This window comes from Diplotaxodon limnothrissa, linkage group LG6 (assembly GCF_057381915.1).
Source record: "Diplotaxodon limnothrissa isolate DT_005_m linkage group LG6, D_limnothrissa_male_GT1.1, whole genome shotgun sequence".
In the NCBI taxonomy this organism is placed as follows: Eukaryota; Metazoa; Chordata; class Actinopteri; order Cichliformes; family Cichlidae; genus Diplotaxodon; species Diplotaxodon limnothrissa.
Window position 1 is genome coordinate 35,106,340 of NC_140601.1, and position 72,089 is coordinate 35,178,428.

The 72,089-nt window shown below is 39.5% G+C and overlaps 3 protein-coding genes across 5 annotated transcripts in view; 2 read left to right on the top strand and 1 right to left on the bottom strand.

The window, feature by feature from the left end:
* The first annotated feature begins 1,595 nt into the window (after window positions 1-1,595).
* On the top strand, window positions 1,596-7,130 carry as3mt (arsenite methyltransferase). Its single transcript, XM_085355125.1, has 11 exons — window positions 1,596-1,693; window positions 2,021-2,069; window positions 2,927-3,054; window positions 3,134-3,284; window positions 3,568-3,704; window positions 3,795-3,864; window positions 3,982-4,063; window positions 4,141-4,272; window positions 4,946-5,085; window positions 5,172-5,294; window positions 6,137-7,130. The coding sequence occupies exons 1-11, from the start codon at window positions 1,677-1,679 to the stop codon at window positions 6,242-6,244; spliced, it is 1,137 nt and encodes a 378-aa protein (XP_085211251.1). The 5' UTR covers window positions 1,596-1,676; the 3' UTR covers window positions 6,245-7,130.
* Window positions 7,131-8,808: 1,678 nt separating this feature from the next.
* cnnm2b (cyclin and CBS domain divalent metal cation transport mediator 2b) lies at window positions 8,809-59,679 on the top strand. 2 transcript variants are annotated; one of them, XM_085355115.1, is made up of 8 exons: window positions 8,809-10,421; window positions 40,009-40,152; window positions 48,072-48,209; window positions 50,794-50,963; window positions 53,199-53,292; window positions 55,037-55,104; window positions 57,834-58,010; window positions 59,398-59,679. In XM_085355115.1, exons 1-8 carry the CDS (start codon window positions 8,936-8,938, stop codon window positions 59,677-59,679), a joined length of 2,559 nt encoding a protein of 852 aa, XP_085211241.1. In that variant the 5' UTR covers window positions 8,809-8,935. The 2 variants fall into 2 exon arrangements, with proteins under 2 accessions (XP_085211241.1, XP_085211242.1); XM_085355116.1 differs by having other exon boundaries at window positions 55,037-55,099; window positions 57,832-58,010.
* A 6,921-nt stretch (window positions 59,680-66,600) lies between these two features.
* The window catches only part of nt5c2b (5'-nucleotidase, cytosolic IIb), a 23,199-nt gene continuing 17,710 nt past the window's right edge, over window positions 66,601-72,089 (bottom strand). For both annotated transcript variants that reach the window (XM_085355118.1, XM_085355119.1), the window contains 5 exons: window positions 71,875-72,045; window positions 71,535-71,586; window positions 71,164-71,224; window positions 70,691-70,867; window positions 66,601-70,505 (listed from right to left, as the gene is read on the bottom strand). In XM_085355118.1, the coding sequence (XP_085211244.1) occupies window positions 70,275-70,505; window positions 70,691-70,867; window positions 71,164-71,224; window positions 71,535-71,586; window positions 71,875-72,045 (692 nt within the window). In that variant the 3' untranslated portion in view covers window positions 66,601-70,274. The remainder of the gene's footprint in view (window positions 70,506-70,690; window positions 70,868-71,163; window positions 71,225-71,534; window positions 71,587-71,874; window positions 72,046-72,089) is intronic.

The window sequence follows — 72,089 nt, forward strand, 5'->3', positions numbered from 1 at the left end:
GCTGACAATCTAGCCTCCTGAGCTTCTAGTGGTATGCCATAGATGATAAACACAAATAAAAGATGCCTTGTGAAACCTCCACAAAGAAATCTATGTCTAATCTCTTTAAGTAGCCACAACTGATGAGACTACACCATTATGCCATGCAATTAATCTACTTGGAGTACCTGAAAAGATGCACAAATTGCAATTCTGCAAAGCACAAATGTTTCAGCCGTTAGTTTTACGGCTCGAGGAGAAAATGGTTTCCCAGAATTTCCAGCACAAATGGAAAGTAACTTTCTGCATAAACAGTTAAGCTGATTGACTTTTGCCCATCAAAGCCTACACAAACTCGAAAGTGCTTTATCCGTTAATGCTTTCCGCAAGCTAGAAGATGTCATTGTGTAATTGTGGTACATGTCGTCGAAAGATGAGCTATTTTTCATATTGTCTGATTCTTTGAAAAAATAACGGAACTGTATAAAATCTCAAAACCACTTTATATTACAAATCATGTACAACATTCTGTAACATGTTCATGAACCAAATAGTTGCTTTAATCATTTTTATGAAATCATTAGCTTTATCATTATGGACAGATTCTTTTTTTTTTTCTTCTTCTTCTTCTTGTGGGTATTATTGTTTTTTTGTTGAGAAAGACTTAAGTTCTTCTGAGACTTAAACTGAAGTTGTGTGAAGGGTACGTTTAACTAACAGTACAGTAGGTAATTTGTTAACAAGATCAGGGGCATCTCGCCAAAGACATTTTTCTTTCTTCATAAGTGTGTGTGGTTTTGCACTTCTTGACATAAGCCATTTATTATGACAACTAAGATGGATGTATGTTCAATAAAAATGCTTAATTGTAGTCAATCACTGTGTCCGTGACTTAATTTCAGAGTGGTTCTACTGAGTGATGTTATTGTAGAGGTCAAGGTTCCTAACAAATGGCGCTAATCAGCCACTGACAAGCTGATTGGAGCTTATCCCAGCTGTCATTGGGTGAAAGGCAGGGTCCATCCTGGGGGTGCCTGATGGCATCTCCATCCATCAGGCATATGTGTAAAGTCCCATACACATGTAATTAGGATTTTGTACAATATCACAAGCACTCCTTAGTACTTTCCCAGAAGGTTGTCTAACTTTGTCAAAATTTGAATTTTGACTTTTAGTAGCCTCCCATATGCTGCTATGCACCTATAATGCTGTGTATGTTCCAGTTTGAAACTGTGGCACTTTTGCCACATATAATAAAAACGGTTTACTTGCAGGTGGACAGCTGTTTTTATTGTAAACTGATAAACCGTCACTGACCACATATGGAAGGCACCTTACCATTTAACAAGAAGGCAACATTATAATATAGTATAATATTATTATATTCTGTAACTCCTAGTTTTAATTATTTATCTATTATTATTGAGCTGAATGATTGGTGGGAGTGTCCCATGCTTCCTCTTGGAAATCCCCATGAAATCGATAGCCTTGTTTCTATTAAATCAAATCAAATGCATTGAATTAATACAGCAACAATGTGAAATGCTGTCACATCGTTGCTGTTATGTTAGGCAGTGAGGCAAGTAGAGGGCGCGCTGGTAAAACAGGAAGTGAAACGCACAATGTTCGTTCAAAGTAAGGAAACTTGACAGCACACTGAGATTTTCCTTTACTTGGGAAGCGAACGTAATGTAACCATGGACCATGGAAAGAGGTAAAAACAGCCTAATCCTTGTGCATTGTCCAATTTCAAGCTGCAGCTGTTCTAAATTCAGCGAGTGACGTGTGTCAGGTTGAACCTTCACCTTTAATGTTGTTATGATACGTACACGGTTATTTTAAAGAAACAATAGTCATAAAGTGTCAAGTTAAAGACTAAAATAACTTGTGATCTTGTAATGTGACCTTACTTGTAACTAAAGCTACATCAGTTTAAGTCAGCAGAGAACTAGCAGTGACTTGGCGTAGGCTAACTTACTGACGTGTATTTGGAGGGCTAATCTGTAACTCATGTTTTCTTTTTTCTTTTCTTTTTTTAAAGTACGTGTCCAAAGGGATTCTCTGATAGCACGATTCACGTGGATGTGAAGGTAAAATAACACCAGTCGGTAGTGGGACTGCTCATGACAGAGTGTTGTTAGCCTATTTTCAGTATTTATGTAACTGTTAAAACAGATCTGGCCCCTGATGAGTAAATGATCTGTTTGTACAGATCATCTGTCATTTAAAAATAAACACATGTTAGCCGTAGTTGTGCTCATTAAGGTGTCTGTCCAGCAGTTTTGTTCCATTGCTTGTATGGTCAGTTTCCAATGCAGCCTCAGAGTCAGACAGTATCAGAATCACAATTTGTATTGACATTATAGCAATGAAACATTAAACAGGGAAATTGAGGTGCAATTACCTCAGTGCAAAAGAAGAATAGAAATTAGTGTATATATACCTATCTATATATCTGTGCGTGTGTGTGTGTGTGTGTGTATATATATATATATATATATATATATATATATACACACACACACACACACACACACACAATCGTTTCCATATTGTGCTTCTTCCCGTTTGCTGGTGTTAGCTTAAATACCAAGGGTAACTACAATTGTAAACATGTAAACATGAGATCATGCTGTAACAATGTAAACATTGTATATGTAAGTTGTATTGAATCTGGTTGTCCGTAATTTAGCAGTCTTCAGCATGTTGATGGCTGAGGGATAAAAGCTTAACAGACTAAGCTCCTTAGTCTATTATGTCTTTATGGCTCTGAAACGTCTGCCTGAAGGTAGATGTTCAAACAGTGCATCATCATGGTGAGATGGGTCCCAAAGGATTTTATTTATGTTGCTGAGACAACGGGCGCAAACAAACTGTTTATTTATAAATAAATAGTCTGCTTCATAATGAGGAGCTACTGTTACCAAGATTTCTTTTGTCAAAAAAGGATTATTATGGCAAGAGGCTGAAGAAAACCTCAGACCTAAAGACCAATGCCTGTGTGGCTCCAGTCCAGCCCACCCCTGACTTCATTCGCCAGGCACTGAAGAAAGTACACCCTGAAATCACTGCTAGGTTAGTGGGTTGCTGACCTCTCTGTTCTTCTAGTCACACTTCAAAATCAGTGAACCTGATATGTTTTTGTCTCCCACAGGTACTATGGCTGTGGTTTGGTTGTGCCAGAATGCTTAGAGGGCTGCAGGATACTAGATTTGGGCAGTGGAAGTGGGAGGGACTGCTATATGTTGAGTCAGCTTGTGGGTGAGAAGGGACATGTCACTGGTATTGACATGACTGATGGCCAGGTATTGAACATCCGTATCGCTGTATTGGCCTTATGATTAATCGGTGCATCCTAGCTGATGGTTAAATGATACTGAATTGAACTCAGAATATCTCCAAAACTCTATTTAAGGCTGTTAAAATCTTCTAAGTAAAGATTTTTCAACTTCTTAATTTGTAAAGACAAAACTCTGTTCTGTATGCATGCATGCCTTTAAATACAACCAAAAAGTTTTGGACTTATTGAGTGATACTGATAAATTCTGATAAATACCTTTTTATTTTTTTTATTTTTTTAAATTCCAGCTGGAGTTGGCCAGGACCTATGTGGACCATCATATGAAAGAGTTTGGCTACAAGAAGCCAAATATAAATTTTGTCCAAGGCTACATCGAAGCCTTGACCGAGGCAGGTCTGGAAAATGACTCGTTTGATGTAATTATGTAAGGTGTCTTACTAATCCTTTTTTGTGTGCAGTTTAACAATATATAATCATAGAATAACAGTTTTGAACATCTTCTGCTTTTGCTTAGCTCCAACTGTGTGGTGAATCTTTCTCCAGACAAGAGGCTGGTACTGACTGAAGCTTACAAAGTACTTAAGGTACGCTGCTTCTCATTTTTTAAATATTGTTATTAAATCTTCAATCATAAAACTATGAGAGCAAAGCTAAGCAAATATTTACACATTTACATACACTTTCTCATTTTTCCTCATTAGGATGGTGGTGAGCTGTACTTCAGTGACATTTACAGCAATGGAAGACTAACAGAGGAAATTAAAAATCACAAAGTGTTATGGGGTGCGTCTAATTAATATTCTACTGCCATAAATTGACAAGCACCCACCAGAATATCATAGTCTGTTTTATCTTTGCAGGTGAGTGCCTTGCTGGAGCACTCTGCTGGAAGGATCTCCTACAATTGGCTGAAAAAGTGGGCTTCAGCCCCCCACGGCTGGTTACGGCCAGTGTCATCACTGTTGACAACAAGGAACTGCAGGACATTCTTGGTTTGACAGCTTTTTTACTTGCTTGACTTTTGCATTATTTGCTTGATACAGAATTACACTCAACAGCCACTTTGTTAGGTACATCTGTTCAGCTGCTTTTTAATGCAAATATCTAGTCAGTAAATCACATGACTGCAGCTCGGTGCGCATAGGCATGTCGACATGGTCATGATGACCTGCTGAAGTTCAGACCGAGCATCAGAAGGGGGGGGGGGGGGGGGGAGGTGATTTAGGTAACTTTGAATGTGGCGTGGTTGTTAGTGCCAGATAAGCTGGTATGATTATTTCAGAAATTGATGATCTACTGGGATTTTCCCACACAGCCATCTTTGGAGTTTACAGAGCTCTGGAAAAGAGTAAATATCCAGTGACATTCATGTCAGTTGTACATACAGGCACAATCGACATGAATGATGCTATCAGAGAATCCTTTTGCACAAGTTCTTAAAGAAGAACATTTTATAGATTAACCCTACAAATAAACATTACTAAGTTAGCTTGCACTATTATGTCACTGCTGGTTTTCTCCTAACCTATATTTATGTAGCTACAGTTACAACTAATGTAACATTACAAGATTCCAAGTTATTTTACATTTTGAGAGCTGCTAACCTTCTTGCATGACCTGAAATTTATTTATTTTTTTAATTTCAATCTTGTGTGTTTAATACAGGTGACTTCAAGTTTGTTTCTGCCACATACCGCTTGTTTAAGGTCCCCAAGGGGAACACCAAGAACTGCAAAGTCATATATAATGGTGGCATTACAGGGGCAGAGGATAGTTTCCAGTTCGACTGTCAATACACCTTCATGGTCTGTATATTCTGAATTAGAATATACATCAGCCTTCTACTCGCTTAAACTGTGCAAATGATTTCAGATTTGGATGTATTTTGTAGGCCAATGAAGTTGTGGAGGTGGATGGAGAGGTGGCCAACATACTGACACATTCCAGATTTGCAGAGGACTTTACTTTCCAGCCACTGGGGGGCCCCACTGGGCCCTGTGGAGTCAAACCTAAGGTCAGTGTTGTGTTTAAATTCTTGGATGTCTCTTTTACACATTAGGGGTCAGTATGTTTCTGGTATCAATTTGTGTGACACGCCCAGAGGGCAGAGCGCCTCTGTCAAACTGCGCTCACAAACACACATGCATGTGCTTCTGCATGCTGTACATTCTTGGACATTCACGTACCGCTCAAACATACATACACACATGCACAAGCACAAGGTCAAGCAGCTGTCTTGGACTCATAACCAGACTGTGGAGTCATGCTGGGGAACCTTGAACAAGAAGGAATGTTCTACACTCAGCTAATAGAATACCATTTCATCAGGGCTTGCAATCATTTTATGCACATACACCTCTAACAGCACCGCTTTACATTTTTTTAAAAATGAGTTCTCTAACTTGTTAACCGCTCATTAAAGATTTTTTTTCTCTTCTGATATGAGAAATAGAAGTAAATTAAAATGGTAAAGGCTTATTAAAATCCACCTCATTATTAACAGTTTGGACAGTGTGAAGTCTCGTCTGGAAGAGTTTTCTGTAATCACTACAGCAGTGTGCTGATAATAGTAATAAAAAAGCCTTTGGTCTTATTCATGGAAAGAACAGCTGCTTTGAAATTGTGACTTAATGAACAACCAGTAACTGATAAAGGAAGCACAGGGCCATAACAAGACTCTGTGTAGAGGAGCCGGTGTTCTGTTATAATGTACCGTAATAGTACCTGGATTCACTTTTTCAATTTTGTGACCTTGCTTACAGTGATTTGGGATGAAACACAAATGTTACATGATACATTCTTGTAACTGGGTGCTTGTTCTTTTAATGCTTCTGCTTGGCTGAATTATTCATACAGGCTGGCATTGAGGACCCTTTTGAGCTGGCCCTGAAGTTGGGTGTGCAAGGCCCTGCATCAGCCACTGGGGGATGCTGCAGCACACAGTCTGCTGGCTGCTGCAAATGATGGTGGGAAGAGCACAAAGAAACAGGCTCAGCTTCCTGCCTACCAATAATGTCTACATGTTTGGTGAACTTCCATGAGTATTAATTAATTCATTTTAATTAAACATAATCATGTTCCTCATATATGACCTCACAACTTCATTACATCGATAAACAATAAACACCTTGTGGGTAGATCATAATTTAATAGATACTGGTTGCTCAAACAACTTCACCCACCCAGTGTATAATGGAGACATCTCAGCTGGTCAAGTTTTAGTTTCACTTTGGAACACCCTGCATTGCAATTACACAAAGCCACCATTTGCTTCACATACTGAATGACTATGTGAAGGACTACAAGTGTATGGCCTGCAGAGAAATGAGTTCTGCTGATGACTTTAAAATGTTTTATTGTGTAATCAAAGTGTTTGTATTTGAAGTTGCTTCAAGTGCATATGAGCCAATTTAAGGAGCCAGCATATGATTTAGGACCATAAGGAAAAGAAATCTCACATCAAATAATTTTAGTTTGTCTTATCAGAGTGAGGTGGTTGTTAAATTGTACCAACTATTTTTTAAATTAAGGTTAGGGTGGTTTATTTTGCTATAATGTCAAAGAAAATAGTTAAAATTGAAGAGATCTGCTCCCTGCTTCTAGTTTTCAGCGGTACTATCCATTGGTTTTGACTGAACTGTTGTTGAATCAAGGGTGATTAGAAGCCACATAACATTTTTGAAGTCTGACACTGGTCCACAGGCCACATGTTCAGAATCAGAATCAGAATCAGAATGGGTTTATTGCCAGATGTTGAGGTTTACAACATTAGGAAATTGCTGCGGTGCTTCAGTGCAGACAATAAGAATTAAAGTGCTATGTAGAAAGAAAGATATGTGCATGAGATATACATGAGATATATACATGAGAATAAGAATTATGAGTGCTACGTAGAAAGATATATACATGAGTGCAGGTGGTGATCAGTGCCAAACATATATACATGAGAATAAGAATTATGAGTGCTACGTAGAAAGATATATACATGAGTGCAGGTGGTGATCAGTGCCAGACATGAAATGATGCAGTGACACAGCGTAGGGTCATGTGTTAGTGGCGGGGACAGTCATGTGGTTATTGTTCATGTGTCCAACAGCAGAGGGGAAGAAACTGTTCTTGTGGCGAGAGGTTCTGGTGCGAATGGACCGGAGCCTCCTGCCTGAGGGGAGCAGGTCAAACAGACTGTGTCCAGGGTGAGAAGGGTCAGCTGAGATCCGGGCTGCACGCCGCAGTGTCCTGGAGGTGTACAGGTCCTGCAGAGATGGGAGTCTGCAGCCAATCACCTTCTCAGCAGAGCGCACCTAGGCTATAAATTATCTTGCGCAAACAAGATAACAATATCACTTTGAGGGATTTAAGGGTTCTGCAAGTGCTCCCAGTTAATATTTTATGAAAGGATTAAATATGGTAACAATTCATTAACATAATTATATTGTATAGATAAAAGGAAAACTTTAGTAAGGTAAAATAAAAATGCAACAAATTTAAAACCTTTTAACAACCATGAGCAGTATTAAGAAGAGCAACTTCTTCATTTGTGCCTCATTTTGTCATATGCCTGCTTAGTCTAATTATCTTTTTACCCATAAAACTGACATTGTTTATTCACACAATACTTTTTACTTCCCTTAAAACCTGTGTTTTAGTAAATCGGTGCTTAATTGTTTTGCAGACTGGCTTTAAGATATGCTTCAACAAAAGTGTACAAATTATTTCTCATTATTGTGATGGTTATGTGTTATTTCTGATAAAACACAATAAATATTAATTAATGAAATGACTCTTCTATTTTCATCTTTGCTCCTATGATGTAGTGCATTATTTCTAAAGGTACAAATGCACATTTGTATTTGGGAAAAGCTTTGGTTAAGGGGACCAGTTCAAGACATGGTGGTCAGGATCTCTCGCTTTAGTTTCATTTTAAGTTTAAAGGGGGAAAAGATAAATAGTCTAATAAGAGATAATTGTATTAAAGAAATTGTTTTTTGTATTACACATCTCAATGACGTATATGTATATGTGTTTAATGGTTTTGACAACTTTAACCTCTTCAAGTTAGTCAGTCTAAGAACATATTACTGTCCACTGTAATACCTGTCATTAAAATGAGACATGATATAGATAGTGCTTCGGAGTTTCAGCATGCAGTATGATGCAATGCGATAGGAGGAAAACAAATTAACATGTCCCAACCTTTGATAGTCTATATAGATAAAACATGTTGTAGTATTTATTTTAGTTAACCTTTAATCTTTGCACGTGCCTTTTTTAAACATTTAGACCGGGTATTGTGATTGTCTTTTCTAGCATGATATGTTTTAAGAAGTCACGAGTAAAGTCCTATCTGTCTCCTAACATGAGGTGCACTTGTTTTGGAATTTGATTCGTCAAGGAGGCTGCGGACGCCCCGCCTCCCGGCCAGCGGAACCTCCCGATTGGTCGTCGCCGTCGCCTGTATCGGGGACACCAGGGGAGGCACGAGTTGGCCCGTAAGCCTGCGCTCGCGAGTCATCAGTGTCGGACACGTAGTGGGAACGAGCAGGTCCCGATGCACAAGTCACGGCAACCCTGGGCGGAGATGAAGGCGGACTCCGACTGGCTCTGATTTTTAAAAGCCCTTTTCATTCAGGAGGTTGGTTGCCAGTTGTTATCAATATGGCAGAACCGTTATCCCAAGCACCCACCGCTGCAAAAATGGCGTCACTTAACCGGGTCCGAGCTTTGGCGATGATTTTCTTAACTGTCACTGGCTGCTGTGTCACCCCGACAAGTGGCAAGGAAGGGTCCGAGGAGACCGTCATCATAGGGCTCCGACTGGAGGACACGGACGACATTTCCTTCATGGATAAGGGCTACCTGCGGGTGAGTGAGCGCTCTCGGGTAAAATTAAGAGTGTACGGGCAGAACATCAACAACGAGACCTGGTCCAAAATTGCTTTCACGGAACATGAGCGGAGCCGGGTGATTGGGAGCATTGACAGCTCCTCGGGGGATAACCAGAGCCAGGAGGACTCGTCCGGCTTGCACCCCTGTGGTTTTAGGACTTCGGATATAATGATATTGCCCTACATCATCCTGAATCGAAAGACATCCGGTATAGTTGAAATTGAGGTCAAACCTTTGCGAAAGACGGAGAGGAGTAAAACGTATTACCTTTGCATCGCCACCTCGACACCAGCCGTGGCCGGGATGCACGACCCGCGGACGGAGAACACCTGGATCTACCACGATGGGGATGACACCAAAGTGATAGTGGTGGAGGAGAAAAAGTTTCTGCTGCCTTTCTGGCTCCAGGTCATCTTCATCTCCATGTTGCTTTGCCTGTCCGGTATGTTCAGCGGGCTGAACCTGGGGCTCATGGCTCTGGACCCCATGGAACTCCAGATAGTGCAGAACTGCGGCACGGAAAGGGAGAAGAATTACGCCAAAAAAATAGAGCCGGTCAGGAGCCAAGGGAATTATTTGCTATGCTCTCTTCTGCTCGGGAACGTGTTAGTGAACACCACGCTAACCATCTTGCTGGATGATATCGCCGGTTCGGGCTTGATTGCTGTTGTCATGTCCACCATCGGTATAGTCATTTTTGGGGAAATTGTGCCACAGGCCATCTGCTCCAGGCACGGCCTCGCTGTGGGAGCCAACACCATATTCCTCACCAAGTTCTTCATGCTGCTTACCTTCCCTGCGTCCTACCCAGTCAGTAAGCTGCTGGACTACCTGCTCGGACAGGAGATAGGAACCGTGTACAACAGAGAGAAGCTTCTGGAGATGCTGCGCGTCACGGACCCCTACAACGATCTGGTGAAAGAGGAGCTGAACATCATCCAGGGCGCGCTGGAGCTCAGGACTAAGACTGTAGAGGACGTGATGACGCCGCTGAGGGATTGCTTCATGATTCCTGGGGATGCAACGCTGGACTTCAATACCATGTCCGAGATAATGAAGAGCGGCTACACGCGCATCCCCGTTTTCGAGGGCGAGAGGTCCAATATAGTGGATCTGCTCTTGGTCAAGGACCTGGCCTTCGTGGACCCGGATGATTGCACTCCGCTCAAAACCATCACAAAGTTTTACAGCCACCCGTTGCATTTTGTGTTCAATGACACCAAGCTTGACGCAATGCTGGAGGAGTTTAAAAAAGGTAAGAGAGTTTTGCAACAACCTTTGACACCTGGAATGTGTTAAAGGTTGATGTCTGTTCTAGGCAGGTCTTTCACATGACCACTCTCTTTGTTGGATAAGGCAAGGTAGATACATGAGTTATGTAATCGTTTATGATGCAAGGAGTCACTGAGTGCATGTGGTGTATCTATAGGTCAAATGTCTAAAATCAGATATTGAGCAATAAAAAGAAGGAAGAGGAATTCCTCAATAATTTCTTGTACTGAAGGAAAAAGAGATGAGGGAGGTAGCAGCAAAGGTTCTTTCCCCCTCAGACAACACTGAATCTGCCACAGGTGTAGATGCCACATCTTCACAGGTCACTTCCTGTAAAGTGGAGAAGCAGGTGGCCTTATCATTCTCCATCACTTCCATTAAGTGTTAATGTTCACACTCTCTCTCTCTCCTCCTGCTTTTCCTCCTCATGCCTTGCCCTCCTCCTATTCAACCCTTTTCACACTTTCCCATTCCTTTCATCTCTTGCTCTCTCTCATTTGTAAATGCATTAGGACATGTGGGAATAGTGCAACAGCAGCACTGAGGTTATCAGGTGGGGGCATCTTGTTTGAGAACCTGCTTAAATCCCTGTCTGCCTCTCATGCGCTTGCTTCAGAGTGATGGTGGCGATAACTCTTTTTTTGTCCAATCCTGGAATGCAGTCGTGTGGATAATGAATAACAACCTCTAACACCCTCAAGCCCCCCGTGTGCTGTGTGTATTTGTATGCGCATGGTGTTTGAGAAAGATGTTTACCTCACCCACGGTTTATCTGATGTTTTGCATAGCCAACCCCCTCACTGTTGTTGCTTCTGACTAAGTTATTCCTGGAAAGGGTTTGTAGATTTGGTGCTGGACTGGACTGATGCATATACAGACACACCTGTCAGCAGCTGATTTATGAACTCTTAAAACTAGGGGGAAAAAACATGACTGTTGTGCGCTTATTAGAATATTCGCTTCACTTTAAGAGGATTAATTGGGAGGAAAAACAGAACAAATCAGCGAGCTCCATTACCAGAAATTAGGTGTAGTTCCTCTGCCAAATTAGCATTACATAATATACTATTTGGGGAGGGGGGTGTTTGTTTATTTATTTTCATTACAGCTGACTAGTCACAGACATGCACCAGTTTTCTGAGTCAACAGAGAAAGTTCACCATCCTGTTATTTTATCAGAATACTAAGATCAGCAAATGTTTGCAATTTCTTTTTATTATTACATATCTCTGTTGTGATTGTAGTAGACATCTGATGACTAAGATTTTGTGTGTTACAACCATTTAGTGAATATTTGAATGTTTGTGTTTACTTGTGTTCCTGTGTGTGTGTGTGTGTGTGTGTGTGTGTGTGCTACACAATGGCGCTGAATCCACAAGTCACTTCATTGATAAGTAATATTGCAGAACATTAACTGGGAACTGTTTTGGTGGAGATATCATCTGAATTTCAGGAGTGGGAACACTCCTACCTTCACGCCCCCTCCGGCCTCAGCCTATAAAAGCCCCCCTCCTCCAATACCTGCTGTTCTCATTTTCACACCCCACCCTTCCCCCTCATTTTTCCCTCTCTTCTCCTCTTCTCCTCTCTTCCTTTCCTTCATTCATTTCTCGTTAGTACATGGGGATCTGCCCGGCCCGAGAGCCGTTGCCAGTCCCCTTCGAGGCCTTCCCCAAACCGCAGCACCAGTCACACTTCCTCATCCCTCATCGCCCATCGTTACCGAGGATGTGGTCCCTGCTAGTGAAAAGAAAATAATTGGGTTGTTGATTCATTAGTCACCATATTTCAGTGACACAGAAACTTGTGTGAAGTTTTTATTTTTGTAAGGTAGCAACATTTTAGAATAAAATAGAATAATCCTTTAATTGTCCCACAAGGGGAAATTTGGTTGTAACAGCAGCCAAAAAGACACATATACAAACAAACAGTACACAGGACACAGAACAGAAACATACACAATTTTTCTTACATATTTACTTTTACATTTTCTTCTTAAGGAAGGAAAATGTGCCTTGCTCTGATGGAGATTTAGTAATTAATAATTACACTCCTGCACAATTTGTTTCGACAAAAAAACAATAAACTAAGACAAACCGTTTTCTACTCTTTTTAATTAGATGCATATTTTTCTATCTATCCACTTTCTTAACTCCTTATCCAGTTCAGGGCCATGCTAGCCTGGAGCTTATCCCAACTGTCATAGGATAAGAGGTGGGGTACAACCTTGACTGGTCACCCATCTATCACAGAGAGAAAAGGACAGCCGCTTATGCTTCCAGGCAATTTAGAATCACTAATTAGCCTAATGAGAATGGAGCGATCCCACACAGGCGCAGGGACAACATCCACATACCAAACAAATAAAGATGCCAGGCAGCTGACAGTCTCAAATCCAGGGCCCTTTTGCTATGAGGCGATATTCATAACCACTGCACCACTGTTCCACTCGTGCTTAGTTTGCTTTAGAGTCATTCCTCAGTTTGTGCACAAGCTGCAGATGTGGTCGGAGTTTAAAACATCTGCATGCACCTCATTAAATATCCCGGGGCATCGGTTCATGTTCCGTCCTCAGCATCCAAACACTTGCTACATACCTAACACTGAGTTTATGTTTAAATAAAAGCTGCTGCCTAAGCAGCCGTGACATACTTTGGTTTGAAATACTTAAAAAGAGACAATTAATAAAATAATGTGAAGTTTTTCTCTGTAGAAGTATTTTGCCCGTTAGCAGAGAGAGTGTCTTGTTGCATAATGATGCTTTAAATAATTCAGCTCCATTCATCTCAGATATGTTTGTAAATGGGTAACCGGGTGTATCTGTTTGCAGTAGTTAGTTGCAATTTGTGAATTCTGTTCACATACTCCCACTAAAAGACGCATACATTAAGTTTTCGCATCATTACACCTGCATACTTAATCATAAACACTCAGCTCTGGAGGGTATAGCGTCTGTGCTGCTGGCAGTGCACCAGAGGGGAATTCAAGGGAGGCAAGTCATAAGCAACTGCTGTGGGGAGGCCTGCGGGGTCAAAGTTTCCCGTCAATCTGGCTCTGTTCACAGCACACACTCAGTTCAAAGTGCTTTGTATTGTAAGTCATTGTTAATTAATTTGATGCCGCTTGCGGAGCTGCATAGTCGTTTGGAGTCGGTTACAAAAAAAAAAAAGAAACAGTCCCAAAACATGCTGCTCACGGTAGAGACTGTGTTAGAGCATCGGATCAGAACTTTTTTCATAAGTTGGTTCCTCTTCACAGTTGTGGATTTGTAAGAGAGGATTTCAGACTGTGCAGCATTACATAATTCACCGTGATGCTGATTCTACTCTTTGTTAAGGTTTAAAAAGATTCTCAGAAGTGCTCATTTTACTTGAAATATAGAGAAGCCACCATAATCAACGTGCCCCTGCTTATGTTTTACCCAGCTCCATCGAGGTCCTAGGTCAAGGGTTACAGTGAGATTCATACAGGAGGTGTTTAATGCAGGCAGACACACTTCTGGAAACTTCTGACCCTTCATTAATTGCTCTCCATCTGCGACTGCAACAATTACTGTCATCTGGGGGTTTCTTGTCAAGCTGCAGCTTTACCCGTTAATGAGTGGGTCAGTGAGTGCCTTTTGGGACAAAACCAAGTAGCTGGGGCAAAAACAGGAATTTAGCTGCCCTTCTGGCTTCCAGTTATGTGCGATATTCCTGAAAGTGCAAGTTAGTCACCCCTTCACATACAGTGTTCCAAGCTTTTTGAGAGGAGGAATGGATTTACCGTAGGCATGAGAGCTCAAATCAGGTTGCACACATGTTCCTCTACACCACTCTGCTTTCTGATTCTGGGGAAGCCGGGCCACTCGTGCAGCATCAGATGCACGGGCACTTAGAGTCAGTTTATCTTATCTCCTATTTTCAAATCGCGTGTGTGATTGATGCGGTTATTCTCCTGCGTGCTGGTGATAAATATGTTATTTCACGTGCATACTGTTTAGTCATGCCTACAAGCTATTATGCCACATTCTTCTTTCAAAGCACAGCACTCATCTGCAAACCTTTTCTGCTGTTAAATGAAAAGTTCATTCCACCGTGGTCTTTTCAATTCAACCACTGTTTCCTAGCCCAGACTGCACTGTATTCTTCACTATTTTAGAGTAAAAGTCCCCAGTGTAAAAGAACCTACATGAGAACTGGCACGACTTGAACTAGTTCCCTAATTGCTGCAATATAGGCCAATCTATGCTTAATTCAGATTCAGCAGCCTTGCAGGCTCTTTGCTTAGGACTTTGTCTTAAAGTGAAACTCATTTTTTCTCTTTTGGGCCTTGTTGAAATACTGACAGCAGTTTGTGTGTGTTGCGTTTTTTTAATGTTTTTATTCTTTCTGGGGGTTTGTGTGGAGCATGTCATAGCAAATGTCTAAAAAGCGTGATGGATTGTTTGCCTGGTAACCCTCGGTTTTTAACGCTGCATCAAGTGTTGGGATTAAATGACATCATGTTGGTAAGAACACTTAATGTTTCCTGATGAGGGACACCCCTTTGAACTCAGCGTGACTTCTTCTGCCAGCCGCTCACTTTATCAGAACTAATTACCTCGAATCAAAGGTTGTCTGCATTTCACTATACTTGGTATTACAGAAGACGGCATCGGCTGCAGATTTTCTCTCGAGTGGAATGTAATATCATTTAAAAAAAAACCAACACTCTGCATTTATTTATTATTTAAACACTTATCTTTTTATAATCATATCACTTGTGATTTCTGCTTATTTGTTCAGGCACCTGTCTGCATGGTTTATAAGAACAAAAATGATTCACTTGTAAACATATTCCTCTGTTTCTGCAGCCCTTTTAGGAGGTCTTTGAGAAAGAAGCCAGAAAACCTCTGTTGTAGTAACCTGTTGTTTGGTAACTTCTTGTCTGTGACTCAGTTTAAAGGCCCACACAAGTTGTTAATGCGTGTTTTAGCCCGTTTACTAAAAGCGATGAATAACTCACTGCCGCCAGATTTTCTGGCTCTGGGCGTAGTTTTGGAGAAGCCTGTTGAAAGCGCATTATGTAATCCGTCACGATGAAATTTTCATTGCTTTTCTTTGTATTAAGACAACACCTGACAAAGGATTTTTCTAGTTCACTAGTTGCCGTTAATTCATGCGGTTAGTTCACTTATTGTTGCTGATTGAACCAGACAAGTCATTTATTAACTTAATCATTTGGGAATACCAGAAAATTGTTTGAGTTTTTGAGAAAGTAGAGTTTATATATAGTAAGCACAGTACTACATTATGGAGAATTATTTAATAACTACCCTTTAAAGGCCACGTGCTGACAACACCTGAAAAAGCATTGGTAATCTTCATGTGTTGAGGTAACCAGCATGATTATCTAATGTGAGAGAGACTGACCAGGCCCACTGAAATCTTACATGTATATACTTACATGTTTTACATGATAAGCTGTCTTTGAGGTTAATGAATAAAGTGCAAAAGTACTCACATCATCTTTTCAGGGATATCATTTATGGTCTCAAAATGATCACAGACTTGAATAAAGAGTTGATGTAAAGAAAAATGTCTATCTGTGGCTGATCTGTGGTCATATGAGCTGGTATACTGTACTGCTTAAAGCCTTGATTATACCAAGTTGTGGACATAGACATGGACAGCTGGAGACACCATGGCTGAGTAGCTATTCCTATTATACTTATAATACTTATCCTATTATACTTACTTAAAGGTGTGCATGCATAACAGTTGATGGCTTAGATAAGACACACAAAAAAACAGACAGGGATTCGGACATCTGCACAGATCCTAGCGCAGACTGTCCAGTGAGGAAATTATTGTCTGTCATATCCCAACAGACCCTAACAGACTTGAGTGTGTTACATTAACACATTCTGAACTATTGTGGAACAGATCCTCTCCCTTAATTCCACATTGTGTTCACCAGCAATTTGTGCAGATCATATGCTTTCAGGTGCTGGAAAAACATTTTTTAAAAATGGTAAACAATGGCATTAAGACTCCTTACTGAAAAAAGCTGAGGATGGAAATGCTGTAGAAAGAACAGAACTAGAAAGCATTCACTAGAAAGTACTTTGTGTATATATGTACAATGGAGTGCAGAGATGCAGAACTGGATGATACGAGAAGAGAAGCTACGTGTGAGTAAATGCATCCACCATCTCATGGATTACTGGCCACCTGTGAGACTGAGCGGTGCTCTGTCTGATTTGTCGATGTGTACTAAAGCAGCTGTGCAGAAAGGTCTCTGTCCTGTCTCCATTGCTGTTCACATTGTACACCTGCAGTTCATGGCAGATATAGAGATGCTGTAACAGTTCTGTAGTTGTTGGATGTTTATGTGGCAGAAGGAGGAGGGCAAAGAACTAGTTGATGATTTTTGTGTAACTGTCTGGAAGGAACTGTCTGCTTCTTAATGTGAATAAGACCAGAAAGATGGTTATTGACTTCAGAAGGAAGAGAATGGCTTCATGACCTGTGTCTATCATGGGACAGGATACTGACGTAGTACAGATGTATAAGTACCTGGGCTGAACTGGAGGCTATATACTAAAAGGGAATGAGCAGACTTTCACTCGAACCCATCTGTCACTCCTACTGCACACCTCACCACTCTCTTGCTGTCCTCATACATGTCCTGCTCCACACTCACGTACTTCTCAGCCGCTCCTGACTTCCTTATGCAGTACCACAGTTCCTCTCTTGGCACGCTGTGATAGAGCAGGGCGATATGGCCAAAAATATTTATCACGATATATATTTGAAAATTTGCGATAACGATATAACCGACGATATAATTGATGCGAGACAAAATACAACTCCACAACATTACTAGCGCAAAAAGACAACCTTCCATTTATTTTCACTTAAATAAGAAGCTGGTTTTTATGTACATTAAAGCTTTATAAAAATGTAACAGTGCAAATGCAAATTCCTTGCTGAAAGTTTAACCAAAAGGCATTTCCAGTAGAAATGGGCTGACATATCCTGAGCATAACCATGTATAATATCCACTGAAGTTAAAAAGAGGTGCTTTGCAACATTAAACTGCAGTGTGCAGTACGCATTTTTCGGACCATAAGGTGCACGGGATTATAAGGCACATTAAGCGAAACAAAGCAGTCAGATAAATCAAACTTTATTAAACTCATTCTTCTTGCTTCCTCCACTTCTGTACCATTGATTCATTAATGTTGAATTCTCTGGCAGCTGCTCTATTCCCATGTTGTTGCAGTATATTAATGACTAACCTCGTATTGTGGATGGATTATCTCAGTTGTTCTCCTGACTGAAGTTTGGTCCGTTTACAGCATCCTGCCATGCGATTGCATTTGTCTCTAACCATGAAAAACCTTCACGTTAACTTTTATAAGTGGAAAAGTGTTAGTGTTCGTCCTCCAGCTTCACTGTTTATGTTATGCTAACATAGCTGTGTCGCTAGCGATCACGTAGCACATCATTATATACCAGCTAGCCCAACTTCAGTAACCCTACAAACGTCACTGCTGTTTAGTTTCCTGTCTTCATTTATGTTGGAAGTGATAGCAGAGCTGTACGTTTGATTTTTTTCAGAAATCTCTCAGTCAGAACATGCAATATCATGCTTAGGTAACTAGCGAAACTAGCGAGCTAACTTCCGCTAGCTTCCTGCTAACTTCTAACTCCGTTAAATGTAATAACTTTTGTTTTCATGGATGCCTGGAAGTTAAACTTTATAGTTACACCTGGTAAAGCAGCAATGCTGATCGTTTTATTAAAGATGAAAGAATTTAGACAGTTTTTAACTCTAAGTGATGCTGCAGTGTTGTTTGACCTGAATGTATACGGAGTTTAGGACCCAGATTACTCCCAGATTTAAGAGCATCTTAGTCCGACAAATACGACAATAACAACGGCCGCTTGCATGTTCTGCAAAAAAATGTGCTTTGTTGTGTATCTGACGGACAAACACCAAACCAGTTCCACATCACAGAAGTTGCACCATTTTTACAAACCAATTCTGGTTCATCTGTTTCACTCAACAATCGGCCATGTGCGTATGAAAACAAAGGCACTGCGCATGCGCGTTTTACTCCCATTCTATCGCGATATTTCATTTTCCTATCGTTGCCTAACATTATACCGGTATTACCGTGAACGGTATAATATGGCCCAGCCCTACGCTGTGATATGCTTTCTCTAGATCCACAAAGACACAGTGCTCCTCCTGGCCTCCTCTAATAGCAAACATCACATTTGTTGGCTGAAGAAAAACATTTGATTAAAAACCAAACAAACTGACATTTTCTATTAGCATTGCTTATACTTGCTCGTTGTTTGAGTTTGATTTTTCATAACTGTTTAGGCTCCAGGGTAACACAATTGTGAAAAAGAAATGAAGATGATGTAATGGTTAGTACATTTTGTAATGCAAATTTAAAGACTTTGTAAGTTCATTTTCATAAACTCATTAAATGGATGAAAACCAGCTGTAGCCAAAATCTCACTTATTGTAATTCCCAAGCAGTGAAGTCAAGTTGGTTAGTTACTTGTGACATCCACGAATGCAGAAATGTAGAATTTCTGTCAATTCAGAATAAAAGTTGGTGTGAGACTGTGCAGTAAATGTAATTAATACTGGTCGTTCCAAAAAGCTGATGTATTAGCAATTTGTGCTCAAATGTTCAGTTCAATTCAATTTTATATACAGCGCCAAATCACAACAACAGTCACCTAAAGGTGTTTAGCGTTGTTTTTTGTGTCTGTTGTTTGAATTTGTTGTCATTCACCAGTCAACTCTGTGCACATTTGTGTGAAAAATCCGAGCTGGCCATGCTATGACCCGCCAACAATGCCAGGGTACAGAAATTCAGTGATTTTTCTTTTTCTTTTTTTTTAATCTTTGACATTAATCTACTGCTAGTAAACAAGTCTAAACCCTGTTTGCAAGCTGTAAAAAACTGTTGACGTTGCTCAAGTCTGTTTCTGCTTTATTGCCCAATTTAATTTATTAGACAAGTAATCAAAAACTAAATGCATTTCAATTACAGTAACTACAATAAGCTACATTGATGATGAAGAATAAAAACATTTATTCTTCATCATCAATGAAGAATAAATTCATTACAGGTTAACTAGTAATCTGTAACTTATTACAAAAAAAACAAACTTTTCCCAACAATGAATGGATGCACTGTTGACCTTTGCTGATTTTGATATTGACTGGGTTAAACTCTTGAGTTTGTTGCGTTACAAGACTAGTTTTTGAATTGCCCCACATTCTTCAGATTCTGGTACAACGTGGAGTAGGCTTTTAAGACCCGATTAGTACAACAGTTAAGGAGTGTCAATCTAGCCGCAGTGCATTACCAAAGCCTGTCTGATCTGGCATTATGACTTTTCTTTACATTTATTTTCTTCCTGGAAAATAAATGTAAAGTAGGTTTCCTGGAAGTTTTGCAGATTTTTCGTTGACTGTAATGTATTCTGATGTCAAAATTAAGATTTTGGGTGTGATCCAGTCTCTATTCACGTAGGCTGTGGTATTAAGCAGTACTGCTGGCCTACAACTCCTGCAAACAAACAACTATGTCAGCTTCAGCTTGCTATATTTGGAAGTAGCACCAAAATGCATTAGCCTCCAAATTTGACCTGTGCACAGCCATCCAAAGATATAGTAGAAATGAGACTGCACTACTATCCAAAAGGGGTTAAAACACACAAAAAGGTCTCTGTTGCTTTATAGTTGACATTTTATCAAGGGTTACTTTGAAGAGTAACAAGTGTGGAGATCTGACATGGAAGACTTTTGATATAAACCTCTGTAATCTCACGTCCTTGCTTCTGTATGGCAGATTTATTTGTTTGTGACAATGGGCTTTTTATGAACATCCACAAATATGGTTTTTATCACTGTAGTCACTTGAGAAAAAGTCCCATATTGTACCAAGGAAGTGAGTGGGATAAACCTGAGGCACTTATTGTAGAAAGTATAGTGGTATTACTGTACTACTGTAAGGTCTCTTTCGGTCAGAACACATTGCACAGAAATCCAAACACTGTCATGTATTGTCTCTGGTGTTGGTGCAAACATCTATCTTGAGCACATTTTAAAAACCGCAGTTCTTTTTTCTCGACACTGCAGTGCATCTCACTTCACATCATTTCTACCTAGTAACTTGAGTGCAGACTCATTAGTGACTCATATAACTTCTGGTAGTCTCTGACGATGGCTGCTCCTGAAGGAATGGCTTTTGTAATTTTGTGTTGTTCGTGTAGTTAAGGAGCCGAATCTGCTTCCAGCGCATGTTGCCTAGGATCTGTAGCCATGAAAAAATTTGTTATTATGCAATCCAGAATGCAGCCACCCCCACGTTGCTTTTAATAAGCTGCTTCCCAAAACAGAGCTCATACTGCACCTGCCCGTTATTTCGTTAACAGATTATTTAGACTTTGTAATTGACGTGGCCATGCAGGTATTACTGTAACAGGAGACTGAGGCTGAGAGGTGTATGATGTAACAGAACAGCCTCATGTTTTCATTTATTCTGTTGGCCTGGATTTAACTGTAAGTTACCCGAATGGAAGATGAGATATTTGCACTTACATCCATTTGTACTTAAATTTATTAATTTTGATAGGCCCTTTAATCCTCTTTAAACAAATGTGAAATGATCATCTCCATAGTGCAGATACTCTGATTTACAGCCTCTGTTTTGGGATTGTATAATCTAAGACTTTAGTGGGAGTAGAGAAATGAACTGTTGGCGTTAATCAATATTTTATCTGAATATTGGCATTTGCCAATATTTTTTTTGCTACTAAATGTTCAAAGACTGATGATGATGATGATGATACACCAGAAAGACTTTGTGTTTCTGTCGTCCAAATGGCAGAATATAAAACACATGCATGCAGACACACAGACACAAAAAGGCACCAAATTTAACCAATTTATTGTTATAAGACTAAAGTTTTGCTGTTATTAAATTCCAAGATTTTTAGAAGAAATTCTATTCTAAAGCAAGAAACCACTTAACCAAGACCCTTATCTTGTTGGAAAGACACTTAAAAGATGCTCTTTTTTTGCATTTGATGGCAAAAAGAGCAAAAATCGTCCTTAAGCTGATACTTGAAATGCCACCATTACATATTTAATATAAAGAAAAATCCTTTATGTAGTCGTACGCAAAGTGTCATTCATTTTGTCTCTGCTGAGAGGAACTGTTTGCTCTGACTGTGGTTATGTCTTTAAGATATTATCAGGGTAATTTGGGTGTTGTGCATGATGTCATTGTTATGAAATGACGGGAAATTGCTGCTATTAGTGTCGCCGTATGATGATTAGTAGGAGGAGAAGAGTGATGATGATTACTGTATTGCGGTAATCATTATGTCTTATTAGCAGGGGTTGAAATGTACAAATTTGTAACGCCGCCTCTACGTCAGTCTGTCCCACTGGAAGCTCTAGCAGGCTCTAGAGATGGCGTGCCATAATGAAACATGGAGATAGTGAGACTCCTCTTAATGAAAGCCATTAGCACTGATTAACTGGCATCCTACTGATTCTCTCATGTGGAGAAAAGTGGCGACTAGCTGCTACTACATCCTGGGTATAAATGTACAATGGGCTGATGCACTTAATGTATTAAAGACAAAAGAAGTTGAGGCTATAGAATAGCGCCTGGGACTAATATACAATTATGCTTTATATAATTAGGTTTTTCCAGTGATGCATTAATGTGCAAGCAGCTTTTTAGTGTCATAGTTATTTGATTTAAAATGTATTTTTTAATATACTTCTTATGGAAATGAATGAACAAATTATTGCTTCACATTGCTTGTTTTAAGCCTTATAGTCCAGATGACTTCTGGACTATAAGGCTGTATGGACTATAAGGACTATAAGGAAAAATCTTAAGAGCTGTTTTTACTGGGTTTGTTGTTTAAATGTGCTCTCATCTACCTAACAAATCAGTCCCATAGCATGGAAATGTTGTGGTTTTTTGTTTGCTTGTTTGCTCTCCTCTGGCATTAATGTATTGCCCAGTCTAAACATTTATTAGAGAAGTAGTGATCAAATATGAATCAACAAAGGAATCAAAACATCATGAAGGCTGCTAAAGGTGTCAGATAATTGCAATTCACTATATTTAGTTTTTAAAAAAAGATGTTATGTACTTAAGTTTTGTTATTTTGTGTTTTTATTTAATCTTTAATCACCAGGAAATTCCTTGAGATTAAAATCTTCTCTTCCAGGGAGACTTGGCCAAGAAAACATTGAGTAAAAGTACTTAGTTACATTCCAGCACTGCATTTTTTCTGTACAGAAGACTGTATCTTTTTCTGGTTTGTGTCTAACTTTGACTTGAGTAAAAAGAAAAATAAGGCCCATTCAGGCTGTGCCTCAGAGAGGGACAGAAGACTCTGCAGCTTGGTCAGCCTAGTAACCAGGCTCTGTGCAGCACACTAAAGGAAGCAGAGCCACTTGCTTGTGTAGCAAAGTCCCATCCCCCTCCTCCTACATTCCCTCTCTCCCTCTTCTCTCCATATTGTCCTCTTACCCATTTCCCTCAGTGTTATAAATTACAAACGACACAAACCTCCAGGCCTAATGCCCTGCTATGGATGCCTTCCAAGCTGCACTTTTTGGAGAGCCAAGAGGCTGGCTTCATTGATAACACCGGGCACACTGTCCGTCTCTCCATTTACTGGCAAGAGGAAAAGCCCAAGACGGGCCCTTCACAGGCCCGAAAGACACCAGCGCTTTTTACAATCAGCTGATGGAGCCTACTTTCCTGAGACTTAAGCAGTGGTAGTGTTTTTATTTCAGCTGGCAATGTGAAACACATCGATAATGATTAAAACGACAAAAAAGCACCGAGCATCAGGACCTCACACTTACTCTTATGGTTTAATTCTGATTTAATTATTAATTAAACTTTATAGATTTGTAAAAGTCTGTAGGAAAGTAATCAAAGTCATTTTGAGGGACATTTGGAAAATTCTCACACTGCTGTTTCAGTTTCTCAGAAATCAGCACCAGCCACTCATTAGCATTTATTAGCAAAAGCTAATGGGCCATGAGTGCATGTGACCATTTCGTGCCCTCACATTACCAAAGTTATATTAAAGAATAAACCCACTATGAAATGGAACCAAAAAACAACATTTTAATAACATTTACCCCGCATGACAAATATGATTGTTTTCCTTTTTTTCTTCTTCTCATAATTACCAATAACCTTAAACGTAGCAGCTCATGTTAGCTGAACTGAATGTAGGTTTCCAGTAGAGTCCAACTAATGTTTCAGCCAATACTAATCTATTAAAGATTTTTTGGTATTTGCATGTTACCTAGCATGTAAAAATATATATTTTATAAACAGTTTCTGGTGTAGTTTTTCCAGCAGAGTGACTCAGAGTTCATTGTTTGAAATGCTCATAGCGCTGTCTGCTGACAGAAACAATGATAGAGACAAGGCAAATGATACAATTGTATAACTTAGCATTTTACCTTGTTCAGCTGACATTTATCTACTTATGTCAACTAGTTACAGCTTACCATATGCTATATCTATATCTATCTATATATCTATATATCTATATATATCTATATATATATACATACATATACATATATATATATATATATATATATATATATATATATACACATACACATACCTATATAATTGATTGCACCAATTTTCCCTGTTTGTGTAATCACACCTTAAAGGTCAATTTTGAGTCACAAAAGCTCTGATCGAGCATATGGTAAGCTGTAACTACTTGACATAAATGCTTTTATGGAAATCATAAAATAATTTTTCTGCAGGAAAAGTCCAAAATGTCTTTCGGGATACCAACAACAAGCACTCTGTGGCATTAACCATGATTCAGTAATCACGTGCAAAATTAAGTGCCCGTTGTGCTGTTGAAGCTATCAAGGTTAACAACCTTTTTGATCTGTTTTGCTGTCAGTATCTGAATTTTTTTACTGCCTTCGGATCAGTATTGAAATTGGAATGAGCCCCAAATATTGAGCCCCTGGTTTGCACCTACTTTCCGCTGCAGTCACAATAATAGGTTTGGTTTCTGCTTTCAATTTACACATTTTACCAGTTTTTCCACGTTTCAGTTGTTTTGCTCACTTGTTATCTTGTTGAAGAACGTGTCTTCAAGTTCAAGTGGCTTCACCTCTTTCATGCTTATACATTTGGATGTATCAAATCATAGAAGAACTCTGACTCAGGTTTTCACAATTATTTTGTACAAGCATGAAAACAGACAGAGTAAAACTTTTTTCCTCAAAGTGGCACAAATAACACAAAGGCATTTAAGTTGTCAAGACTGTTTTCAGTTCTGCATTCAAATGAAGAAACCAAGCAGGAAGAAATCAAATATCTGCCTATCTGACTTTGTTGTAAAGACGCAGATGCATTTTTAGGTCATTCAGGACTCTTGGTATGCGTGCGGTGGACCTTTTCCCTCTCTGGCGTCTCCCAACTAACAGCAAGAGAGGGAACTGCTAGTAGAGCCCCACTATGGGTTGCAGGCCCCAGCCACTGCTCCAGCTGACCCTTCGGGCCCAGATTCAGCCTCTAAGCTTTAACCCCATCCACAGCTGACTGTCCAGCTTGAATTATTATTCCTGTCCTGTGTGCTTCCACTGCAGATGGCTGTTTAATCAAAGCTTGAAGTTCTAATTTCTTGCTTTAGGGACACAGCCGAGTTTGTTGACTTTAGTAAAGTCATCGGAAAACCAAGTTTAGTGCAAAGTGTGACGTTATGACTTGTAATCATTAATGACAATTGACCTTAAGATGAGTGAAAGAGTTATTTATGACCATTGAAGTGTTACAGGGTCAAGGCCATAATCATTTAAAAAGAGTTGTTTTAGATCATTTCTGGGAAATGCATTATTTTCATTGCCCTGGGTTTTCTTGAATAGTACCTTGGATTCTTGTTTGATTTCTTTTTGGTCCTAGTGTTGTTTTACTGTGAAGGTTAGTTTTCTGTTGTGTGTCCTTCTAGTTACTTCTTTATTTTCTTATTTGTTATTGTCTGCTCTATAGCAATTGTCTTCACTTGTTCCTGATTGTTTTCACCTGCGTTTTGATAATCAACCCCTTTGTATTCTTTCACAGAAAAAACAGAACTTTCTTCTGTGATATCATCTGATGTCATGCTTGACGGATATAAGCTATTGAGGTTTTTCATCCTTATTTCTTTCACTTGTGCTTCTCATTATTTAATATTTAGCATTTTATCACTCACTCAGATTCCAGTCAGATAGGCCGAGAGAACAGTCAATGATTTTTTTGGGGCACCAGTGGTTACGATGGAAAATGTTACTATTTGACCATTTGGCAACTGGTTCTTGTTGGTTGCTAGTTGTCATTAGGTAACATTTGCTTGAGAAAACCTCTTTGTGATTGCTTTGGTCACTAGCGAATTGTCACCTTTGCCTGTAGTTTACATAGTCTTGTCTACAAACTTTCATTGGCTGCCAGCCAAGCAGTTGTAAAACTTGAAAAGGTGAAACACAAACTGTAATAAAAAAATCTTTACCTCCAGAGTAAATGTTGTAACTCAGTGTTGCAGAATGATGTTTCGAAAGGTGCAGCTTTTACTTTGAAAGCAGACAGTCTCTGGTTCCAGTTTGTGTTGGTCTTATCACAGTTTTACTATCATTCTTAAGAAATAGTTGACTAGTGTTTGCAAGCAAGTTTGTGTCTTCTGCTAGCAACCTGAACAATCGCCCAGAGGATTTTAGTGCAGCAGTGTATGCCTCCAACAACCAGTCCAGTAAAAGATTTTTCCCCTGGTAACTGGTGGTTAGTGGTCTAACCATGTTCTAGACGAGGGGTCTCAAACTCCAGTCCTCGACGGTCGGTGTCCTGCAACTTTTCCATATCTCCCTGCTGCAACACACCTGAATAAAATTAGGAGGTCATTAGCAAGACTCTAGAATTTGACTGCATGCTGAAGTGGCAACCCCTAACCCTACTCAAGTAAATTTAAGTAAATGTAAGTGTTTGGAAAAATGTACTTCTAAAAGTACTTTTATTGGACCATGTTCATTTACTCATAAGCTGCTGTAACATGAATCAAATGGTTGAATTGCCATCTCAGCATGCAGTCAAGTTCTATAGTCTTGCTAATGACCTACTAATTTTAATCAGGTGTGTTGCAGCAGGGACACATGGAAAAATCTGCAGGACACCAGCCCTCGAGGACTGGAGTTTGAGACCCCTGTTCTAGACCTATGTGAACGGGCCTTCAGGAATTGATTTCACTGGTGGTGGTTACGACTACAACCCAGAAACCATCCGCGATCTGAGAGTACACATTTTTCCCTCACAATCCTTAGTTTGTCAGATTGTTGGTAAATGGTCTATAGACCTGTGTGGCTGGGGCCTTATTCAGTTGACCCTATAGGATTAAATGTCTAGCATCATATAGTTAGAGGTCATGTGGCTGCAAAACCTGAACATATAGTCCATTCTTGGACTTTGTTGTTATGCTTTGCTGATGAGCACTGCCATGTTTTGAGCTTGTGGCCTTTTTTTCTTTTGTACCATTAACACAATATGACTGGGAGGTACGGTGCAGTGGTACACCACCACTGTTGGCACTGTAGCCTCACAGAAAGGGAGGTCTTCAGTCTGAATCTGCCAGCTGTCAGGAGCTTTTCTGTATGGAGATTGCATGCTCTCTCCGGGTACTCCAGCTTCCTCCCATATTTCAAAAACAAGCTTGTTAGGTTAGTTGGTGATTCTAAGTTGTCTGTAGGAGAGAATATAAGGGTGAATGCTTGCCTCTCTGTGGCAATCTGTCTAGGCTGCCTCTCCAACATGACAGTTATGACAGGCTCCAGCCCTCCTCCGACCCCAGCTTGGAAAAGCAGTTAAGAAGATAAATGGATATTCTTGGCCCAAACATTTAAATGAAAGCACTTCAAATGTGGAAAAACTATGGAGAAATGATAAAAGCTATTTATGTGTTCGGTGTCATGGTGTATGGTAGCCTACCATACACCATGAAATAAGTCATTTTTAAACTATATAATATTTAAACAGGAGTGAAAAACTCAGATGTTAAAATCACTTGACTGGAGTTCATGTTTACATATTTATTTATGCAGCAAAGTTTGAGAATCATCACTGATGATTCTGTGGAGGTAAGAAACACAGGGACCCGGGACGTTTTTGCAGGTTCTGTGTTTTCCTTCACATTCTTAAAGCTTATTGCAGAAAGAACAGGAGCTTTTTTATTCAGTACTTAGCTCATTGTAGCTTTAAGGATTTTGCCCTGTGGCTAATTGTTTTTATTGAGGCATTAATTATGAGTTTTAAAGCTCTGAGTACTCCATGCCAAGAAATGTGTGTTTTTATGCGTTTGACTAACTTGCTCTTTCTGTGTTAAAAATGAAGAGTGCATCTAATGATTCGACTGCTGGTGTGGCAATGGAATAAATTGATTCATTATTTTGATATTAATTTTTAAAGTTTAGCAATTTCTAACAGACATTTGATAAGTAGTCTAATAAAGTCACTGTGATTGCTCTAAACATGCTAGAGATTTATTGCATTATTGCATTGTCACACTTCATTACTGTATAGGGCTGAACGATTATGGAAAATAATCTAATTGCGATTTTTTGCCCCAATATTGCGATTGCGATTGCGATGCGATATGCGATTATTTTTTAAGGTCTTTGTCTTCTGTATTATTAAACAAAGACAAGCAATACATCATATAGTATGGCCAATACTATATTACATTAATTTTAAACTGTTCTTTCCTGGAAGACAGACCTCTGTTATGATGACATGAGGTGATGCATGAATTGATGACTGACATTTTTATTTAACTTCTTCAATCACAACAGTATATTTGAACATACACAATAGTTTATTTTTAGCTTACAAACATCTGAGCATAAAGTGCTGACAAGGAACCCTGGTGTAAACATTAAAATGAAAGTCAGTACAATGTGCAGATTGCAGAAATATACATAAAAAAAATCAGTGGCTTTACCACACTCAGTTTTTCGACATCTGTGAACTACTAGACAGTCATTCAATTAAAAAATAATATTAAATAAATAAAACTAATAAATAAAAAATACACACATCTTACTGATCTCTGCAGTCAGTAACATTACACATAAAGTGCAAACATAATAGCAATTGTATAAACACACACACAAACACGCCTTTAAAGTTTAAAGGCGTGAAATTGGACGGTCTAGCCTTCTGATTAGCTAATCAGAAGGCTAGTTCTGATTAGCGTCACCGCTGTCTCGGTGGAGTTTAATAAACTCGGCCGTCTGCTTCTTGCTATCTAAAATATAACCAGACACTGGTGTAAATTCTCGACTGTCTCATACTTCTGTTTAATAAGTTTTCTGTTTGACGTTTAGTCAGCTGTGTGAAAACCAAGGAGGAACCCACCCGGGGGATTAATAAAGTTTTATTTTATCTAATCTAATAACTTTAATCTCAGCCAAACCGATTTACTCACGAACAAACAAAACACTGAAAAAAGCCCAACAATAACATTTTTAGGTTGTCTAAGTGACTTATATATTACGTTTAACCCGAGCAGCGAAACTCCGCGGTGATCTGAAAATGATGTGCCGGGAGTTGTGCCGTTCTCGGCCGCATCAGTAACCCTCGAGCTCCCGGCTAGCTGTCGAGCTGGTGGGTAGCAGACGCCTCTGAAAACGTCGAAGCACTTTTGCAAATATGGGATATCTTGATAAACCGAGCAGATATTTGATGTTTACACAACTACTTTCTCGCCTGAAAATATGTTAAAAGTTTATTTTGTGACCCAGAAAGATTAGTATGAGTAATTTTAAAACTTAGTAGCGGCCGCCATTGCTGGAAACTGGAGTTTGGCTGGGCCGCGCTATGAATTCTGGGATATGGTAGTAATTTGGACAGCCTTCGGCGCATCGCTGTGACGTAATCGGTCTACAAATGCGGCCTCAGGAGGATGCAGCCCATGAATTGTATAATATAATCGCAGTATAATCGCAGCCTTTGCGGTTAGAAAATTGCACTTGATCATGTCGCGATATTATCGCAAATGCGATATATCGTTCAGCCCTATTACTGTATATACAAAGTATAAAAATTGTAGAAGAAATAGATTAAAAATTGAATGTTGTTCAAAAACAAAATACTACAGCAAATGATCTTTATCACACAGCCACCATTTGATTATTTAATTCTCTAATATGTTGATACTTACTGATCAGGTCTTGGTATTAGCATGCTATTAAGCACTTTCTATGTAAAGACAATTTTTCGTTCAGAAATGACCACAAAAATAATACAAAACAGTTTTTCTTTCATTTTTGCTTTTTTAAGATACCCTCAGTCCTCGTCATCCTTGTGCGATGTGCTAACCATTCAGCAGTTGCAACACTCACATAACAGAGCAGCACCTGACCGCAGACTCATTCATTTATCCGCACTGGTTTCCCATTGATGCCTCTCCTTATGACTGAGGCCCAGAGGAATCTCCACCCAGGGGACCTTTCAACAACAAACGCAGCCAGCTATGACAGCAAGCTGCTTCTCTGAATGAACAACAATGTCATTCCAGCAGTGTGTGTGTGGCTGTCCTGTATTTGTGTATGTGTGTGTGTAGTCAAACACCACTGGCTAGTAGCAGCAGAATGATCTTGTGACCAAGGCCACTTAGTGACGCTTTGGAGCTGGAAGTGGACTTAACTTTTGTCCATTGATTGATTTGTCCATGCTATTGCTTCGTTAGAAGACCTACCAGTGCATCAGTGACTGAACACAAATGCTGAAATAGTTGTTTTTACCTAGAAATAAGTCTGTTTTAAGGTGCATTTCCACTTTGGTTGATGTGCTGTCTCAATTCAGTAGCTTAGTAAACAATGTCACTGAGTGTATCAAGATTATTAGTTGTGAACAAGACAATATCTCTAAATTCCAGGCTGAAATATCTCAGATCTTGTGAAAGGCAATTTAAATAACCGACATTTAAAATAGGAAGGCGTCTATTTCAGTCTTTGCACTCGTTTGATCATATATTTGGTGTCCGCAACAGAATAACTGTTTTGTTTTGCTGTTAAAATAATGCTAAACAGTAAAAATAGTAATTATAGTAGTCATTTTCAGTTTTGTGTGTCTGAGTTTGTGTTCACATGCAGTTGTATATTTGTCCATGCAAATGAATATTAGCTCTGTTTCTCAACTGTTTAGTTGATTGACTGGTAAATTGCAGGGTAAGTGAGTCAGTCAGTGAGTCAATTGTTCAGGCCAGTGTTCATCTCTGTCCAAGTGACCCTGATTGTTTATATTTGTGACAGCTATGGACCCAAATGTGCATACTGAAGATTATGATTGTTTGGGAAATGATTGTTGTTTTTAAAATCTGAGCTGTTTCTCCTCATGTCCCCCACAGTTTCTTACAACATCACCCATTTGGAAGTTGATCAGTGATCAAAGTCAAAGCAGTTTGTTTTGTTAGTGAGAAAGCAAAGCATGCCTCATCCGGTGATAAATTTCCCAAATATCACATGTGCTGATGAGTATCTATAAAGGTTATTGTTATTAATTAAAAGAAACATGGGGTTAGTTGTAAGTTAAAAGGGTTGGTATAGTGAGCAAGGTCTTGTTTAGTAAAGAGGAAATCACAAAAATGGTTAGCATGGAGCTTCGGAGCAGAGTTGTCCTTCTCACCCCTGAAGAAGAAGAAAGCAGAATGTGGATACTTATATATATATATATATATATATATATATATATATATATATATATATATATATATATATATATATATATATATATATATATATATACATACATACATATATACATACATACATATATATATACATACATATATATATACATACATATATATATACATACATATATATATACATACATATATATATACATACATATACATACATATATATACATACATATATATATATGTATGTATGTATGTACATACATATGTATGTACATACATACATACATATGTATGTACATATGTATATATGTATGTACATACATACATACGTATGTACATACATATGTATGTATGTATGTACATACGTATGTATGTATGTATGTACATACATATGTATGTATGTACATACATATGTATGTATGTACATACATATGTATGTATGTACATACATATGTACGTATGTATGTACATACATATGTACGTATGTATGTATGTACATATGTACGTATGTATATATATATGTACGTATGTACGTGTATATGTATGTATGTATGTATATGTATGTATGTATATGTATGTATATGTATGTATATGTATATATACATATATGTATGTATATATATATATATATATATATATATATATATATATATATATATATATATATATATATATATATATATATATATATATATATATATATATATATAGGGGTGCAACGATACACTAAATTCACGGTTCGGTTCGATACTTTGGTGTCACGGTTCAATATTTTTTCGATACAAAAAAAATGTTCATGCCTTTTTAATGTCATTTATTAAATTTTCACGGCACATTCCGCACCACATCTCTGTGCGTTCATCATTTGTTTGAAGCCAGCTCACCTCCTGCAACTACTTTTCCGAGAATACGTGCTTCTTTTGTGGTTCGGACTCCTGACATTTCTTTGGAGGTGGAGGAACACCAAAGTAATTGCTTAAAGTAGCTTCTTGGACATCTTTAAGAGTTTTAAACAAATGTCTGTCCTCCTCCTGAAAATCTTATGTACGCAAACACGCGTTGCAACTTCTTATCTTGTGCGCGTTTTTTATTTTGACAGCGAATGCGCACCTGCGGACCACTTATGTGCAGCCCCGGTTATATAGCTCATCATATTGCAACCACAGAAATTATTTTGTCCATGAAACCATAAAGCTGCACTTTCTTTTTGCCTTATAGTCTGATTTGTCATAACTTTTCCGTTTTGTGGTAAGCCTTTCTTTGGCTGTCACTTCTTCACCCTGACCTGTCTTATTTGGCTCAGCAGAACTGAAATAAATATATATCCTGCTGCTTTTACACACGCACTCACATAACGCTCAGCGATTCTCTGCGCGATCAACCTCTCACATGTTTAAGCTTGCTGCGGGAGATTTCACTTGTCATGTTTGCATAGTAAGCTAACATTGATAAGACGATGTCAGAGGAATTGGTGCGCAAATTATCATCACTCACCAATCAGTGCTGTCGCTCTCTATACACAGTTCGCGCGATTGCAAAGTGAAAGCAAAAAACAAGCGCAAATTCAAACGCGATTTCAATATGTCACATATTGACAGTGGCTCACCGATGCCAATGACATAATTACCCAGCTACATTTCTGAAAGAATGCAAAAGCATTGACATATATTTTTCCTTCGTACGATAGGCCGACGGGCAGGGCAGAGATAGATTTTGGTAGCCCGACTGGAAAAATCGCTAGCCCCAGGACGTCGGGCTAGCGATTTTGCGAGCCCTGCATCTGATCGAGGAATCACTCATCTTTGGAAAAGAGAGTTTATTACAGAGAAATGGCTCTTTCCAAAATAAAAGCTATACTATCCGCTTCTTCTGGGCTATATTCTCAGCAGCATATTAAACATATCAGGTCCCCATAAGGAGAATCATGTGCTAACGGCTGTCTAAATGACTCGGGTAAAGTTTGTAGCATGCATGCTTGTTGTTTTTGTCTGGCTCCACTTGTCTTTGCACTAGGATGATGTCGGTGTAAATGTGCAGTCATATTCGTTGTGTTCCCACTAGTGCTGTCAGCGTTAATCTCGTTGAAATGACGTTAACGCCACAACACAGCAAATCTCCGTTAACGAGCTACCGCGGCTCGCCCCGTGCATGGGGCTGGACGGCCAGCACGTTAACGAGCTAACTGCGCTAACACACTAGCTCCCACCCATTTAATTGAGCATTGCGTGGCACATCCAACATACTGTTTTACTTTAGTCCATGACGCGCTTACCTTCAGGGTCATACGTCACATGAAAACCAAAATAGTTCCAAACGGCAGATCTGAATGAGGGTGGGGGAGGTTCAATTTGCCATGTTGCAAGGAGAGCTTAACTTCTGTCTCGCTAGCTTGTCCTGCGCTCAGTGAATCTGCGTTCGACTACTCCGCCTAGGCTGCACTGTCGAGCGCAGATCCACTGAGCGCTCAACACAGACAGCATCGTCAGAAGGAAAGTTGATAAAATAAATTAAAATTTTTGTATTGTTCGATACATATGATGTTGCTCCTGGGATCACCTAGCTTGGGAGTCACTGCACTTAGTGCTCCGATTACCACTGGACCCACCGTCACCTTCACCCTCCACATCTTCTCCAGCTTTTCTCTGAGCCCTTGGTACTTCTCAAGCTTCTCATGTTCCTTCCTCCTGATGTTGCTGTCATTCGGAACTGCTACATCAATCACTACAGCTGTCTTCTTCTGTTTGTCAGCCAACACTATGTCCAGTTGGTTAGCCACCACCATTTTGTCCATCTGTATCTGGAAGTCCCACAGGATCTTAGCTCTGCAATCTCCACCACCCTGGGGGGTGTCTCCCATTTAGATTTTCAATCCCCTCAATTCTGACTACCCTCTTTTCATTATCATCTGACTACACTTCTCCAGTCCGAATGATGTTCCCATGTCATTGCTGTATATCGTGGTGGTGTGGATCAGTGAATCGATGTCTCGTTCACTCTTGGCATACAGCTTGATGTCATCCATGTAGACGAGGTGGCTGATGATTGCTCCATTCCGTAGTCGGTATCAGTAGCCAGTCTTGTTAGTGATCTCACTGAGGGGGTTCAGGACTATGCAGAAGAGCAGTGGGAACAGTACAGCTTGCTATACTTCTTAGGCACCTTCTTCATCGCGCCTTTCTGCAGCTCCGATAGTTGGCTAACCTCCCTCTGTGCTACCTTGAGCTTGGCCTCTAGTCTCCTTCTCCATGGAGGGTATTACACCTTGTGGCTGTTCAACTTGTAAACAAAAACATATTATCTATATGTTTCTATCATATAGCATTTATCAGAGCACTACGTAACTACATTTAGTACAAGCACATAACACGTAACAGCATTACTACCCTGTCTAATGAACGTAGCCTGAGACACAGCCAGATCATGATATTGTTATGTCAGTTGATACCATCTACTCAAAGATATTTAGTTAATTAAAGGAACAGTCGAAATGAATTAAGCACTCTTGGTTGACCTAATCTCTGTATCATTTTTGTAAATACCCTTCAGCAAACTGCATGCACATTATAAAGTTTGTTCAGGATCAATAAAGGTGCAAATGCCCCTTGTGTGATTTATTAAAGTGAAGTTGACGGAGCCTAGAGCAGCAGCTGCTCTGCCCCTTTAAGTAACCAATTAAGGAGCATTTGTTTCCTTATTTATATTAATCTTATAAATGCCTCAGCAGGCATTTCATGTATCTGTTTTATCTATAAATTCCATTTCTGTCTCCAGATAATACAGGCCACAAGGTGACACTATTTTATTCAGTGTGTATTCAGTCTGAATGTTTGTGTAAATAAAGAAGCTGTAAATAGCTGACATGTTACCAGGGTAAAGTTTTTATCCATGTCAATGGAAAAATGGGTGAGAATAGCCTGAAACTCTGCTCCTTTTTTTCACAGGAGGTAGATTTAGAAGAAAGACCATCCAACGAGTTCCCATCACCCTAACGTTGCACTATATTTGTCAGGGCTCAAATATTTGGAAAAACAGGGGGAGAGCGAGACAGGGAGGGGGGCAGTGATGAGTGTCCACAACAGATACTGACCCCTCATACTCCCACCCCAAGTCTCTGAGCCTTACGTGCCTATTTATAGGGGCATATTGCGCTATGGAAAAATATGACAAAGCTACATTCCATAAATAAGATGGGAATGGTGGAAAAGAGCACATGGCTTAGTCTCTGAAGGCCTAAATGGAGGTTCTCAGGCTTGGCTTTGGGGTATGGATGGATAGATGGATGGTTTATTGGTTTGGCTTGGTACAGTTATCAAGAGTTGGAGCGCTTTTAATTTGGATCTTTGACAAACTACATATGAAAATGGGCCCATTAAGAATATTACTTCCTGAATTATTGCAACCCCAATTTAGATTTTTCAAAGGTTCTTTTATTATGGTGACTGGCATTTTGGTGACTGGTTGACTGACTTTGGGGACCCAATGACTTTCCCTTTAGTGCCTCCATTTTTTCCGTCTTTAATTACATCACATCACATTGTTCTGGCTGAAGCTTTGGTCTGATATCACTTAGAATACTTAGATTAAAAAACCTAATGCACAAAATACTCTTGTTCAAAAATCAGTTTGGTTAGTTGACAAATACAAGCACTACAACTTTTTTATGACAGGTTATAATCAGTTGAAGGTTATAAATTCTGTTTACATGTGAATAAAAAGTTGCAGTGTTACCATGAAAGGAACCATATACCCTACCTTTAACTAACTAGAGTCACTTTCTGCTTCTCTCAGTACACACACAAATACACACACACACACATATGTGTTTGCACAGTAGTGCCATCCCAGTTATTTTGTCTCACTGTCCCACAGATGAGTGCATACTTTCCAGTTTCCCACAAAGACAAAATAACACACAAACAAGAGGAAAAAAAATGCAGCTTCTGTGTTCCATAAATATATTATGAGACAATGACAGCCTGTTTATTTATAGCTGCTTCGCTGCCGTAGAAGCAGTGTATTTTTGTTTTTTTTTAAAAAAGAGGGAGTAGAGGTAGAGAGTAGAAGCTAACACTCTGGACCTTCTGGAGCCTGGAACTTGGCAGCGGGCCTCAGGGAGAGCGTGTCCTTGTTAAGGCCAGTCGTCTAGGGTCCTATAACCCACCACTGCTGCCTGACATCTGGGGCTATCTAGCTGGGATGAGGCTGAATGCATGCTGGGTAGTCCAGCGCACAGGCACACTGCAAACAGCAGGGTCAAGGGTCAATTCACTTTCAGTTTCATCTATTAAGGAAGCCTGTTGAGAACTACAACACAATTATTACAGTTATTCAGTGCTATGTTTGAACATTTCTGAGAAATGTCAGTAGCCCTGTAAATTACAGTTTCAGTTTATATTTGTAATTGGGTGAAGTGAAGTAAAAAGTACACAGCGGATTATTTTGTTTTCCTTAACAACAAAGCAGTAGAGGTGCACTACCAGGAAGTGCTTAATCCTCTTGAGTAGACAGTTTAGCTGTTGTTTAATACACTGGCAGCATAAGGAGAAGGATGTACATCAAAAGGTCTGCTCCACAGGGCCGTACTGAGGTCACGCACCCACCCTCAAATCCCATGGAAATTTTCCAGTGTCTAATTGACTCAGCTCTTAAATACAGTTTGTTTAAAAAAAGAAAAAAAAGTTTTCCAGAGTTTAGAAGAGCATTCATTCATTCCGTATTTCCTAATTGTGCTCGGCCAAGAATATTTAAATAAAAAAGTGTAGCTCTGTCAGGAACTTTAGACCAGCTACACATGCTAAACGTTAACATCAATGATGATGCTAAGTCATGTAGTTATAACTAATACCACGGTTGTCATTTTTTCTATGTGCCACCAGCACATTTATCACAAGCAAAGAGTAATGCTGAGGCTAATCGGTCACAGATTTTGATAGGCACTCTTGTCACTTATCCATGGCAAACTCTCTGGTAGTTGTTGAAAATTTACTCAGACTATGGGGGGGAAAGTCAGTAGATCATCAAAGTGATCATAAATTCAAACTGAACTTTTAAACCAATCCATCAAGTACTGGAAGATCATCCACTAGTGATGGAAACTCATAACAGCCGTTTCATGAGCTGAAGATATTCAGAAAAAGGTGAAATAAAGTGGACCCATGGTTTTAGAGCTGCAACATATTCTGTCAATGCATATCCTTTATTTATAATTGGCCTAATGACACATAAAACATCCAGTATAGTAACAAGAGAAAATTATTGGGTGTATCATTTTCTTATGCTCTCTGTTATCCATCCATCCAATCGCTTCCGCTTATCCTTTTCAGGGTCATGGGGGGCGCTGGAGCCTATCCCAGCTGTCATAGGGCGAGAGGCGGGGTACACCCTGGACAGGTCGCCAGTCTGTGCCCTCTGTTATATAGAACAAAATGTTGAGTCTCCTTATATATCAGTCCATGGGACAGACTAGAAACTTTGCATAAACATGCTTCTCGCTGTCATCTCGGCTTCCCACTGAGTTTCATCCTTATGTCGTTTTTAAGTAATGACGCTTACTGCCTCTGCTGAAACCCTTACAACAGAGTCATCAAGTCCTTTGGTGCTTTTGGGATACCAATGGCTGAAATTACAGATGTGCAAAGATGTTAAGGTAACCTCTGTAGAAAGAGTCGACGATGTGACTCTTTATGAGGTCTGGTAGTAGTAATTTGTAATTTGCCCCTCTTTGGTTATGTATGTGTGGATGAACATAATTTTATTTTGCAATTTAGGAAATATTTTGACATAAAAAGTTCTCCTACTCACTTTGACAAATGTTAGAGCATGTCCTGTGCATATCATGTTCATCCTCAGGTTAAGCCAGTTCTTCCCATAAACACGATAAAAGGTTAACAAGGTAACATAAACAGTATATTAAATCGCAATCTGCATCCCCATACAACATAAGTAATGATAATGATTAAGGTTAATAAATAACATTTCACAGTATTCACCCAGTTACTACGTTACTCGTGCAGCTGAAATACATGCGAGTTTAAAAAAAAAGAAGCAAGTCGGAAAAGCCTGAATAGCAGCATTTCTTTCTCCAAATCCAGTATTTGTTTTATAAACATGAATGGTCTATTTGCAGTTACCCATGCCATATGCAGTAATGGCATGGGTAATTGCAAATGTAAAACCTATAAGCAGAAGGTGGTTTCAAACTTTGCTCTGATAACAAGCTGGATGTTTCTTCTCTTGGAAAAACAGAAATCTTTTTGACTTTTCAGATATGTACTTTTTTTTAATTTTCAGTTTTAAATGCAGCAGCAAACTGTTTTTTTTACTGACAATGGTTAGTTAATTTCATTTTAAACTCTATGGTGTAAAGACAGAACATGTTTTATTACAGTACAAACCTAAACTTCATAACTTGTGTTCATTAACATGAGTGAAGTGGATGCCATTAGCGAGAAAAAAGCGAGCATTGATCAATTTCACTCTGCAGTGCTGTGCTGTGCTAGCCACTCCATTTCTCTTTCCCTCCCTGGGCAGTTTAGAGTAAGTGCATGCTCAAGGACTACTTGCTTTAACCCATGAGGTGCCATTTGTGTTTGTCTCAGTAAAAAAAAGCACTATGCTGAAGATATCATTTGTATGTTTTTTGACACTTGGGTGCTAAGATTTTCTAAGGCCTTCTACTTTCAGGCTCTTTGTGTTAGTGGATTTATGTCCTTACATTATTAATACCTCTCTTAAGGGATCTTACGCTGCCAGCATGTTAGGTGTAACCTGAGTATCTTTCTTGAAAGCATCAATTCTCCATCTAGCACTCACAACATTCTCACTTTCAGGTTCTAGCTACTGAACATTGTTGTGCTGTCATAGTGTTGCGAGGAAGCAGTGAGATGCTGTGCAGTATAACTCTGTTGGTCTTTAGCTCAGACATCTTTTCAGTCTGTGCTTGCCTGCATCGAAGCAGTAAAAATGAGCTGAAACAGCAACTGAGACCAGACCCTGTGATGTACCTGTAAAATAAACATACTCCTTTGTGCACACAGACGCTCCTGACACACGTGCATGCACACGTACGCAGAAGCACTCTGACGTCCTCCATGTTTTTATACCCAGGTGTATCTGCATGCAAACGGCCCATTCCGAGACAATCTGATCACACAGCGGAGGTTCGCCCGGTCTGTTCCTTTGCTTGGTGAGAATATCGCCAGGGCGGAATGGAAACTTCATTTTGCAGGGGCTAATATTAGCCTAGGCCTCTGGAAAATTCCTTTTAAATGATCACAAGCTGAGAAAAGTCAAAGAATTTGTTTAGTGTTTTGCCTGACAGTCGTCTCTGCATACACGGCAGTTTGTTTCTTTTTTTTCAGATGTTACAGCACACAGGAGGGTCCTGGGAACACAGATGTGGAAGGAAGGAGGGCAAAAGGGGTTCATACGATGAAATTTAGGATTGTTTGATTGTCTGTCTTGGTCTGAATTACTTTTTCCTGGCACTGATAACAGTTTAACCCTCACATTAGCAAGCACTGTATCCCTGGGTACAACAGTCATGCCTTCAAATCACTTTGCATCACCTGCTCTTTGTGTGATTTTGAATCCCCATAATCCCTGCTACCCTGCTACCTAACTTATAATTCCTCTTTGCTATACAGAAAAACTTAGACTATATAAAACATTTATCCATGATACACCTCAGATTGGTACATTAGACATGTTTACTCCCGCCTGTTTCTTCTCTTTTATAACCAAGCTCACTGTGTGAACCACGTTTAACCGTCTATAACATATGACTCCAACTTTATGACCTGTGTATGTGTGTGTATGATTTGCTAGGAAAATCCCACCTGGCCATAGTTCAGAGGGTGAACAATGAAGGTGAGGGAGACCCTTTCTACGAAGTTCTGGGTATTGTCACCCTGGAGGACGTTATTGAAGAAATCATCAAGTCAGAGATCCTCGACGAGACTGACCTATACAGTAGGTTCCCCTCTTTAAACTCAACATAACAACAGATACAATAAGTTCATGAAAAACAAAACGGATGATAAAATCCCTGAGAATTACCACGCTCCATGTCTCTTAACAGCATTTTTGCATCTTTCAGCCAATCATTTTAATCTCAAATCAAAAGCACTATTTCAAGATGCAACAGCTGCCTGTTGTCATTGCTCTTTGTCACTCTGACTTGGTGTCCACAAACTCTGGAGAAAATGTGCAGTTTACAAGCTAAATGTTCAAGTTTCTAACTATGTATATCTGCTGTTTGGTGCCTTGTGGGTACTGTGGGGTAGAGCCAGTTTGTGCAGTTTTTGGTTCACACTAATGAGTGCAGCGGGACTGAATCAAAGCAGTAAAGCTGGCTGCCAGAAATGCAAAATATTGTGCTAAAAACATCTCTGCAGAGCTGCAGTGATAATGCTCTATGGGTTCATGCCTATAAATGACAACTTTCTCATTATATGCAGATAATGGTAGCTTCAAACCTCTGTTCAAGAATACATTTTTGAGATGATGTGTTAATTGGAGTTTGTTGGAAATTGAGTTGTTTTGAGAATGCTACTCTTGGTGAGCATTTTATTTACTCTAAATTTACATATTTTTTACTGAGAAGATTGTCTTGTTTGTGTTGTGCACCCAACATCTGATTTTTTTTTTCCACAAGCAGAGATTATTTTCAAAAGATATATATAAAGAGTTTCTTAACATGACTCTTATTTATTATTTATATTTGACGCTCTAAAGCATCTGCTAAGTTTATTCAGCATCTGAAACAATCCATTTTAGCTCCTCTGATTGGCTGCCTCTTACAAACAGAAGGTTTAAACATCAGGTCTGTCTATCTATCTATCTATCTATCTATCTATCTATCTATCTATCTATCTATCTATCTATCTATCTATCTATCTATCTATCTATCTATCTATCTATCTATCTATCTATCTATAGTGTTGGGGAGTAACGGAATACATGTACAGGCGTTATGTATTTAAAATACAAAATATGAGTAGCTGTATTCTGTTACAGTTACTGTTTAAAAGCGTGGTATTCAGAATACATTGACTTTGTTGAAATAAATGGATTACACGGTGGTCTTTTCCTGTTTCACATGTTAGGCTATGCCATCTATTTTTGGTAATTCCACGCCGGTGGAAACCCAAACAAAACACGCATTAGGGGCTCTAATGCCTGCATCTCAATCTCGTGGCCCATGTCAAACCTAGTTGCGGCCGCATAATGACGTGAAGAAATATTTTTTAAATTATTCACAAAAATGATTTACAGTTTTTCTCAGTTGCTTTGGTGCATTTCTCACAACAGAATTGATCTCTGCACCACTACTAAGGCTCTTCTCAAAACAATTAGTGCAAACTGCAAAACATGGTGGATAACTTGCAAAAGTGAGTCACTTCATCAAAAAGAAAAGTCAGTTGTTCAAAATAAGTAGTCAATGCTTCAAAAGCAAGTCCCTTAATCAAAACAGATAATACATTCATCAAAAGCAAGTACTTATATCAATCAAAGTGTCAGGGCTGTCACAATTACAAGTCATTACACCAGCACCTTTGGTCACAAAATCAAATGGTTTGAACATGTTCTCATTGTGACGGATTTCTTTGTAGGTGCTTCCCAATGACATGTCAAGTCTGGACAGCATGCATGGCATGTTGAAAACCATAAATTGTAAAGGAAAATCAAGACACTCCATATGCACTCTTGATAATATTTAATTGAAACTGTTCACAGCATTGTGCAAACTGGGGAAATACAGTAAATCAAACATTTTACAGCAAACATAAACTCACTTAGACAGTAAACCTCACTCCAGTGGTTATGAAACAAAAAAACAAAACTGAAAAACAGACACTGCTGCATATCAATCATTGATATCTAGACGCTCCCGTCTGTCTGCCCACATATTTGCATCAACATCACAGCGAATGTCAGCTCTATCGATGCATCGGGGAAAGTATCTTCTGGAGTGTCAACTCCACCCTCTGCAGGACTCTGCTGTGATGTCATCACAAGCTGCATCCATAGCTGCTAGCAGGGTCATTTGGGTATGTGGATGCCTGTCATATACCTTCCACCTCCAGGAAGAGAAAAACTCCTCAATTGGATTTAGGAATGGAGTGTAAGGAGGAAGAAACTCCATAAGCATCCTGTCGTGTGCTGCAAACCACTGCCCGACTACAGCAGAGTGATGGAAGCTAACATTATCCCAAACCACTACATACATTGTCCGATTGTCACCAGGATCATCCCTTTCATTTTGTGGGATTAGGTCCCTATAAAGAGCGTCCAGAAAAGCCAACCGGTGTTGTGTATTGTATGCACCAATACGAGGAATATGGGTGTGAATGCCATTTTCTGAGATTGCTGCACACATTGTAATATTTCCTCCTCGTTGGCCTGGGACATCAATGGTGGCTATTTCTCCAATGTGATTTCGTTCACGCCTTTTGCAAGATTGAATCCCGCTTCGTCAAGATATACAAACGTTTGCAGGGGTTTCATGGAAACTCCTTAAAAATAGGGTTTTCAAAATGGGTGTACAAAGTGTTTGACAAGATGTTCAACAATTTTGAGTGCACTGACACAAGCAATGAAATGAAGACTATTAGTTGTAAGGACAATGACTATTCAGCCGGTACAAGTATAAATAATTGTGACATTCATGATAAAAGAAAGGAGATAGTGATGAATAGCAAGTCAAAAGTGACCATTCTTTAGATATTTGTACTTACTCAACTGCTTCATGTCCAAAGGCATTTGCCTTTGGACGCAATGAACATGAAACCGCCACAAGGTTGTGCCAAAACGACTACATGTTGTGGAGGTTGAACTAACTGTTGTGCAAAGTTTAATTCTGTTGTGAGAAATGCACCAAAGCAACTGAGAAAAACTGTAATTGAAACTGTTCACAGCATTGTGCAAACTGGGGAAATACAGTAAATCAAACATTTTACAGCAAACATAAACTCACTTAGACAGTAAACCTCACTCCAGTGGTTATGAAACAAAAAAACAAAACTGAAAAACAGACACTGCTGCATATCAATCATTGATATCTAGACGCTCCCGTCTGTCTGCCCACATATTTGCATCAACATCACAGCGAATGTCAGCTCTATCGATGCATCGGGGAAAGTATCTTCTGGAGTGTCAACTCCACCCTCTGCAGGACTCTGCTGTGATGTCATCACAAGCTGCATCCATAGCTGCTAGCAGGGTCATTTGGGTATGTGGATGCCTGTCATATACCTTCCACCTCCAGGAAGAGAAAAACTCCTCAATTGGATTTAGGAATGGAGTGTAAGGAGGAAGAAACTCCATAAGCATCCTGTCGTGTGCTGCAAACCACTGCCCGACTACAGCAGAGTGATGGAAGCTAACATTATCCCAAACCACTACATACATTGTCCGATTGTCACCAGGATCATCCCTTTCATTTTGTGGGATTAGGTCCCTATAAAGAGCGTCCAGAAAAGCCAACCGGTGTTGTGTATTGTATGCACCAATACGAGGAATATGGGTGTGAATGCCATTTTCTGAGATTGCTGCACACATTGTAATATTTCCTCCTCGTTGGCCTGGGACATCAATGGTGGCTATTTCTCCAATGTGATTTCGTTCACGCCTTTTGCAAGATTGAATCCCGCTTCGTCAAGATATACAAACGTTTGCAGGGGTTTCATGGAAACTCCTTAAAAATAGGGTTTTCAAAATGGGTGTACAAAGTGTTTGACAAGATGTTCAACAATTTTGAGTGCACTGACACAAGCAATGAAATGAAGACTATTAGTTGTAAGGACAATGACTATTCAGCCGGTACAAGTATAAATAATTGTGACATTCATGATAAAAGAAAGGAGATAGTGATGAATAGCAAGTCAAAAGTGACCATTCTTTAGATATTTGTACTTACTCAACTGCTTCATGTCCAAAGGCATTTGCCTTTGGACGCAATGAACATGAAACCGCCACAAGGTTGTGCCAAAACGACTACATGTTGTGGAGGTTGAACTAACTGTTGTGCAAAGTTTAATTCTGTTGTGAGAAATGCACCAAAGCAACTGAGAAAAACTGTAATATGAAGGCAATAGGCAGAATGTAGCCTGATGGGCAGTGTAGTGCGTGCTGCAGGGAGAATGGACTGCCATACCTGTGTGTGTGTGTGAGCGCGAGGAAGGGAGAAAAAGGAGAGTGGAAAGTCCGAGTTGACACCGAGCAGAATCGGGAGATGGAAGCATGTAAATATAATAATAACCACTGCAGCCAAAAAGAGTGCCTGACAAGCCCAGTTGTAAGTAAGCTGTTAAGACTCGACTGTACACTGTGTTCTGTTTTCCTCCGAAACAACCTTTCAACGCCTCTCTCTGTCTCGCTAGCAAAGTTGACCCAGACAAGTTAATGGTGGCTAGTTTTCGGCTACGAGCCCGCCAGAAGTCTCTTTACGACGGCTCGGAGCCGCAAACCTGTTTTATATACACGTGAATAGTTTTCTATACGAGATCGCTGTAAAAAGTGCAGCCTTACCTAATGTCACCCTACAGTTTCTCATTTTATATTAAGATTTAAAAATCAAGTTGGTATTGGTATGTCGAGTAACCTTCAGTAATAGTAATAAATCACACAGCAATAGTACATTCATGTAGTTATAAAAAGCATGATAATATACAGTGGCTTGCAAAAGTATTCGGCCCCCTTGAACTTTCCCACATTTTGTCACATTACAGCCACAAACATGAATCAATTTTATTGGAATTCCACGTGAAAGACCAACACAAAGTGGTGTACACGTGAGAAGTGGAACGAAAATCATACATGATTCCAAACATTTTTTACAAATAAATAACTGAAAAGTGGGGTGTGCGTAATTATTCAGCCCCCTTTGGTCTGAGTGCAGTCAGTTGCCCATAGACATTGCCTGATGAGTGCTAATGACTAAATAAAGTGCACCTGTGTGTAATCTAACGTCAGCACAAAAACAGCTGCTCTGTGACGGCCTCAGAGGTTGTCTAGGAGAATCTTGGGAGCAACAACACCATGAAGTCCAAAGAACACAGCAGACAGGTCAGGAATAAAGTTATTGAGAAATTTAAAGCAGGCTTAGGCTACAAAAACATTTCCCAAGCCTTGAACATCCCACGGAGCACTGTTCAAGTGATCATTCAGAAATGGAAGGAGTATGGCACAACTGTAAACCTCCCAAGACAAGGCCGTCCACCTAAACTCACAGGCCGAACAAGGAGAGCGCTGATCAGAAATGCAGCCAAGAGGCCCATGGTGACTCTGGACGAGCTGCAGAGATCTACAGCTCAAGTGGGGGAATCTGTCCATAGGACAACTATTAGTCGTGCACTGCACAAAGTTGGCCTTTATGGAAGAGTGGCAAGAAGAAAGCTATTGTTAACAGAAAACCATAAAAAGTCCCGTTTGCAGTTTGCTACAAGCCATGTGGGGGACACAGCAAACATGTGAAGAAGGTGCTCTGGTCAGATGAGACCAAAATGGAACTTTTTGGCCAAAATGCAAAACGCTATGTGTGGCCGAAAACTAACACTGCACATCACTGTGATCACACCATCCCCACTGTCAAATATGGTGGTGGCAGCATCATGCTCTGGGGGTGCTTCTCTTCAGCAGGGACAGGGAAGCTGGTCAGAGTTGAGGGAAGATGGATGGAGCCAAATACAGGGCAATCTCGGAAGAAAACCTCTTGGAGTCTGCAAAAGACTTGAGACTGGGGCAGAGGTTCACCTTCCAGCAGGACAACGACCCTAAACATAAAGCCAGGGCAGCAATGGAATGGTTTAAAACAAACATATCCATGTGTTAGACTGGCCCAGTCAAATACAATCGAGAATCTGTGGCAAGAAGAAGGGGCAAAGATTTCAGTCTCTAGATGTGCAAAGCTGGTAGAGACAAACCCTAAAAGACTGGCAGCTGTAATTGCAGCAAAAGGTGGTTCTACAAAGTATTGACTCAGGGGGCTGAATAATTACACACACCCCACTTTTCAGTTATTTATTTGTAAAAAATGTTTGGAATCATGTATGATTTTCGTTCCACTTCTCACGTGTACACCACTTTGTGTTGGTCTTTCACGTGGAATTCCAATAAAATTGATTCATGTTTGTGGCTGTAATGTGACAAAATGTGGAAAAGTTCAAGGGGGCTGAATACTTTTGTAAGCCACTGTATTAAGTAATCCAAAGTATTCAGAATACGTTACTGTCATTGTGTAATGTAACGGAATACGTTACAAAATACATTTTAAAAGTAACCTTCCCAACACCATCTATCTATCTGATCTCCTGCTGAATTTGTAAGTTTATTTAATTTAAAAAGAAATGAAAAGTCTAATTTCTATTGCAGTTTAAATATTATTGGAGTGAAATAAGATTACCAGGCAAACTATGACTCTGTTTCTTGTAGTTAGTCACCAGGTTTACACACATCTCATGAAGGATTTTTGGGCCACACCGCTTTATAGAAACTCTAAATCCTATTGGCTGCCCTTTGGCAATTTGAAGCTTCAGCTCCCTTTCACGGATTTTCTATAGACTGAGGTCTAGAAGCTGGCAAGTCCATTCCATGACTTTAATGTGCTTCTTGAACCACTCCTTTGTTGTCCTGGTGGTATGTTGTGGGTTGTCATGCTATCAATGACCTCAGTGTTCTGGCTAAGGGAAAGTGGTTCTCCTCCAATATTTTATGATACATGGCCCATTCCATTGGCCCCTCAATTAGTCCAAGTCATCCTGTACCCTTAGAAAAACAGCTCCAAAGCATAATCTTTCCATGTCCTTGCTTGACTTGGGGGATGGTGTTCTTTGGTTCATTCTCAGCATTACTCTTCCTCCAAATATGGTGGGTTGAGTTGATACCAAAGAGCTTGAACTTTGTTTCATTTGACCACACCAATTTCTTCCAAACCTTCTCCGAATCATTCAGATATTCCCTGTAAAACTAAAGACAGATGTCTACATGTGCCATCTTGAGGATTTGGGTGGGTGGGAGGTGCTGTTCTTGGTGACTGTCCTTGGTGACTTCCCAACTGCCCTTTTAGGTTGATCCACCACCTTTCTCATTTCTCATTCTTCCATTTCTGAATAATTACAGCAGTAGTTGTCATTTTCTCACCAAGCTACTTGCTGGTCTTGCAGCCCGTTCCAGCTTTGTGCAGGTCTGTGGTCTTGTCCCCGATGTCCTTTGACAATTCTTTGGTTTTGCTCATATTGGTGGAGAGGTTGGAATGGAAAATGATTCTGTGGACAGGTTTGATGTATATGCATAACAAGTTGCCCACATGGCAACTCATGATCTGTGTGGCTATATGGCACACAGATCAAATACTTAATCAATGCCATGCAAATCAATTTCTAAATCGATTTATAATTTTTTTGAAATGTGCTTTGTTCTGGATTTTTGGTTGATATTCTGTTTTTCTCTATTAAAATGAGACTGCAATAAAAAGTAGAGATTGTTCATTTCTTTGAAAGTGAGCAAGCCTACAAATTCATCAGGGTATCAAATAATTATAGGAGTCAAAATACATTCATAATCATGGACAACCATAATTAATATTTTACCTTCGACTTTGTAAAAAATGATGGTATCTGTGTACATGGAGTACGTGCCAGTACTTCTGTAATGCCGGGAATGTGGTAACAATGTAGCCCTCCTATAGCTCTGCTGTAGTTCTCAGAAAGTCAGCACTGCTACTTTTATGGAAAACAGTAATCAGTGCAGGGTAACTCAAGTTTAGTCACCTTTTGACCCGAAATGACTAGCTCAGCGTCAGAGGAGTGTCGTGGACTGATCTTTTCCTGTTTCAGCCAACCTGTTGCAGGTTGACTCTTACACCTGACTTTTCATTTTTCCCTCCTCAGCTGACAACAAGACAAAGAAGAAAATCACACATCGGGAAAGAAAGCAGGATTTCTCGGCCTTCAAGCCTACCGACAATGAAATGAAGGTTAAAATATCACCTCAGCTTCTGCTGGCTACCCTGCGTTTCCTAGCAACAGGCAAGTGGGCTGCGTTGCTGCTTGACTTCCCCCAGTGTGCCCTCAGCCCCTCACTGTGGGGAAAGTGTGTGTGTGAGTGTGTTTGTGTGCCCATACGGGCTTTGAGTTTTGGGCAAGTGGGTGTAGAGAGGAGGAGGTGTGAGTATTTGTGTAGCATGAGTAGCCGTTGTGTGCGTCTATGTGTAAGGGAATGAATTGCGTGGGGACTCACAACAAGTGTGCTGGTATGTATGTGTAAAGAGGTGGAAGGCCTCTCTATAAGCCCAACACAGGATGTCTGCAGAATGGACACGGGTCCAAAAAAATGCAGGCGTTTATTTGCTTGCGTGTCATGCACAGAAGGTTACATGTTGAGATCTTTGCTCACAGCTTTAAAAACACCACCCTGTTTGCTTACACTCGTTCCTCAGTGACATCACGTCCAGGATTTTTGGCCTATAATCGCAGTTCTCACACAAGTCGACATACTTGGTTACTTACTAGCGTAAAATGTGAAATATTTCACCCGCTTTCCCTCGGGAAATGGATTTCAGAGCAGGCAGCAAGTACTACTACACCAGCAGCAGCGGTTCACTATGCCTCATTGCAGTTGGATTTGCTTTAGAACTTTGACCTGGCAGCTAAGCGTTGATTAAGTTCCTCTAAAGGCTATTAGGGAGTTTAGTTCCTGGTGGTGGAGCCAGCAGCCAGCTGACACATATCACCGCTGATGAGTTGAAGGAGCTGATTGGCCCAATAGGTGGTTGAAGAGGACCAGACACAATGAGGGGGAAGGGGGTGTCTCTATTAACATTTATTGAAATTTTTGGCCCCTTATGTATGGCTCTCACCTCACAAAAATGCAGTAACGGTTTATACAGTTTCTGCAGCAGCACAATGTTGCTAATATTTTGTATTTTTGTTATCATGTAAAAACCAAACCATCAAAATGTTAACTTTTTTGTTAGGGTGTGGTTCTTACAGTAATTTAATGAATTGATTTGAGGGGGAAATGCTTACTTCAGCAATATTCTGTCTTCCTATTAACTTTAATGAAATTTGGCATGGTCATTCATCTGGAGCTTGGTAACCGACAGATAAGCGGCACTGATCGCATGCCCGTGATTCATCTTTCGCCTTAGCGAGTAATTTGTCAGCCACTGCTATTTGTACTATTTGTTTTACTGCAGCAGATGATTTTTCCAGCTATAGCTCTTATTTATACTTTATTTAATTATCATATGATCACTTTGCCACTTTCGCAAGAACCAATCTTTCATCCAGTGTTTAAGAACATGTTTCACCTAGTTAATGTTTTTTAAACTTTTGTGTAAACCAGAGATAAGATAAGCTACAATTATCCAATATCTGTTTAACATGCGAGACCCATGGTGACAAATATTTCCCATTTTATCCTGGCTGAGCAGATAGTTGTATGCTAGTTCACTGAGTTTAGTTTCCCTTATGTAATCCTTCTCTTTATGACTATGATACAGAGTGGGTCCGATCTTCCCTGCTATCCATGGACAATATATGCTTTAATTTTGACTTTAAGAACATATGGAATGTAAGCTCCAGAATTTAAGTGATTATCCCTAATAGATTACACAAGTGATCTATTTCTATATCCCCTGTTTTGATGTTGGAAAAATAAGTTTATTGTCTACATATATCATTACCCTAAACTAAATATATTTATTGCCATGCCATCAAAATTAATAATCTGTGAGCCATTTTCTATTAAATAATCCACTAGGTCAGTGATAAATAATGCAAACAACAATTATACAATTGATTCATTTAAAATCCTACAAAGACTTGAAAATACACATGATTTTATTTTTTTAATCTTAAAATTTCCTCTAATATGAGATTTTAATCTCTGAAATTCCTTACTGCGACAAGTAAAGGAACAAAGCCTTGTAAAGGAATCTTTCCAGAAATATCCCAGAACCTACATAACTTTGCATTTGATATATTTACGTTAGGTTTATGTGGTTAACTCAAAAACTATACCTCTGTCATTATTAAAATCCAGTTTTACAGTTTCATCTTTCACTTTTCCTCTTTTTTAAACCGAGAATTTCTACTAAGTCGGTTTCTGCCGCTTTTGCTGATGTCATTTTCAATATAATCTTTGTCTAAAATCAGTTTAAAACAATATGTTAGAAATAAAATATTAAGAATACAAATATAAGTTTGCCGGGTCTTTGGTTTAAAAAAAATAGGCCAGCTTATATACATGCCTTTCTTTGGATAAATGTAAGTAAAACTGCCACATTTAAACACATCAAACCTTTGTCTGCACAGGTAACAGCACCATGTGGCCCCCTTGGAAAACTAATTGCCCATCCCCAAACTAGTATGTGCTCAGTGGCAAACAAAATTTTCAAACCATCAGGTGACATCACGGTGGCGTTTTTCTTGTAAATAGTCCATGAACAGTAATACTTTTTTAGGACTAATTTCTTTTATGTTTTGGGATTTTCATGGCAATAAGGGAGATATAAGAATAATTTTATTACATTGATATAATTATTTAACTTTTCATAAGAAATGAAATGTTTTGTCTTACCACAGTCTTTTTCTCTCCTTGTCTCTTCAGAGGTTGAGCCATTTGCACCGATGCAGATGTCAGAAAAGATTCTGCTGCGCTTGTTGAAGCATCCAAATGTGATCCAGGAGCTAAAATACGATGATAAGAACAAGCGGGCACCAGAGCACTACCTCTTCCACAGGAACAAACCTGTGGATTATTTCATCCTCATCCTGCAGGTGTGTGGACACAACGAGTTTCAAGGTGGAAGGATACATCAGTAGTCTTTGATTTTTTATTTTTATTTTTTAAAACAACAACAAAAAACCCCACTACATAACCAGTTTGGGAAAATGTAAATATTGATATGTATTTTAGGTTTAACATTAAAAAAAATAACGCAAGTATTCTAACTCTGCTCATGCAGGATAAGTTCGTTTTACCTGCATCATTTAGTTCCATTATTTCCTTCTGCCGTCACTACAGATGAATAAACAGTATATACTATGTGATCAGTTTAAAAATGCTGCTTGTAGCACTGCAAGCATTCGTTTTCCTCTGGCCTACAGTTTTTCACGGTGTAGTCATCGATCTAACAGAGTTGTACTGCCCGAGTTTGTTCCCACAGAAGCCATGCATCCCTAAGGTATGCGCGGTATGACTGTACTGTAGGGCAGTTTAAACTAAAACAAGCAATAATACTATAGATAAGAAGCTAATTAGTTATAATAATGTCTGACCTAAGAGATACAGCATTTTAAAAGACCAGTGCCACATACCATAGCATTTATAGCATGAGCAAATTTATTGTGCCAGTCCCTAGACGGGTCTTTAAAGTAGTACCATAAAATGAAAGATAAACCAGATGATCCATGACTAATCCAAAAATTGTTTCAGTTTGAGTTTAAAGTTGTTATCCTGTTTGAGTTCTTTGTGGTAAGCGTGAGAATGTGTGACATCAGTATGTCCCAGATGAGTCTAACCCTGATGAAATTCAGTGAAATCAAACCATGAAATATTTACCTTCTTGAGAAAATTTCAGTCGTGTGGTTTCTTAGCCAGACATTAATTGCACAGTCATACAGTATGACCAATACGAGTCCTGCTTATAACCAATAAAATACTTAATTATTTACTTATTTAGTTAATTACTTCTCAAATGTATTCAGTATATGGTTCATTAATCTTGGAGAATAATTTATTTGACAAATAACTTCCAACATTTAAAAAAATTAGACACAGTTGTCCTGATAAATTGTTTTGTTTATCTACAAGAAATAGAAACAAGAGCGTTCAGTATCATCTATGCGCCTAAATAATGCAATAAGCAATAAAGAAATAAAGGTTTGGGGTAAACACACTTTACAGGTGTTTTGGATAACGTGTCACAGTCAGGCTGAATTTGTCAAGTTCATCAGTACCCATGTTCATCTGGACAAGGAGTTAGAGAACTCTTCTTGTTCTTCTTGTGCCTGCTTTACTATTACTGTGGAACCAATCGCACATAGTTTTGGACAATGCATACGTCATCTAAGCATCTTATGTGCATAAACACATCAAAGCTGAAAACAAGCAGGCCAAAAACGGAACCCTGTGGGATTCCTGCATTATCCTCAAAATGAAGTTTTCTGATTGTTACACAGTGTTCACATTTAAATGTTATAATTTGAACTATCATAGAGTGTGACAGGAAATGTCTTAGAAAGTCAAAGTTAAGCATCATTCAGAAAAAAAACTTTAAATAGGAACCAAACTGAACTTAAAACCTTTTAAAATCCAAGCTATGACACCAGCCTTAATGAAAATCTTTCACCCTGCAAATCTTGGAAACACATTTGCGTAATAATTATATATGATAATATATAATAGTTAGTGTATTCAATAGTGTATAGATCACGGACTTCTGCACTTCATGTAGCTTTAGTCTCAGGTCTGAAAGCAGCCCTGAATTTCTGCACTGTTTCTGATATGCCGCTGGAGCCAGCACTATTGTCTTATTCAGGGAGGGTATTGGGACTTCTCTGTACGCCTTAAAGGGAAGTCCCAAATAACTGTTCCTAAAGTGAGTTCAAAGTCTTTATTGCAAAGGTTTGCAGACTTTGTATATTTCCCCTATCAGGTCACTAAGTCGACATGTATATTAGCCTTGGATTAAATAAGGTTCTGCTTGAGCAAGTGTGGGGTCATTGCCCTTGAGACCCAGCTTAGAAGCAGATTGGGAGCTATTAAACAGAGTGAGGATTTTCTACAAGTAGTAAAAAGGAAAGGAAACAAGGGAAGCAGGGTGGATTTATTATAATCTCACAGACAGGATAAATAAAGTAAAAAATAAAGCATAAAGTTAAAGGAAATATCGTAAAACCAGCACAAATAAGTAATCTTTTGTTTAACTAAGCTGATAAGTTGATATATAATGTGTTGAGCACTTACATACTTTTAAGATAATTCATGATTCTTTTCCTTGGCTGTCACAGGGGAAGGTGGAGGTGGAAGCAGGAAAAGAGGGGATGAAGTTTGAAGCGGGACCATTCTCCTTCTATGGGATAATGGCTCTGACAGCCTCACCAGGTAAGATTTCTTGATCTAGGTCTTAAATTTTTATACCCATGAAAGTGAATCCTAACTTCTAGGGAATCTCACTCGTCAGCCTCCTTTGAGAGGGTCTGGACAGAAGAATCCGCCTGTTAGTTTTACCTCACAATCAGGAGCAAAACTGCAGTTTTCGTTTCACTCATTGTGGAATACTTGGAGGTGGGTGGGACTTTGCCAAACCGGTCTACATGTGTTCTGTGAACTAGTGGAAGTTTGGTTTGCATCAATGGCGCTGATGTCAAGCTCACTTTAGGTGGGTGTTTGACTAAAGTGTTGTTTGTCACTGATTCTGGTTCACAGGTATGGGCAGAGTAAAGCAGGAGATGAGGATCTTGTACTGATCTGCTGCGGGGAAGAGAGAGCTGAGCTTAAAATTGAAGATGTTGAGTCACCAGTTGATTTAGGTTCCTAGCCTGACTGAAACAGTGAGGTTACAGCTACAAATGGCAGAAATGAGCTTCCTGCAAAGGTTGTCTGATTTGGGAGGGGCTTAGAGTAGATGTGAGGTGATTCAGGCTCTGACAGGATGCCTCCTTGGTACCTCCTAGGTTAGGTGTTTTGAGCATATCCTACCAGGAGGCCCGTCCAAGATAGACTCAGGACACACTTGAGAGGTTATATCTCTCAGACTTGGAAATATCTTGGGATGGGGAGGTCTGGGCATCTGTGCCTAGACTGCTGCAAATAAAGGGATTGCTTTCTACTCTAGCTGAGCACTTGAAGTGCTTTTTGCTATTAGTCTCAATAACACACTTTGTTTTTAGACCTAAGCACTTTATCTAACATTGAAAGTGCACACACACTCCAATAGTTGCATTGTTCAGTATCCAAAGACTTCCGCATGTAGCTAGGGATCGAACCACTGAACTTCTGACTGGTAGATGACCTGCTCAAGCGAGCCATCCACCCCATAGCCAGAAAACTGGCAGAAGATGGATGGATGGAAAGAAAACCCTGTGACAGAAAAATGATATTATTAGTAAGTAAAATGTTAAAATGCAGCTGGACGAGTAGCTCTTCTCTCTGGGTTTGTGATATAGACCATTTACAGTGTGATCCACTGTAGCTTGTTTCCAGTAAAATATGTTATAGACTGCTCATATGAAGAATTAGAGGTTTTACTACTTCTTTATGCTTTATAGGTACTGGAGGTCTTATAAGACTTGCAGCGCACTATGATTTACTCATAAAATTGTCATTTTTCACCTTGTTCTCATGCAACATAATTTTAAAAATTACGTATGGATAAAGTACTCATCATGTTACATGAGAAAAATGTGAAAAATGCCACTTTTGTGAGTAAAAAATAATATAATAATAACTCATAAGTCCTAATATGATAACATAATAAATCAAGAGAGGTCATGAAAATGCACTCATTCTTCTCTGTTCATTCATAAACTACAGCACTGTCCTCGGCTATTAGACTGATTCATTTGGGTGGTGTGATTTGAGAGACACCTACTGGTGAAACAGTAGAATAACTCTCCTGTGGTGGATGTGTGCACTCTAAGAAATTAAATCAAATGCTTCATGGTTTGTGCCAGTTTTCATCTTAAGCTGATCAGTAGAGGAACAACAAGTTAACACTTCTTTTCTTTAATCAGATGTTATCATATATAATTGATTAAATTACCCATTTTCTCGACTTTAACAATCTCGTCTTTCTGTCTTCTCGCTTCTTTTGTCTCTCTCTTGTTTCATCCCTCTCTCCCCCAAGTGCCTCTGTCACTGTCTCGTACATTTGCAGTCAGTAGGGCTGAGTCATTAGCAGGATCTCCAGGTACAGTGGATTTTCAGTATCACCTCTCACTCTATAACCTTTAGTGAATAGTGATGAAATTTCATTATTTGAAAGAGAATGTTTTGTTGATATTAAATAGACGCATGAAGTTGTAGAGTCACAGTTTCACCTACCTGCATGCTTTACCTAAATATACCTGAGTGTGTTTAGCCTTTTGGTTTTCATAGTCTGCTTGAGAACTGACTTGTTTTGTGTGACTTTCAAAGAAAGTGTTCACTGTCTGTTTGTCCCTGAATGCAACATACACTGTAAACTTGTGTGTGTGACACTAAAAGAGAAAGAGGCAGAGTGGAAAACGGATCCAGACTGAGGCTTAACATCCTCGTCTCCTGAGCCATTAGTCAAGTCGCTGAATGGTGTTGGAGACTAGAGGCCCCAGAGTGGAACCCGGCTCCGCCCCGCTCGCCCCTAACCTTTAACCCCCTGACTACATAAACAAGACCTACAGCTACAGCCCCCTGCTGGACACCACTGAGCACACATACAAAGACATGCACATATGCATATGTTCACATTTACAGGCCCATGAACAAAACCCACAATACTACACACATAGAAGGGCTGCTTTGAAAGTGAATTAAAAGTGAACGCACCCATAGGAAATGCTGTGGAATAAATACACTTTCATTGTGTCTGTAGTAGAGGCCTACAGTGCTCACGTTGGTGCAGTGGCATTTGAGTGTGTGTGTGTTTATAAATCTAGTATGTGTGTTTTCTTGACACAGCACACTGACGTTTTTTTGTGTCGACCTGGCCCCTAAAAAGTAGAGTACTAATCCACAAGAGTCCACATGCCAGGTCTTTGGCCTACTGTGCTCCCTCTACACACCCCCACACACACACTGTTTTTGCCTCTCACTTCCTCACTCATACACATTCATACACACATATTCCAACATGGGATTACATACATTCCAGTCAGCGTAGTAGCATTAGTGTTGGCCAAGCTGTTTCCACTTTGTTGTGTGTGATTTTCACAAGGCTTCTTTAAGAAGTGGAAAACATAATCTGGCTTTAATTAAAAATAACCAAGAAAAGAAAAGAACAAGTCTTCTATGTGGTAGCACATAGAAGAACGCAGCATCACTGGAGACTGCTATATGAAACTAGAAGACTTACACATAAATTAGATTTCCATACATCACAGCTTTGTACCTAAGACTCAACCTGGAAAAAAGTCACAGATACAAAGGATCTTAAGTAGTGCTGTACAACTTGGCTAGTTTCAGAGGAAATTTTAAGCATCTTAATGTCCTCAAAACAATTGAGACAAAATTTCTAATTATGTAAAGTTTCTAACTTAAATTTTTTATGTTGTCATTATTACACAGGCCCAAAGAGATCATCTAACAGACAATGAAAAATCAATATTTAGTGTCATATGAACTTTAAGGAACAGTAATATTAGATCAGACTAGCAGAAATGTAAAATAGAGCCCAACTGATACAGGAGTTTGAAAACTGACTGAAAACCAATTCCGGTGTTCTTTTCTGTCAGACACTCGAAAAATAAACAGATTTTCTTTAAATTTGTTATGTGAATTTATGAGTACTTAAAAAGCTAATATGACAACACAGTTGAAAAGTAATCTTGTTTTATTGTCCGAACAAGTCGTGGATTACTCGTGTATGCTCTGCCCAGTCGGGCAGAGCATACACGATTCAGATGAACTGAATCAACCTTTAGGGATTAGGGCCCTTTAAAGTACTTTTGCAGTGCCATGCATTACTTTTGCATTCCAGTATGCTTTAAATTTCTACCAGGGAAGCTGCAAAGGGCCCTCTGATAGACAAACTACACAATGTCCACACTGGAAAAAACATTTAAAGACTTCCTCTCCTGTCTCTACTTTTTTTCATTTTCATTTATTAGCCGTTATAATCATCAGTACTGATATATCAGTAAATAGCTAATAATGTCGATATTTTGGCCCCATGGATAAATCAGTTGGACGAGTGACAACCTTTAATCCCCAAAAACACGCTGTGCCAAAAATTGATCCACCCCAAGGATCAGGTCCCCCAACACAGAGTAATGTAGTGTACGCTGTTATGTGCCGGGAGGATTGGCATGATTTATACATCGGGGAAGCCAAACAACCTCTGGCGAAGCGGATGGCACAACACAGAAGAGCCACCTCGTCACTCGTCAGACCAGGACTCTGCAGTCTATTTACACCTACAGGCCAGTGGACACTCTTTCAAGGATGAGGATGTACACATCCTGGACAGGGAGGAACGCTGGCTTGAGTGCGGAGTCAAGGAGGCCATTTACGTGAAAAGGGAAAGACCATCTCTGAATCGAGGAGGGGCCTAAGGGTACATCTTTCGCCATCTTACAATGCTGTGATTGCAGCCATTCCCCAACTCTCTGTGAATAGTACTCATGGCCTTTGATAAGTGGTTGTTGATCAATGGTCATGACAATTTGCATAATTAAGATGAAGGAACTGACCTCCCAGCCCATTGTTCCTTCAGTGGTGCTAGTTTCAGTTATTGTGCAAAAGTGCTGTTTATAAGGTTGGGGAAACCTGCAGTCAGCTGAGACTGAAGAAGTCAGTCGGATGAGTGACGAAACGTTTCTCCCTCTGAAAACGCTACGTCCAGATGAACTGAATCAACCTTTAGGGATTAGGGCCCTTTAAAGTACTTTTGCAGTGCCATGCATTACTTTTGCATTCCAGTATGCTTTAAATTTCTTTCTCCTACAGAGAATAAATCTCCTCCACGGCCATTTGGACTGAATCACTCCGATTCTCTGAACAGGAGTGACCGTATAGATGCCATCACCCCGACTCTGGGCAACAGCAACAACCAGCTCAACTCCTTCCTGCATATATATGTGCCTGATTATTCTGTCAGAGCACGCTCAGACCTGCAGTATATAAAGGTGAGTAAACACAGGGGATCAGAAATTAGCCTGCAATGAGGATTATATGCACATTGTAGGTGATGTGGTGATGTCACATGCAGCTGCGGATTTCCATTTTCTTTTTCCCACTGAGTTCTCAACATTCAACATGAGCAGTTAGAGAATGAAACCAAAGCTTTGGCAGTGCGCTCGCAGCTTTGAGCCATCCATCTGTGCCAATGCTCTGATAGCATCTTCCCCTCTCAGTCTAAATAAATGAACACTGCTAGCAGCAACTATCACAACCATATCAGCCACAAATAAAACTTGCTTTTTGTCAGTGTCAAATGTACTGCTGTAATTTGGATCTCAGAAATCACATTTGCACAAGTCATTTCAATATTCTCCTCCCCAAATTCTCTGCTCTGAAATAAAAACACCTAGAAATACATTAAATATCTGAGGATGGCTGCTTTATGAAAAATAACTTATAAAGTCTTACCTGTCTAAAAGTGAAAAAAATATATCATGTTGCTGCTGATGACATATATTTGACATACATGACATATTTTTGTCCTTTTATATTAATATTTCTATTTATACCCATATCTATATATTTATCTTAACATTTATCTATCAATATCTCTGTACACTGTCTATGCACGCATACACTCTCAGTCAGGCAGTGAGACACTTCATTTTATACGAGTGCTTGACATTTGTTGTATATTTGCTCAATTTCCCTCTGGGATTAATAAAGTCGCTCTGATTCGGTTTCTTCTAAGTAACGAATAAAGTCACTGCTGTTGTGCCAGATGTGTAAATGTGGCAAATCTCTTGCTTTGGAAATGTTCATTGATGAATTCTGCTGCTTCATGAGGCTGTTTTTGTTTATTCTGCTTATCAGCCGCGAGGCACAAATAGAGCTCTGACGTAACTGATGTACTACTTTCTACGATGTTTTATTACTTCCTTTTAGGGTCCCGGGTACCAAATCAATAGAAAAGATCAAAAAGCAATTACCTAACTGATATAAATTGACAGTAAGATAATTACTTCATGACAATTTAAAACATTTAGATTTGATGAATCATGGATAGCTCCAGAGTGTAGCGGTTTACACATTACACACAAAAGGTTGCTGGTTTGATTCCAGCTATAGAAACAAATGAAGATGAGTCATTTTCTGGCTTGTAGTAATATTCTTGTCCTCTCACTGGACACTAAGCAGATAATGAAAGGCTATCATTGTAAATTAATCATTACATTTTTTACAGAATATTTTAAAAGCAATATTACTTGTAGCCTTTTCCACATCCTTATTTAGTGTCAAATCCTTGTTTACCGAGCTACCAGCTCTGTGCCACGAATAACGGCACAGCAACCTCTTGTTGTGACACTTGACCCGACCTTCACTGTTTTGTAGGTGACGCGACAACAGTACCAGAACGCTGTGATGGCGTCGCGGATGGACAAGACTCCGCAGTCGACAGACAGTGAGTTCACTAAGATCGAACTCACGCTAACAGAGCTCCACGATGGAGTGGAGAACCCAGCTGTGGTCACCGCCACGGCTACCACCACTATCACCACCCCTGTTGTGGCCTTTGCCGTGGCCAACGAAACGTCCCACCTGCTCAACCAGCAGCAGAACTGTGTGGGTCTTAGCAGGAGCAACCACTCCTCCCACAATGAGGGACCCATCTAGCCCCGCCGAGCCCGGTGGAGACCCAGACCCTCCACCCTGTCTTGTGGAAACACACACACACACACAGTGATGTAGATGAAGATGAGGGAACGTGGGGAAGCGGAGGCAGGTGGAGTGAGGGTTCTGCTCCAATCAGTAGCCCCCAGTCAGTCAGGCAGTGAGACCCTTTCATGAAGGGGCTATGGGGAAGATGGGTGCTGTGTCACCCTGAACACCCCCACCTGAACCCTGTCAGAATCCCTGCTGTACTACACCCTCTTCCGGAGGGTGCACTCGGACAGTACCGTGTTACTGAGCTTCGTTTTTTTGGGACAATCGGACACTGTCAAAGCGGTATCTTGAACAGAGTGCATACACGCACGCACACACACATAACACAGCACTTGCTGTACTTGCTCCTCAGGCCAAAGACTTTGGTCCCCCCCCCCTTTCGTACACTGTTTATGCACACATACACTCTCAAACACATTCACAATCATGCACAGAAGGAAATGCAACTCCCCCACCGGTGCATCTTTCAGGGAGGCTCAGTCAATTGTTGATCCCATCAGCAAGGGCTCAAACCCAAACATGCAGAGAGGTTAGTCAAAGACTGCACCAAAAACCGCTTTGGAAGAAACCGTTAAACCACGAACCAAGAATGTTTTCCTGTATTTATTTATTTTATAATATTGTATGTATATATGTTTGCGTGAAGATATGATATATATATTAAGAAAACTGGCATATGAGCATGCATTAGTGTGCTACAGAAGTAGAATATGCTACATATATGGGGATGAACATCCATTCTTGTATAGTGCATTCAGAAAGATTTCACAGTCTTTGAAGTTTTGTTGTTTTGAAGATTTTTAAAGTAGATTTTTTTTTCTGACAGTCTACACATAACAATACACCGTGAAGAAAAATCAAGAACAGGTTACTGAGGTGCTATGTAAATTAATTGCAAATAACACTCAAATATTCCAGGATATCAGTATTCAGATACCTTACCTAGTACTTTCCTTAGAACATTGCAGAGCTTTGGTGTGCACCAACTATCAGGTCTGTCCAGAGGTGCTGTATTGGGATCAGGTCCTGACTTTAGTTGGGCCACTCTACAAATCCACTACTATATGTTACTGAGATTCTGAGCTCTCTGTAAAAGTTTTTCACTCAGGACTGCACTGGATATAATTCTGCATCCATCTTTCCACATATCTTTACTAGCCTCCCAATCTGTGTCACAGAAAAGAGCTTCCCCAGAGCACGTGTTTGACTGCAGGAATAGCATTAACGATTGTTGCCCAATAATTGTGTGTCTTGTGGTCTGAGATCTTGTCAGTTGCCTTTCAGTTTTTCACAAGTCAATCATGTGCCTTTTTTATTAAGGATTGACTTCCATTTGGCTACTCCACCATGAATGTTTGGTTGTTGAAGTGCTACACTGACAGCAATGTGCACCCCAAACGGCGTGAAATTGGTCTCAGAGAGGTGTTTCCTCAAAAACCTTGCAAACGCTTTGGCTGCTAGCAGGTTGAGTTCATAAGTAGTTTGCATGGAAGATGGTAACTTGTTTGCAAGCATTCACAAACTTCTCGCTGAGGAGTACTAAAATTGAAAAGCGCAATGCTAGCTAGATACGGAGCACGTGTACCTTAAGTGTAAAAGTTGCACCATGCTTTGATTGTTGACTGTTGATAAAGGAAGGAAGCACCAGAGATCAATTGTGAGCTTCAAACAGAATAATGACTCATCTAGATGTTTTAGTGTTTGTTAGTCTGGATAAAAAAGACACTCCTAAAACCTTTTAAGGAGTCAAAACATGGAAATCTTGCGAGGGTGTGAAAACTTTCCGAATGCACTGTATATGAGGAGGTGAGGGTATTTTACAGAAACATATGTATATTACAGATCTTGTTATTTTTACTATTATCCTAAATCAGGCTTATGGTACAATATATTTTTCACCTTTTAAAAAAATCACACTATTGCCTTTAAGAGAAATCATATAATTAATTATTTTTAACAAAGTGCAATGAACCGCAGTTTATTTAAGAGATGATTATGAATAAAAAAATTCACTGTACTATAGATTTACAGATTATATTTGTATGTATGTACTGTATGTATATTTGTTTTTGTCTTAGTCTCTCTTTACCCTTTTGTTTCCTTCGTGTTTTTTGCATCCGTTGACCTCAGACACGTCTGCCAGTTCATTTGGGAGTTATGACGCCAAGATTTGTCACCACAGTGTAGCTTCCGGGGTGGGGGGAGGGGTTCGCAGGTAGCGGAGTTGTGTGAAAGTCCAGCATCTATGCATGTGGGGGTTATGTGTCTTTCTTCTGTTGTTGTCAATTTTACGCATAATCAGACTTGATAATTGCACAGTATTAATGACCTCATCTAACATGTTGAGCACCATCAACGTCACAAAAAGCAACCTCGACATTAAACGTGTCCATGAATGATACACAGCTATGTTCTCCCACTTTTTATGTTGGTTTTCTTTTCTGCTCATTGCGTGTCTGTTTAGTCTGTTTCTTTATCCAAAATGTAAGAGAGCAAATATAATAGGGAGAAACGCACCTTTATTTCACTGGGCTTCTGTTATGATGAAGAAAAATAGTTTTTTACTTAATTCAGGTCTGAGGCTAAAAGTTAAAATGCAGTTTTTAAAAGAATTTAGACTAAACTAATTAAACTATAGCCATTTCCCAGTTTAGAGAAAACTGGATATTTTGCAGACTACATTAACTTAGATCACTCTCATGTTTTCTTTTGTCATTATTGTGTAAAAATGCTCATAAAAAAAACAAGACAAAGACGAAATCTATTTCTGTGCAAAAGTCTTGAACCACCCCTCATTTCTTTGTATTTTTTGCTTGGAAAATGTGATTTATTGAAATGTGCAAACATACATGGAAATACATGAAGCAAAAATGGAGTTTGTGCAATTCTAACAAGCTTGAAAGTCAATATGTAGTACGAATGTAGAACTGTCTTAGGCAGCTTTCTCATCCTTTCTTTAAGTGATCCTCAAAAGTAGTTCTCCAGGTTTTTGAAGGACATTCAAAGCTCTTCTTAGGATGTTGGCTGCCTTTTGGTCCCACACTGCTTCAGTAATGTTGAGGTCCTGACTCTGGGAAGGCCAATCTATGATTTATTGTCTTCTTATCAGTCTATGTCTGTGAAGGTTCTCAGTCATCCAGCTCATCGTAGTCTAAGGAGCTTGAAAAGAAAAGCGTCTGGACTTCTTTAAGTGTCCTTGAAGACGTTTCACCTCTCACACTTGTGTCATGGTCCTTTTCTGCATTTATAATTCCATCAACTTTGAAAAGATTCTCAGTAACACTGTCTGAAATGCATCCCCAAACTGTGGCAGAACCTCCACGCGTTTCGCAGATGGCTGTAGACAGTCACTGTAGGACCTCTCTCTTAGACGCCTCTCTACATATTTACCACAATTTCAACCAAAAATGTCAAATTTTGGATTCACCACTCCATCAGACCTGAGTTTCAGTCCAGTTCTTGTGTGAATTGGCAGACCTCAGCCTTCTCCCCGTTTCCCCTTCCTTAAGTTTCTCGACAGGCACCTTTGAACTGAGACCATTTCTGATGAGTCTTCAGGGAATAGTAAAGGCTCAGATGCATCTTTCCTGTATAAACTCTTCAATGGATTTTCTCCTATTTCTTAAAGATTTGACTTTCACACCCTGTCCATTGCTGCCATTTGTTTTGTCTTTTGCTTATCCAGTTTCCTCAGCATGCAGAGATATGCAAACATTTTCAGTTAGAAGATCTTTGGGAATCACCGTGTTTGTGTACAATATGTGGTAAAGATAAATGCAAGAAAGCCTTCTTTACTTAAAAATATAAAGACATTTGGGATGACTTAAGACTTACACAGTACCATAAAGTTTGTGTTGTTTTTGTTTTTTAATGCAATGGTCAATGTGCACATTTCTTTTTTTACACATATCACATCTTCTATTAGAAAAGTGAAAAGAATTTGCCCAAAGCATAAATTAAGCAAATTTTTCTAGAAGACATTTTTGCAAATTTGTGTATGTTTAATAAAATAATTACCAATTCTCTTTTTTAAAAATGCATTTCTATCAAGCATGTTATATAGAGAACCACTGACCAAACTGATAAACCAACTGGGAAAGTTTTTAAGGTAATATCTGTCTTAATATTTAAAGGCACTTAGATTTTTCTGAAAAATAAGAAAAACTACTTTGGTAGCACATAACATCTACCACTACAATTTATGTCCTTCTCTGTATTATGAAGGTTTTTACAGATTTGTTTGCTTACAAGACCTCAGACCTTTTTTATTAAGTATTATTTAAAAGAGACTTTTTTAGGCTGTTGATAGTATTTTCTAGTACAAGTAGAGGCAGTGGAAAAGATCGGGCCTGATCTTTAACATCATATCTAATGTTTGCTTATAGTTAATTTGCTGCTTTACAGGCAACAGAAAATTTCCTAAAGCTCAGTCATCTTTTTAACATTCAGTTGCAGACTATAGCCACTGGTGGTAGCTGTTTCCTATTATATTTCAAGGTATATGTATGAGTGCCCTAACCGTCTCTGCAAGCTGCACACATGGACAAAGAGCCCTTCCATCTGCTCAGATGCGAGGGACGTCCCTGTTGTAAAACCGGTCACAGAGAACATCTGCATTGTTTGCAGCTGCGCTTGCTGTTGTTTATCGTTTACTAGAAAGTGCTCCTATGCAGCAGGCCCACTGCAGTCTGCAGGGACGATCACTCCAGAGATAAAACAGTGATTCACACTGAAAGGTTGTGATGTTCAAATTCTGCCTGTGCACCTCAGAGCCCGATGAAAGAAGAAGCATGAGAACTTTTTTTTTTTTAAAGTCTGCACAAAACGCGGGGGGTGGGGCATCAGCTGTAATGGGGGTGGTTATTTTAATATTCTGTGACACAGAACAAACATACAGTCATTTTTTTCCTCTTACACGCTCCAGCCTCAGCTGAACAGAGGTCATCATTCCTCGATCATGTGAATGTCTTCCAGGCCTGTGTTAAACTGGACTTCTGTCCACCTCTATGCTGCTGTTCAAACCATGTGCTGTCCATAATTCTTCTTCTGCCTGAACGTGACACTCTCGTTGCCTTCTCCAGCCAGTGGTTTAATAAAAAAGTGAATGATTAACAGACAAGGCAGCCGGTGACTCTGTGTGCTACATATGAAGCTGCATCAAATGTTTGCTTTTGAGACAGGACTTCCTCTACTTGACACACGTTTTACTGATACTCACACCAGAGCAGCAATTAAAAACAGGACAATCTTCATCTAACAACCCACCAAGATGGGTCAGGTTAATATCAGTAGAAAACACTTCATTCAAAACACTCAGATGCTAATGGTTCTTAAGCTGTTGGTCATTAACAAAGCCATTACTTAATGAGCAGTAGCTTTTATTACCATTTACCAGCTGTTAAGCATTTAAATCACTCTCAGAGATCCTGATTTGTTTGTAATTCATTCAGAACAACTGTAATGAAAAGAAATATGTTTCTATCTGCAGTGCTATGTTTAGCAGCATGGCTTTGATTTCTCACCTCCCCGACCTTCATCACGTATTTAAGGAATGCAAGACCCATAGCACAGGAGAGGCTGCGTATCAATGGCAAGGCGCAGGAAAACGAAGGTGTGTTGCAAAGCGGCTTTGCTGACATGGCGCTGTAGACTGGTTAACACACTGTAAAAAATGTCCAACTAGATATAGTAAGTTTTCAGCTGAGCCATCACCTAAACTCCATGGATTACATCTCATCCAACTATACTCACTTGCAAACTTTCCCATGTTAGAATTTAGCATCCATTGCTATCCATGTTTTGCTTTATACTTTGTGGAGGATGGAGGACATTAAAAGAAAAATATTGCACCTAAATGATTAAAACTAAGGACTTTAATGCTGAGTCAGGATTATGTTCTGTTCCAGCAGGAGGAGAAACGGGGTGTGAAAAATTACACACCAGGGTGTGAATAGTACACACCTTGTTTCAGTAGTTTGTAGAAACAGCTTGACCAGCATTACTTGAATGCTTTATGACTTGTAGCCACTCTTCTTTACAGCGTTGTCAGAGGTCTGAGCCTCTGAACAGTCACCCTGACCCTGACTCTTTTTCAGAATTCTGTTGCATTGTATTTGCTGATGTGCTTGGTATGATTGTCCTGTTTCATGACCCAATTCCAGCTCTACTTTAGCTGTTGGACAGACAGTTTAACATTTGACTCTTTGGCATACACACAAATGCAGGGTAATCAGGTCCTGTGCCTGCTAAGCAAACCCAAATCATCACCTCTCTACTACCGTGTGTTGGTATGGGGTTGTGCTAATACGCCTTCACTAAATGCAATGTGGTGCATTACAGCCAAACATCTCCACTTTGGTCGTTTGTCCAAGAAAATTGTTCCAGAAGTCTTTTGGTTTGTTCAGTTGAAGCTTTGCAAAATAAACAAATAAGGGTTCAATTTGTCATAGATGCCTTCTCCAGTTTAGCAATATTTTTGTTAAATGGAAAAATTTTTTGTTATATTTTAAAACCTGCTATGGATAAAATTACTTTTTTAATTATGTCCTGATGTGCAAAACCCTTTAACTGAGCCTTGAATTTCCCTTAGTCACTGATCAGATGTATATTTGCCACATAAGTGTTAGAAAAGTGAAACCTTATGTCAATAATAAAAATTTTATATGTTAGGAGTATATTAAATACCTTAAATTTTAGTTTTAGCTCTGGACTATAGATACAACAATATATGTATCACCTGGTTTCAGGTCCCTTAACACAATATCAAGAGAAGAAAACCCAAGAAGCAACAGCAAAATATTACAAACTATCTTTATTCTACATTTTTATGTAATTTACTTCAATGTACAGTCTAAAGGATAATTTGTGGAAACACACAAAACACTGAAGAACATAAATTGATATGCATAAAAACAAAAGTTTACTAAAGGTTAGAAAATGAACAGTGGAGTTCTTGCACCTGTTAATACAGATGCATTCTGGGCATCAGAACACAAGATAAAAATCTTCTAAAGCACTGTAACCTATTCACCAGTCTTTAGTTAGTTCCAAGTCGTAGTGACAGGTTTATGAGATATTGTATAAAAATGAACAAAAAATGTTATATTTTTTAAAGACAATCATATGAAAAGGAAATGGCGAGGTCTATTTACAGTTCTGTAAACAGAGACCATTGGAAAACACTAGCTTAGAAAAGTAAAAATCCCATGATGCTGATGACAAGTAACAAATTATGATACTTAACATGCTAGTCACATTTCCCTTCATTTTAAGATTTTTTTTTTTTTTTTTTGCAGGCTTACAGTTTGTTTTTTCTCTCTATCCTCTCTGTGTAAACTACACCGACAGCAGCCTCACATAGAAGTCAAACTGATGCTACCATAACGGCCACAGCGGAGCGGATACTGTTGTTATTTTCACATGAAATGATGCAAAGACAGTCACCTCTTCCACGCTGGCAATGCAGCTGCATCATGTAGCATATCCAGTTATTCTATGTTCAAGAAACAAACATCAGAACATAAAATATAAATATTTCACTTGTAAAAAACAAACAAACAAAAAAACAAAGGCTAAACAGCTGTAATATGTTCATATATGTTCAACATGGTTTTATCCAACGCATTAAGCACATTCACCACTACTCACTCCACATCAAGCCAAACCAAAAATCATTCCAAAAACTAAACGGCATGTTCCTTCCCTTTTTGTGGCCTAAATCAAAAGGCCGATCCAACACACTGAAGACAGAAGAGGTCGAGACTTACTTTAAAAAGGTGAGGCAGCTTAACGTTGCTTTTAGTGGATGGTAGGAAAAGGGGGAGAAAAAAGTTGCTGTTTGAAAAAAATAATATGAGGCAGCACTCTACCTTGTGTATGAACACTGATGCCACTGACATCTGCATTAAAGATCCTGAAAACTTTTCCATCACCTTTTCTTGATGATCAGCAGAGTCCAGTATGAACAAAATCTGAACAGTTTTAATAATTTAATGGAAGATTTTTTTCTTTCAAAATTCTTTTTAAAAACGAGAAATTGAACTAGCAGGGACGTCATTAACTTTTTAAACCAATCAGTATAGACTGACATGCATTCCAGTGGCAGTTGGCGGGTAGTTTGGTCATTAGGTAAGTTTGCGTGTGCATTTTAAATGAATCTGATTGGTGCCATTGGAGAGGGGCTCAAACTTCAAGCAGAAGTGTCACGTTTTGTTTCCATCGTCACATTTTCCTTTTATCATAACCCCTACTAAACCACCTCAACCAAAGTTTTCAAAATTAAATAAAATAAAACTTTTGATATTGATTCAAAAATTGTTTTTCCATTTAGGATTTAAAAAAACAAAACAAAACACCTAAGCAGAAAAGTCCACATAACACAAGTTGTTTCAATTATTTAAGCTATGAAGTCTATAACAAGCTTCATAGCAATCACACAGTGACTGCATAAATGCAACCTGTCTCCAAACATTTGTGGTCCAACGTGGACTGAAGGTATTCAGAGTCAACATGTTGCAATCAATCTGAGCGCATCTCTTTCCAAGACGCGACTCAGCTGGTTACCAGCTGGTTGTATTCTGGTTAAATTCCCATAAAACAGGCAAGGTTGCAGAGCGCTTATGTCATTTTGCAGTTCAATCGCTATCCAGCAGCAACTATGCCACCATTTGTGGAAGAATTTCTGAATTTCTATGAGGCTCTGACTGGACTCTGAATGCAAGTAGTTAATATGAATTTCTGCGTATGTAAACAGAAAACAAATTTGCAACAGATTTGTGATTTTGCAAATTCATCACCATAACGTCAAAGACAGACTGACCCCATTTTGCTGTTGCAAACTGATAACATGTTGACTCATTTTGCTATTTTATCGCCATCTTAACACAAAACACACTTTGAAGAGGGCAACTGACTGTGACTGGTCGCAGACATAATTTCCATAATTGAAGAAATCATTTCAAAGGCAACAATTTGGAAGTTAATTGCACACGGTCACAATCATTTTGGTCGTGCCACATCATATTATGCAGTTTTTCCTAGTCCGACTGTAGCGTAATAGAAGTCGTATAAGACGAAGTGTGTAAGGTGTTTTAGAATATGTTTTCAGGAGCTTTAAGTTTAACAAGCTTGTATTTTGTTGCAACGATCAGAGCAAATGCAAAATCAAGCATTTAATGTTGGAGCACTTCACTCATTTCTGACCTGTGAACACGATCTACAACACATAGTAGTGTTAAGAAGCCCGCTAGCAAAATACTGTAAACACAGTTCATATTTCATCCTATGAATGGCATGATAATACTGGACCTGTGGATAAAAATCAGCTAAAACTCATTAGACCTTTTCAATTAAGTTTTTTGTCGAAAACACTACTTTCATTACATGCCGAATCCACTTTCATGCTCTTTCCTTTTTTTTTTACACACTTCGCAAAATAACAAACTTGAAGACCTTGTACTGTACACCCCCCTTACCAAAAAAGAAAAAAAGAAAAATCTGATAAATGAAAAACTTACGTTATACTTCCAAAACAATCAAGCTGACAAATACTGCATAACAGCCCGCTCATGGTGTTGAACGATTAGCTCATCTCATTTACCTTACAGGTATTTATAGAAACAGTACTGTGTTTCGGGGTAGTCATAGAGACTAAGGATAAAATATAGATACTCTGTCCTCTTTGTTGCTTGGTAACAAAGCATCAATTCAATAGCCTCACTTGTGTACGCCTAACCAAACTCCAAACAAGTCAAAGAAGATATTCATCTGGGTATCGAGTGGTGCGAGCTTGTGCTTCAGTTTTGTCCAACATCTTCTTTGCTTACCGTCACTCAGGATGCTAAAGTCTGAATGAGTCTACCGTGACAGAAACACACACAGAAATACTCTTACATACAAGTTACAGCTCTATAAGGACAAGCAAATAAAACAAAATGGATAAAAAAAAAAAAATTGAATGTTGTTCCCATGTTGCATATAAAAATGTTTAATGTCTGCACTGATTTTTCGGCACTTACGCCGTGACTGCAATGTGCATATTCTGTCAGTTTGTGTTACACTTCAAACTACAGTAGAAAGTCCAAACCTGGTGGATTAAACCGTAAACATGACCAAAACTAAGTGATCCACCAGCAGGACTTAAAACTCAGCGTATAAAAAGATAAAGAAACGTGGTGTGTGATGTCTGTTTGAGTGTGTGTGCTCTGTCTGTCTGCTGGGAGAATTATACAGAAATCAAATGAATTTACAAATCAAGAAGTTTGTGTTTGTTTTCTTTTTTAACTAAGCTCATACAGGTTTTGTTTAGAGGACCGAGCATGCAGTCTTCTGACAGTCATATGATCTCTCTTGCTACTGGTCCTTTACACTTATCCTCAGAAATTTGAAGAATGTGTACGTGTGTGAGCGTGTGTGATCACACATATGCACACTGGAGATGTTTTCCCCTCTCTGCCTCGCTTTGAAAGCAATCACTACTTGACTCTACTAGGAAAGATAAGAAGGCAGGAACGGGAACATGGCTCCCCTCTAAAGGTCCTATTATATTACTCTTCTTCCTCCTCCTCATCATCATCCTCATCGTGACAGTGAGTGATCTCCTGGGGAGTCTGAGGGAACAGGTTGGGTGGCTTGATCTCGCTGAATGAGCGGGTCAGCTGGTTGCGCTTGCACTCTAGCTCTTTGCAGTCGCTGCATTGGGTGCGGTTGCGGGTAGCCAGCGGGGACTCTGTGTCGATGTCCACGTGGGTGTGTTCAACTGTTGACTCATGGGGCATCTGGAAGAGGAGAAATAATTTTTTACACAACAAGAACACAGTTAACCTTTGAAATGTTTTACGAACAATGACAGATCAGAACAGACAATATTTTAGTATGTGCATCAGTGAAGTGTGGCAATGTGTCTGCATCTTAAGGGTGCGTGGTTTCATTCAATTCCCCCACTTTACATTCAGATACTCACTAATATGTGTGACGCTCTGAAGAGGTAGCTGAAGGGGTAATACAGCAGGTTAATGAAGGAGGCTGCATACAGGTCGGCGTAACGCATCACTTGTGAGGCAAAGAGAGTCTGTCTGGAGCCACTGCGGAACAGGCTACCCATCATGCCATAGCACATGTCCATGTCATGTGTCACTTTCTATAAAACAAGAAGAAAAAGAGAAACTGGTAAGCCTTCAAAATCACGTCAAAAAAAGAGGGACACTGATTCATTAACCCTGGAAAGTACGGTTAATAAATTATTTGGGATGTCGTATTTGTTCAGTGAAACAGCTGAATCTGCATCTTTTTCCGATAGCCTATGAGAGACAAACACCGACTGAAAGGGCTCTTTGATGAGGCGGTTTAATGATTAGTCTCTATGAAACAAACAGCACTAAAACCACATAAGCAGCACATCTGTTGTCATAGCAGCAGAGGTCATTAAGGGTGTACCTTGATTCTCCTCTGGATAGTGCTGATATCTGGCCTTTCATTACTGCTGCTATCCAGATGCCTGAGAAGGAAGCAGGAGAAAAACGATGAGGACTGGGTGGGGGTGTGGATACTGATATCAGCCTCCTGAAAGATGATGAGTCAAAGAGGTGGCGTAACAGAGAATTGCGCCAGGCTATAAATAACGTCAGTGAACCTGCTTATCAGGTGCACACTTTGACACTTTAGACTTTACCCTATTGGCCCTGTGGGTTTCTGTTAAATATGCAGTATCCACACATGTATGCAAACAGACACTGTTACAGCCGAGAGCAAAGAGCAGCAGAATGGGAACCTGGGGGGGGAATGAGGCTAAAGGTCACAGTTCTTACTTGTAGAGTTCTGCCAAGAAAACATCCAGGCCCTGGAGTTCCTCGAATAATGCTGGAAAACAGAGGGAGAGCGTGAATCTCTCTCTCTTCAGCACATTTGAGTGCATGTACAGTTGCTGTACAAATATTTGAAGTTTTGAGAATGTATCCTTTGAGAGTGAGATCATTTACAGGTTTTTGTTTTGCACTTATAGATGTAGTTTTTGCACAACATTTTACATTTCAGATTGCTATTAAAGATCAAGTCCTTTCTGAGACTGAGAAAACAAGCAGTCAAACTAGCCCTCCCACATGTCTGCACACTATGTGTTATTATGAGTCAAGTTCTTTCTAGACTCACAGCTCTTGTCGGTCCACACGTGAAGCTCCTGGGCCAGCTCAGGTATAACCAGGAATGTTCTCCAGCCTTGACGTTTCTTGGATTTGAGGATATCTCCAAAAATATGGTCCCCGATGTATACTATGTCCTTTCCCTTGGCCCCCAGCAAGTCACACACAATGTCTGAAGAGCCTGACAGTAGCGTGTTACCAACTATGTATGCATTCTTAAGGTCC

Coding starts and splice junctions, on each gene's coding strand:
- as3mt (XM_085355125.1), top strand. Junction 4,064..4,140: donor AAATCACAAAGTGTTATGGG/GTGCGTCTAATT, acceptor TTATCTTTGCAG/GTGAGTGCCTTGCTGGAGCA. Junction 5,086..5,171: donor ACTGTCAATACACCTTCATG/GTCTGTATATTC, acceptor TGTATTTTGTAG/GCCAATGAAGTTGTGGAGGT.
- cnnm2b (XM_085355115.1), top strand. CDS start 8,936: ATGGCAGAACCGTTATCCCAAGCACCCACCGCTGCAAAAATGGCGTCA. Junction 40,153..48,071: donor CGACGAGACTGACCTATACA/GTAGGTTCCCCT, acceptor TTCCCTCCTCAG/CTGACAACAAGACAAAGAAG. Junction 53,293..55,036: donor GGCTCTGACAGCCTCACCAG/GTAAGATTTCTT, acceptor CTCTCCCCCAAG/TGCCTCTGTCACTGTCTCGT.